Source organism: Somniosus microcephalus, unplaced genomic scaffold, assembly GCF_052327205.1.
Source record: "Somniosus microcephalus isolate GS21.2 unplaced genomic scaffold, FLI_Smic_1.0 scaffold33, whole genome shotgun sequence".
In the NCBI taxonomy this organism is placed as follows: Eukaryota; Metazoa; Chordata; class Chondrichthyes; order Squaliformes; family Somniosidae; genus Somniosus; species Somniosus microcephalus.
Genome location: NW_028225220.1, coordinates 1,172,961 through 1,245,049, shown reverse-complemented (window position 1 = coordinate 1,245,049; position 72,089 = coordinate 1,172,961). Strand labels below are relative to the sequence as shown.

Here is a 72,089-nt window from a genome sequence, read left to right as displayed (position 1 = left end):
GTTTAACATGTGTGCCGAATGTTTGTATTTTGGTCCGAGGTCAAGGGACCCGACCATGTCTCCACCTAAGGCAGCAGGTCAGTGAGACCTGGCTGCATGTCCTTTTAAGTTTTTGCAGGAGATTGGAAAATGAAGCAGCCATGTTCGCCCAGCCCGAGCTGGACACCGAATGAAGATACGGAATGTTGGGGATCACCTCGCCACTGGACGAATCCAGGAGACCCGGCAGCGATCTTCGGGAAAAATTGGACAGAGTCTGGAGGAACTTGCCTTCTCCTCCTACGGGGAGGAGATGGCCCCAGCTGGGTGGGGCATGGCCCCCAACCCAGCACTATCCTGACCGAAGTTCACGTGCGGGAAACCTCGCTGTTGAGGAGTCACGATGGGGAAGCGCGGGTGCCTGGTCATAGGGACGCGTTCCCCGGGGGTGGGTGGTGATGGCCCGGGAATTATTGTATAGAGGAGGGGGAGACCCAAGAGTCACGTGGGTGCGGTCGGGGGAGGGAGGAACTCACCCGGGGGCCCACGGGCCAAGAAGATAAGTTGTGGCTGGGAAGGATGAGTGGGTGGCCGGATCAGTGTGGGGCCAGGGAGTGCCGCCACACAGGCACCCATCATTTTCTGCAGCCAGTCGAGGGAAGATGGGATGGGGAGGGACTGGGAGTCATGAGATCCCATACTCCCCGGTCTCGGTCTGTGCCAAGGTATATTTTAAACGTGAGGGGTACCCCGCCTCCACAAAAGAACAAGGGAATGGCTCGGGGCTGTCGGAGCAGGCTGGTCGCTAAATCCATTCTGCCTGTTTTAAAGTTTAAGCTGATCAAAGGGGGGTGGAAGGTATTTTTACTGCCCGAGTGGGAGGAGCAATACCCACTCGAATTTCGCGACCCATCATCGGCACGTGAAGATCGGGTTTCATTTAAGCATGTTGTTTAATGATTTTTTGTATTTTGTGTTGCAGCCCCAAGTTGAGCAGAGGCGTCGGATCCTCTCCGTGCTTGGGACCAGTTTGTGACAACTCCAAGTTGAGCAGAGGCGTAGGACCCTCTCTGTGCTTGCGATAATTTGAGTACATTGTGTAACTAAGATTGCAACATTTTGTAATAAATTATGATGTAAAAAAAAAGTGATTGTAAATTTGGTTTACACTGTATAATTTTACAAGCGTGTAGTTGTATGAGACCCCTTATTGAAAACTGAAGTATCTGTAAGATGCCAACTGTACCATGGTTTTTTCTTGAATTTAAGGGGAATAGACAGGACGGGGATCAGTGGCAGATAGCTATTAGGTAAATACAGGGGATGGTTGTTTGTGGGGGGTCAGAAATCATTGCTCATTTCTTCAAGAGGATACTACAAGCAAGCTGGAAGTATCCAAGGGCGGACTGTAAGAATTCGCAATAATTTACAGTTCTGAAGATTCATGTTTTTGATTAAAGTATCCCTGGGCAATGTGCTTTTTAAATTTCCAGGGATAAAATGGCAGTCGCACCACATGGCCGAATGACAAAAGAGGTTTGGAATGCAGCTTCCTGTGTCTGGAAGTAAGGTTCAATGAAGACAAAGGACATTGCTTTGTTTATAAAGCAATTGAATGCTATTAGCATTTGTTTGTATATCGAGTGGATACACCTAAACTGCAGAAGAGACTCTTTGTATCTTGAATGGGTTTCCAATCACCCAGTACTGGACTATAGAGCAGATGTATCTCCCTTTTGTTTCAGCAAAGGGAGCTCTGAAAATCACATTCACTCAATCTAACCACTTTGAGTTAGCCTATCACAGCTTTGGGGTTAATTTTGCACACAGCCCTTGCAAGGCAGGATGTGAGGGGCTCACCAGGTATAAAAAAAGGGCTGAGCAGCCAGCTCGCTCTCTTGACTCTTGGCTCTTGCCTCTTGACTTCCTGGGACATAGGTGAGCTCTCTCTCTCTCTCTCTCTCTCTCTTCGCTGGACCATGTGAGCAGAGATTTTCTGACTCTCAACAAGGCAACCTAGCAGGACTTAAGGGGGGATGGTGATTTAAGGGAATTGCTAAGATTGTTTAAATAACATTGTAGCCATTGTACCCCTCGTTTTCACCATCTGCAACCCTCCTGCTGTATAGTTTTACAATTTTACTGTGTTCGTGTGGGATAGTTTGATATTGTGATTGTAGTTTCTTTTAGTTAATAAAGCTTGATTTTTTTCTCTCATCCAAACCACGTGTTCCGTTTTAATATCATTAATTATAAGTTCCTCCACTCAGAACTAAAGGAGGGGTAGCGATTCGAAACCGCTGTTTGTAAATTGGTTTAGAGTGCAGCAGCAAAAAGACTGCTGGCCAGGTAGATTACCTTAAACCAGTTTAAACGAAGCCCCCGAAATCCTTACAGTGATGTTCCATTGCAATGTTCTATTGCATTGCAAAAGCATAATATATGGCAAAGTGATATTCCGTTGCAATGTGCCATTGCATTTCAAATGACTATTATATTACAACATGATATTAGATTGCAATCTTCTATTGCATTACAAATGACTACTATATTCTTATGTGATATTCCATTGCAATATGCTATTGCATTGCTAATGATTATTACATTGCAAAGTGATATTCCATTAGAATGAGGTAATGCATTGCAAATGACTTATATTGCAAGGTAATATTCCAGTGCAAAGTTCTATTGCATTGCAGATCACTATTATACTGCAAAATGTTATTCCATTGCAATGTTCTATTGCATTGCAAATGACAATTATATTTCAAATTGATATTCCATTGCAATATGCTATTTCATTGCCAATTATGAATTTATTTTAAAGGGATGTTCCATTACAATCTGATATTGCATTGCAATTACTATTATATTGCAAATTTATATTTCATTGCAATTTGCTATTGCATTGCAAATGACTATTAGATTGCAAAGTGATATTCCATTGCATTTTGTATTGCATTGCAAATGACGATGATATTGCAAAGCAACCTTGCATTCCAATGAGCTAGTGCATTGCATATTCAATTGCAAGGTTATATTGCATTGCAAGTAACGATTATTTTGCAAATCGATGTTCCATTGCAATTTGCTATTGCGTTGCAAATGACAATTATATAGCAAAGTGGTATTCCTTTGCAATGTGCTTTTGCATTGCAAGTAACTGTTACATTGCTAAGTGATATACCATTGCAATGTTCTATTGCATTACAAATGACTATTATATTGCAAGGTAATATTACATTCCAATGTTCTATTACAATGCAAATGACTTTTACATTGCAAACTGATAGTCCATTGAAATGTTCTATCGCATTGCAAATGATGGAATTATTGCAGCGATATTCCATTGCCATGTTCTATTGCATTACAAAAGACTCTTATATTTTAATGTAATAATGCATTGCCATATGCCTTTGCATTTCAAATGGCTATTATAATGCAAACAGATAGTCCATTGAAATGTTTTTTCGCATTGCAAATGACGATTATATTGCAGTGATGTTCCATTGCAATGTTCTCTTGCATTGCAAATGACTAATATATGGCATGGTACTATTCCATTGCAATGTTCTATTGCATTGCAAATGACAATTTATTGCAAAGTGATATTCCTTTGCAATGTGCATTTACATTGCAAGTAACTATTACATTGCTAAGTGATATACCATTGCAATGTTCTATTGCATTAAAAATGACTTCTATGCTGTTAAGTGATATTCCATTGCAATGTTCTATTGCATTGCAAATGACGATCGTATTGCAAAGTGATATCCCATTGAAATATTCTTTTGCATTGCAAATGACTATTATATTGCAAGGTAATATTCCATTCCAATGTTCTATTGCAATGCAAATTACTATTATATTGCAAACTGATAGTCTATTGAAATGTTCTATCACATTGCAAATGATGAAATTATTGCAGTGATGTTCCATTGCAATTTTCTATTGCATTGCAAAAGACTGTTATATTTTAAAGTAATATTCCATTGCCATATGCCATTGCATTTCAAATGGCTATAATATTGCAAAATGATAGTCCATTGAAATGGTTTATCGCATTGCAAATGACAATTGTTCTGCAGTGATGTTCCATTGCAATGTTCTATTGCATTGCAAAAGCATAATATATGGCAAAGTGATATTCCGTTGCAATGTGCCATTGCATTTCCAATGACTATTATATTACAACGTGATATTAGATTGCAATCTTCTATTGCATTACAAATGACTACTATATTCTTATGTGATATTCCATTGCAATATGCTATTGCATTGCCAATGATTATTACATTGCAAAGTGATATCCCATTAGAATGAGGTAATGCATTGCAAATGACTATTATATGGCAAAGTGATATTCCATTGCAATGTTCTATTGCTTTGCAAATGACGATTATATTTCAAATTGATATTCCATTGCAATATGCTATTGCATTGTCAATTACGATTTTATTTTAAAGCAATATTCCATTACAACGTGATGTTGAATTGCAAATACTATTATATTGTAAATTTATATTCCATTGCAATTTGCTATTGCATTGCAAATGACTATTATATTGCAAAGTGATATTAAATTGCATTATTATATTGCACTGCAAATGACAATTATATAGAAAAGTGACATTGCATTCCAATGTGATGTTGCATTGCAAATGACTATCATATTGCAAATTTGTATTCCATTGCACTTTGCTATTGCATTGCAAGTGACTATTATATTGTAAAGTAATATTCCATTGCAATGTTATATTGCATTGCAAATGACTAATGTATTGTAAAGTGATATCCTATTGCAATTTTCTATTGCATTGCAAATGACTATTATATTCACACAGAATCACACAGAAACCCCACAGTGCAGATAGAGGCCATTTCAGGCCACACATATCCCACCCGATCCCCGTAACCCCTACATCAACACATATCCCACCCTATCCCCGTAACCCCACGTATTTAATCCCCCTAACACTAAGGGTCAATTTATCATAGCCAATCAACCTAACCCGCACATCTTTGGACTGTGGGAGGAAACCGGAGCACCCGGAGAAAACCCATGCAAACACGGGGAGAATGTGCAAACTCCACACAGACAGTCACCCGAGGCCGGATTCGAACCCGGGTCCCTGGCGCTGTGAGGCAACAGTGCTAACCACTAAGCCATTGTTGCAAAGTGATATTTAATTGCAATGTTATATTGCATTGCAAATAACGAATATTTTGCAAATCGATATTCCATTGCAATTTGCTATTGCATTGCAAAAGCATATTATGTTGCAAAGCGATATTCCATTGTAATGAGCTTTTGCATTGCAAGTGACTATTACATTGTTAAGTGATATACCATTGCAATGTTCTATTGCATTACAAATGACTACTATGCTGTTAAGTGATATATCATTGCAATGTTAATATGCATTGCCAATGACTATTACTCTGCAAACTGAAATTACATTGCAATGTGTTGTTGCATTGCAAATGATGATAATATTGCAAAGCGATATTCCATTGCAATCATCTATTGCATTGCAAATGACGATTATATTGCAGTGATGTTCCTTTGCAATGTTCTCTTGATTTGCAAATGACTAATATATGGCATGGTACTATTCCATTGCAATGTTCTATTGCATTGCAAATGACAATTATATTGCAAAGTGATATTACATTGCATTGTTATATAGTTTTCAAAATAGTTGTGTTTTGGGAAATGATATTCCATTGCAATTTGCTTTGGCATTGCCAATGATGATTATATTGCAAAGCAAAATTACATTGCAATGTGCTATTGCACTGCCAATGACTATTATAGTGCAAAGTGATATTCCATTGCAATCTACTGTAGCATTGCAAATGACTGTTATATTTTAAATTGATATTCCATTGCAATGTTCTATTGTGTCGTAATGTACTATTGCATTGCAAATGATGATTGTATTGCAAATTGATATTCCATTGCAATATGTTATTGCATTGCCAATTACAAATTTGATTTAAAGCGTTATTCCATTACAATGCGATATTGCTTTGCAAATGACTATTATATTGCAAATTTATATTCCATTGCAAAGTGCTATTGCATTGCAAATGACGATTATATTGCAAATCGATATGACATGGCAATTTGCTATTGTATTGCAAATGACAATTATATTGCAAAGTGATATTCTATTTCAATGTGATTTTGCATTGCAAATGACGAGCATATTGCAAAGTCATATTCCATTGCAATGTTCTGTTGCATTGCAAATGACTATTATATTGAAAGGTAATATTCCATTGCAGTGTTCTATTGCATTGCAAATGACTATGATATTGCAAAGTGAAATTCCATTGCAATGTGCTGTTGCATTTCAATTGAGTATTATATTACAACATGATATTAGATTGCAATCTTCTATTACATTACAAATGACTACTGTATTCTTAAGTGATATTCCATTGCAATATGATATTGCATTACAAATGACTATTATATTACACAGTGATATTAGATTGCAATGTTATTTTCATTGCAAATAACGATTACTCTGCAAATCGATATTCCATTGCATTGTTCTATTGCATTGCAAATGACTATTATATTGCCAACTGATAGATTGAAATGTTCTTTCGCATTGCAAATGATGATTATATTGCAGTGAGGTTCCATTGCAATGTTCTATTGTATTGCAAATGATGGTTATATTGCAAAGCGGCATTGCATTACAAGGTGTTATTGCATTGCAAATGACTATTAAATTGCAAAGTAATATTCCATTGCAATGTTTTATTGCATTGCAAGTGATGATTATATTTCAGAGTGATGTTCCATTGCAATGTTCTCTTGCATTGCAGATGACTAATATATTGCAAGGTAATATTCCATTGCAATGTTCTATTGCATTGCAAATAACTATTATATTGCAAACTGATAGTCCATTGAAATGTTCTATTGCATTGCAAATGACGATTGTATTGCAGTGATGTTCCATTGCAATGTTCTATTGCATTGCAAAAGCATATTATATGGCAAAGTGATATTCCATTGCAATGTGCCATTGCATTTCAAATGACTATTATATTACAACGTGATATTAGATTGCAATCTTCTATTGCCTTACAAACGACTACTATATTCTTATGTGATATTCCGTTGCAGTATGCTATTGCATTGCTCATGATTATTACATTGCAAAGTGATATTCCATTAGAATGAGGTAATGCATTGCAAATGACTATTATATGGCAAAGTGATATTCCATTGCAATGTCTTAATGCTTTGCAAATGACGATTATATTTCAAATTGATATTCCATTGCAATATGCTATTACATTGCCTATTACGATTTTATTTTAAAACAATATTCCATTACATTGTGATGTTGCATTGCAAATGCTGATACATTGCAATTTTATATTCCATTGCAATTTGCTATTGCATTGCAAATGATTATTATATTGCAAAGTGATATTAAATTGCATTGTTATATTGCATTGCAAATGACAATTATATTGAAAAGCGACATTGCATTCCAATGTGATGTTGCATTGCAAATGACAATTATATTGCAAATTTATATTCCATTGCAATATTATATTGCATTGCAAGTGACTATTGTATTGTGAAGTGATATCCCATTGCAATTTTCTATTGCATTGCAAATGACTATTACATTGGAAAGTGATATTCAATTGCAATGTTATATTGCATTGCAAATAACGAATATTTTGCAAATCGATATTCCATTGCAATTTGCTATTGCATTGCAAATGACAATTATATTGCAAAGCGATATTCCATTGTAATGAGCTTTTGCATTGCAACTGACTATTACATTGCTAAGTGAAATACCATTGCAATGTTCTATTGCATTACAAATGACTACTATGCTGTTAAGTGATATTTCATTGTAATGTTCCAATGCATTGCCAATGACTATTACTCTACAAACTGAAATTACATTGCAATGTGTTGTTGCATTGCAAATGACGATAATATTGCAAAGCGATATTCCATTGCAATGTTCTTTTGCATTGCAAATGACTAATATATTGCAAGGTAACATTCCATTGCAATGTTCTATTGCATTGCAAATGACTATTATATTGCAAACTGAGAGTCCATTGAAATGTTCTATTGCATTGCAAATGACGATTATATTGCAGTGATGTTCCATTGCAATGTTCTATTGCATTGCAAAAGCATATTATATGGCAAAGTGATATTCTATTGTCATAGAGTCATAGAGTCATAGAGTTTTGCAGCACAGAAAGAGGCCCTTCGGCCCATCGTGTCTGCGCCGCCCATCCATCCCTGTCCAGTCTAATCCCATTTTCCAGCATTTGGTCCATAGCCCTGTATGCAATGGCATTTCAAGTGCTCATCCAAATGCTTCTTGAATGTTGTGAGGGTTCCTGCCTCTACCACCCTTTTAGGCATTGAGTTCCACATTCCAACCACCCTCTTGCAAATGACTGTTATATTTTAAATTAATCTTCCATTGCCATGTGCCAATGCCTTTCAAATAACTATTATGTTGCAAACTGAGAGTCCATTGCAATGGTCTATTGCATTGTAATGTGCTGTTGCATTGCTAATGATGATAATATTGCAAAGTGATGTTCCATTGCAATATGCTGTTGCATTGCAGATAATGATTATATTATAAAGCGATATTCCATTACAATGCGCTATTGCATTGCAAATGCTTATTATATTGCAATGTTATCTTCCATTGCAATGTTCCATTGCATTGCAAATGCCTATTATATTGCAATGTTATATTCCATTGCAATGTTCTATTGCATTGCAAATGACAATTATATTTCAAAGTGATATTACATTGCATTGTTATCTTGTTTTCAAAATAGTTGTGTTTTGGAAAATGATATTCCATTGCAATTTGCTTTGGCATTGCAAGTGTCTATTATATTTCAAAGTGATATTCCATTGCAATGTACTGTTGCATTGCAAATGCCTATTATATTGCAAAGTGACATTTCATTAAAATGTGATATTGCTTTGCAAAAGACTATTATATTGCAAATTTATATTCCATTGCAAAGTGCTATTGCATTGCAAATGATGATTATATTGCAAAGCGAAATTAAATTGCAATGTGCTATTGCATTGCCAATGACTATTATATTGCAAAGTGATATTCCATTGCAATCTACTATTGCATTGCAAATGACTGTTATATTTTAAATTTATATTCCATTGCAATGCTCTATTGCATCGTAATGTGCTATTGCATTGCAAATGACAATTATATTGCCAATTGATATTCCATTGCAATATGTTATTGCATTGCAAATTACACATTTTATTTAAAGCGATATTCCATTACAATGCGATATTGCTTTGCAAAAGACTATTATATTGCAAATATATATTCCATTGCAAAGTGCTATTGCATTGCAAATGGTGATTATATTGCAAATCGATATTACATGGCAATTTGCTATTGTATTGCAAATGACAATTATATTGCAAAGTGATATTCCATTGCAATGTGCTTTTGCATTGCAAATGACAATCATATTGCAAATTGATATTCCATTGCAATGTTCTGTTGCATTGCAAATTATTATTATATTGAAAGGTAATATTCCATTGCAGTGTTCTATTGCATTGCAAATGACTATTATATTGCAAACTGATAGTACCTTGAAATGTTCTTTCGCATTGCAAATGACGATTATATTGCAGTGATATTCCATTGCACTGTTCTGTTGCATTGCAAATGGCTGTTATATTGCCAACTGATAGTAGCTTGAAATGTTCTTTCGCATTGCAAATGATGATTGTATTGCAGTGATGTTCCATTGCAATGTTCTATTGCATTGCAAATGATGGTTATATTGCAAAGTGGCATTGCATTACAAGGTGCTATTACATTGCAAATGACTATTAAATTGCAAAGTAATATTCCATTGAAATGTATTATTGCATTGCAAGTGACGATTATATTTCAGTGTGATATTCCATTGCAATGTGCTATTGCATTGCAAATTATTGTTCTATTTTAAATTGATATTCCATTGCAATTCACAAGATCCTGCAAATCCATTGGCAGAATAGGCGCACCAGTGTCAGTGTTCTTGCTCAGGCCAACATTCGCCGCATCGAAGCTTTGACCATGCTTGATCAGCTCCGATGGATGGGTCACATTGTCCGCATGCCCAATACGGGACTCCCAAAACAAGTGATCTACTCGGAGCTCCGACACAGCAAGAGAGCCCCAGGTGGGTAGAGGAAACACTTCAAGGTCACCCTCAAAGCCTCCTTGAAAAAGTGTAACATTCCCACCGAGACCTGGGAATTCCTGGCCGAAGACCGCACAAAGTTGAGGAGAAGCATCCGGGAAAGCGCCGCACACCTCAAGTCTCTTCACCAGGAGCACGCAGAAGCCAAGCGCAGGCAGCGCAAGGAGCGCACGTCAACCCAAGCACACCACCCAACCTCCCCTTCAACCACTGTCTGCCCCACCTGTAACAGAGACTGTAGGTCCCGCATTGGACTCATCAGTCACCTGAGAACTCATTTCTAATGTGGAAGCAAGTCATCCACGGTTCCATGCACTGCCTCAGAAGATCACAGAATCACAGAAACCCCACAGTGCAGATAGAGGCCATTTCGGCCCATCGAGCCTGCACCGACACATATCCCACCCGATCCCCGCAACCCCTACACCAACACATATCCCACTCTATCCCCGTATTTAATCCCCCTAACACTAAGGGTCAATTTATCATAGCCAATCAACCTAACCCGCACAGATGCGGCGGAGACAGAGAAACTAGAAAAATGGAATAGAGTCCTTACAGGAAGCGGGGTAGGAGGAAGTGTAGTCCAGGTAGCTGCGGGAGTCGGTGGGCTTGTACTGGATGTTTGTTGAAAGCTGATCGCCAGAAATGGAGACGGAGAAATCAAGGAAGGGAAAGGAAGTGTCAGAGATGGACCATGTGAAGGTGAGGGAAGGGTGGAAATTGGAAGTAAAGTGAATGAACTTATCTAGTTCAGGGCGAGGGCAGGAAACGGCACCAATACAGTCATCAATGTAGCAGAAAAAGTGGTGAGGGATGGGACCTGTGTAGGACTGGAACAAAGAATGTTACACATATCCCATGAACAGGCTGGCATAGCTAGGCCCCATGCGGGTTCCCATAGCAATACCTTTAATTTGGAGGACGTGAGTGGAGTCAAAGGAGAACTTGTTCAATGTGAGAACAAGTTCAGCCAGGCGGAGGAGGGTGGTGGTGGATGGGGACTGGTTTGGCCACTGTTCAACGAAGAAACGGAGCGCCCAAAGGCCGTCCTGCTGGGGGATGGAGGAGTAGAGGGATTGGACGTCCATAGTGAAAAGGAGACGGTTGGGGCCAGGAAACTGGAAACTGTTAAAGTGAAGGAGGGCATCAGAAGAGTCGCGAATATAGGTGGGAAGAGACTGGACAAGGGGAGAAAAAATAGAGTTGAGATAGGAAGAGCTAAGTTCCGTGGGGCAAGAACAAGCTGAACCGATGGGTCTTCCAGGGCAGTCCTGTTTGTGGATCTTGGGAAGGAGGTAGAAGCGGGCTGTGTGGGGTTGGGGGACTATGAGGTTGGCGGCCATGGAGGGAAGATCTCCAGAGGAGATGAGGTCAGTGACATACTTGGGAACAATGGCTTGATGTTTGCTAGTGGGGTCATGGTCAAGGCGAAGGTAGGAGGAGGTGTTGGAGAGTTTGCGTTCAGCTTCCGCACGGTAGAGGTCAGTTCGCCAAACAACAACAGCACCACCCTTATCAGCAGGTTTAATGATAATGTTAGGTTTGGATTGGACAGAACGGAGTGCTGCAAGTTCAGAGAGAGGTAGGTTGGAGTGAGAGAGGGGAGCAGAGAAATGGAGACAGCTGATGTCAAGTCGGCAGTTAGCAATGAAAAGATCTAGAGAGGGTAAAGGCCAGAGGGAGGGTTCCAAGTAGAAGGAGAATTTAGAAAACGGGAGAAAGCATCAGCCATGCGGGGGAAAACTCCTGGCCAGAGAAGTGGGCATGCAGATGAAGGCAATGGAAGAAGAGCTCAGCATCGTGCCGAGCTCGAAATTCATTCAGTTAGGGGCATAAGGGGATGAAGCTCAGGCCTTTGCTGAGGACTGATCGTTCGGGGTCAGAGAGGGGAAGGTCAGAGGGGATAGTGAAAACATGGCCAATCCTTTCTCCCGCTTTCTAAATGCTCCTTCTACTTGGACCCCTCCCTCTGGCCTTTACCCTCTCTAGATCTTTTCGTTGCTAACTGCCGACGTGACATCGGCCATCTCAATTTCTGTGCTCCCCTCTCTCACTCCAACCTACCTCCCTCTGAACTTGCAGCACTCCATTCTCTCCGACCCAACCCTAACATTATCATTAAACCTGCTGATAAGGGTGGTGCTGTTGTTGTTTGGCGAACCAACCTCTACCGTGTGGAAGCTGAACGCCAACTCTCCAACACCTCCTCCAACCTCTGCCTGGACCATGACCCCATTAGCAAACATCAAGCCATTGTTTCCAAGTGTGTCACTGTCCTCATCTCCACTGGAGATCTACCCTCCATGGCCGCCAACCTCATAGTCCCCCAACGCTGCACACCCTGCTTCTAACTACTTCCCGAGATCCACAAACAGGACTGCCCTGGTAGACCCATCGTTTCAGCCTGTTCTTGCCCCACGGATCTTATTTCTTCCTATCTCCACTCTATTTTTTCTCCCCTTCTCCAGTCTCTTCCCACCTACATTCGCGACTCTTCCGACGCCCTCCGTCACTTCAACAGTTTCCAGTTTATTGGCCCCAACCATCTCCTTTTCACTATGGACGTCCAATCCCTCTACACTTCCATCCCCCACCAGGGCGGACTTTGGGCGCTCTGTTTCTTCCTTGAACAGAGGCCCAACCAGTCCCCGTCAACCACCACCCTCCTCTGCCTGGCTGAACTTGTTCTCACGTTGAACAACTTTTCCTTTGACTCCACTCACTTCCACCAAATTAAGGGTGTTGCTATGGGAACCCGCATGGGCCCTAGCTGTGCCAGCCTGTTCATGGGATATGTGGAACATTCTTTGTTCCAGTCCTACTCAGGTCCCCTCCCTCACCTCTTTTTCTGGTACATCGATGACTGTACTGGTGCCATTTCCTGCTCTCGCCCTGAACTAGATAAGTTCATTCACTTTACTTCCAATTTCCACCCATCCCTCACCTTCACATGGTCCATCTCCGACTCTTCCCTTCCCTTCGTTGACTTCTCCATCGCCATTTCTGGCGATCGGCTTTCGACCAACATCCACTACAAGCCCACCAACTCCCACAGCTACCTGGACTACACTTCCTCCCACCCCGCTTCCTGTAAGGACTCTATTCCATTCTCCCAGTTTCTCCGTCTCCGTCGCGTCTGTTCTGACGATGCCACCTTCCATACCAGTGCTTCCAACATGTCTTCCTTTTTCCTCAACCGAGGATTCCTCTCTACCGTGGTTGACACGGCCCTTGACCGTGTCCATTCTATTTCCCGCACTGCTGCTCTCACCCCTTCCCCTCTTTAATAGAACCACGATAGCGTTCCACTTGTCCTCACCTTTCACCTCACCAGCCTCCACATTCAATGGATCATCCTCCGCCATTTCCGCCACCTCCAACGTGATCCCACCACCAAACACATCTTCCCCTCACCTCCCCTTTCAGCATTCCAAAGGGACCGCTCCCCCCGCGACACCCTGGTCCATTCCTCAATCACCCCCAACAGCCCTTCTCCTTTGCCCGGCACCTTCCCGTGCAAGCATCTGCCCTTTTACCTCCTCCCTTCCCACTGTCCAGGGCCCCAAGCACCCCTTCCAGGTGAAACAGCGATTTACTTGTACTTCTTGCAATTTAATATACTGTACTTGCTGCTCACAATGCGGTCTCCTCTACATTGGGGAGACCAAACGCAGATTGGGCGACCGCTTTGCGGAACACCTCCGTTCAGTCCGTAAGGGTGACCCTGAGCATCCGGTCGCCTGTCACTTTAATTCACCGCTTCACTCCCGCTGTGATCTCACTGTCCTCGGCCTGTTACACTGTTCCAATGAAGCTCAAGGTAAGCTCTAGGAACAGCACCTCATCTTTTGATTAGGCACTTTACAGCCTTCCGGACTCAACATTCAGTTCAACAATTTCAGATAATTATCCCTGCCCCCATTTTTCATGCAGTATGATTTTTGCCATTCCCATTTGCAACATTTTATCTTTCCTGCCTCTTACAAAAGTACAGGATGTTCTTTCAATTCCTTCCTCCCCTCCTAACCAACCCCCCTGTCTCTGATCCTGCTTAATATCTGTTACATCTCCAGGTTTTCCAGTTCTGATGAAGGGTCCCAGGCCTGAAACATTAACTCTGTCTCTTTCTCCACGGATGCTGCCTGGCCTGCTGAGTATTTCCAGCATTTTCTGATCGAAATTTTCTTGACAGATCCTCCGTATCCCCGGGAGATGGGCCTCTGCGGGTGGAGATTTCCGCTATTTGCCCAACTTGCGCCCGCTGAATGCCTGTGAAGTTCTTATGCCTGATAAATGCAGGTGTAACGCCTGCTGTTACCAGAATAAGAGTTTTAAAAAATAGCGAACTAAAATGTGATCACTCATTTATACATAAAAAAAACTGTGGAATAATGTAAGTTGATTTTTAGCCCCGTTAATACATTTAATTTTTTTTAAAAACTTAAAATTTCGTTTAAAATAATTAATTAAATGGCATTTTAATTAATTTTACAAATGTAATTTATTTATTTATTTTATGTGTTTGTTTATTTTTAAAGTGATCCCATTCATATTTATGGGAGCTCCGGACGCACGAAACTCCCAGAAGTATGAATGGGGATTCCCTTCTTTTATTGGTTGAGCCGGCCCATGTGATCCCAGGGGCGCTTGTGAGCCGCATGCGCACCTGAGATCCCTGGGCCTCTGCCCGCGCGGACCCGGAGAAGCCCAGGATCGCGAGACTCCAAACCTCCCGGGCCACCAGGGAAATGCGGAGATTTTTCACAGGTCGGAGGCATCCACCCGCGGGAAGCCTCCGATCGCAAATTGTGGGCCTTTGTGTTTAGACTCCACAAGGTGGCGCTATTTTCAACACACAACAACAGCGACTCCCTTATCAGCAGAATTAATGATAATGTCAGGTTTGTACCTGAGAGAATGGAATGCTGCAATTCACAGGGACATGGATCAGAGTGAGGGAAGCGAGGATTCACTGAATCACTCCTGCCCTCCATCCTATCACAGACCTTCAGCCTTTTGATCTTTTCATGCCCCCTTTTCCCTGGCTCTTTATTTACTAAAAGCGGTTAATCTGACATTTTAAATTTCTGAAGATATCACTGACATGAAACGTTAACTTTTTCTCTTTCCACAGATGCTGCCTGACCTGCTGAGTGGTTCCAGCATTTCCTGTTTTATTTATAATAATGTTCGCCCTCTGCTGGTGGACACTTGCCATTGCAGTGGTCACACTGATGGAATAAGCATCGCCACCTGCTGGCGGACACTGCACGGTACAGTCGTTTTGCTGATTGAGTGACCATTGCTCCCTGCGGCTGAATAACTGAAATATTTAGCTTTTAGAATTAAAGTCCAAAAACAGTGGCCGTGGAACTCTGATTAGATTCTCCTGGTCTCCTGCCATACGCCGAATTCCCAGGGACAGGTGTCGTGCAGCAAAACAACATTGTGCTGTATCTAGGGATTGGTGTGTGTTTACTGATGGGACATAATAAAAACATGAACATGGACAAAGGCACAGATTTCAAATAATATTTAATAAATGCATTTTTATTTTTCAACGCAATGTACATCACCATTTCCAGTAGGAGACTGCAGCAGTCTCTGTACATTGAGTATATGGCGGTGCAGGGACCAGTTACAATAAAGGGAGATAAAACAGACAGACTATTCCTTTGACCCCCTGCGGGTTCTGAACAATCTTAAATGGAGGATGTAAAAGTGAAGCGGTTACAAAATGAAGTTCATATAAAACCTTCAGCAATAAACAGATGTTCTTAATCTCTTTTACACAGTTGCTTAATCCACGCAGAGCAGTGTATTACAGTATTACTGTAGACAGAGCAATGATCCGAATACATTCTTCCTGTTTTATAATGTTTAATTAAGCAGAACGCAGCCAGAATATAGACAAAAGCTAAATCTATGTATTTCAAAACAAATTAACATGGCGATTGATCAAATAAAATGATGTTTATATCGTGAAGAAAAGCACATTCAGCATGTTCACACTGTTCGTTAAGTTAATGGATATTCTCTCAGATTTAACACAGGTTATTTCCCGCTACACTGTGACACGCCCCGGGATATCGCATCCAGGATTTTCCACTTAATTCTCTCTGAAAGGAAAAAAAAACACCTTGAGAGAGCGAGAAAGAGGATTAAACAATTCAACAACACACCAAACAATCAAATGGAGTCTTTTTCACTGCTCAGAATGTTCTCTCTGATACTTCACTTCAATTAGCCTTTTATTTAAATAATAAATAAACAACATCTTCTCTCTGACAGTTTCAGTATCATTTGCCGTTAAACACACTCCCCACAATCACAGAATTGAATTAATTACAGCCAGTATAATGGGGTATTTATTTCCACAGTAAATACACAGCATGTTCTCTCTGCTAGTTTCAGTATCACTAACGGTTGAACACACTGCCCATTGTCACACAGTAGAATCCACCCGGGACTGGACATTCCCCAGCACTGGGGCACAAACAATGCAGCAGATAATAAAACATTGCTCTTACCGGCTTGACGTAGATGTAACATTTTGAGCCACACAATCACTGCCCATCGGTGGCGGAATGTCCGGGGTTGTGAACGTGTCCCAGTGAACATGGTCATTGTTACCAGGAGTGGAAGCAACCGGTAAACCGGGATCAGTGCGGGTCTGAGAGCTGTACACTGTGGGAGAGACAGATTATGGGTTAATGATGGCGGTAAAACCCGCATCAGTGTGGGTCACATATATCTGTCAATTTGGTGAAGAGGCTGGACTTTGTTGGTCTGTGAGTGGAAGAGAATTGTTCTCTACCCACACCCCCGTGCTGGGTTTTACCGCTGGGTGACAGCAGACGAGGTGCATCTAATATCCGAGAATCGGGCGGTTCAGTTTGAGCACTGGAATGATTCCTGGTGCGAGTATTAACAAGGAAGATAATCCAAACTGAACAGCATCAGGGTCTCTTTTCTAGAATATCTCTTTTCTAGAACACTTCATTTCCTGTAATCACAACATGGACTTCAATCAACCATCGCTCCGTGTCACCGCCGATTGAAAGGGAATTTAAAACAGCGCCAGCCCATTCCTACACAGAGGGCTGGTGACTGCGGGAATGTCAGAGATGTAACTCACCGAGAGTGGAGAGATCACCGCCGGCACTTTTGAGTGTGAGGAGAACATCAGTAGCACCGTCCAGCAGAAAGTGACCACCCTGAGTGTCAGTGACTCCAGTCTCAACATCGTCATAATCGCCCGGAACCGGACCTGGGAGGAAACAGAGATTTCCACTGAAACCAAATGCCAGCACTGAGTACTCAGAATGATATTATTATAAATCAATCTACCCGGGCCTTGCAGGGCGGGAGAGTGGACCAATGTGGTCTTCGGGTGAAGTGGGGTTATCTGGGGCAATGATTGGACCGTGTCGTGTCGAGGTAGTTTAGTCTCCGTGTTAAAGTCACAAATATCGCATTGAATCACCCACCCAACCTGCACACACAATTCACATTTCACGGCCCATAGAGCCGTGTGAGGAAACACAATGAACTGAATGTTTCCTTCCATTATACCATTGGGGGAAATCGATATGATTTTGTTTCAAATCCAAAGTATTTCCACAACATTTTGTAACTAAAATCACTGTCCAGTACTACGGATCCTTGGCGCTGTCATTTTTCGGCGAGTAAGCTCTGATGTCTTTAGTTGTTGGTTTTAGGTAATAAACTGTGTGAAGTCCAACAAATGCTTGTAGTAATTGGGATTTTTACCCACCCTGAATAGGGGCGGTGTTCCCTTCAGGATTTTCTGATCCCGGATCAATTTCACCCAAAATGTCACTGGTGTAATATTCGATCTGATTGAGGGAGTCAAAGGAACCAGAAACTGTCAAACACAAAAAATGGAGATTGATAGCACATTGGAGCAGACAACATAATCCCTTCATCGACCCATTGACAAAATCCTGGAATTTGGTAACTGACACCATTGTGGGGGATCATTCACTACAAGGACTGTAGTGGTTCAGAGGAAGGCCCACCACTACCTTATCAGGGCAACTAGAGATGGAACATAAATGTCGGCCCTCCCAGCAGTCAGACACAATAATGTACAGTTCATTAGTACAGGTAATACCTCAGGTATCAGAGCAGAGAAAATAGTGTATAACACAGTCGGTTAGTACAGAGAGAGTGAGCGGGGTTTCCTGATCATGATCCCCCTTGGACATGACAGCAGCACACCCAGCCCAGTCAACACTGCAAAGTCCTGCTCACGAACATCTGGGGACTTGTTCCAAAATTGTGCGAGCTGTCCACAGACTAGCAAGCAACAGCCTGACATATGATGCTCACAGAATCATACATTAAAGCCATTAGGTAACCTCTCCAACACCAACCCTTGGTATGTCTTGTCCCACCGGCAGGATAGACCCACCAGAGGTGGCGGTACAGTGCTATACATTCGGGAGGGAGTGGTAATGGGAGTGCTGAACATTGACTCCAGCACCATGAAGTGTTATGGCTTCAGGTCGAGCTGGGCAAGGAAACCAGCTGCTGATTACCACCTACCACCCTCCCTCAGCTGCTGAATCAGTACTCCTCCATGTTGGACACCACTTGGAAGAAGCACTGAGGGCAGCAAGATTACAGAATTTACAGAATCAATGGTTCAGATCAAAGCTCTGCAGTCCTGTCACATCCAGTAGTGAATGGTGGCGGATAATGAAATATCTAATGGGAGGAAGAGGCTTCATCAATATCCCCATCCCCAATGATGGTGGAGCTTAGCACGTGAGTGAAAAAAAAAGGCTGCAATGTTTGCAACCATCTTCAGCCGGAAGTGCCGAGTGGATGATCCATATCGGCCTCCTCCTCAGGTCCCCAATATCACAGAAGCCAGTCTGCAGCCAACTCAATTCACTCCACGTGGTATCAAGAAATGGCTGAATGCACTGGATACAGCAAAGGCTATGGGCTCTAACAACATGCCGGCTGAAGACCTGTGCTCCAGAACCAGCGACGCCTCTAGCCAAGCTGTCCCAGTACAGCTACAGCACTGGCATGTACCCAACAATGTGGAAAACTGCCCAGGTATGACTTGTTCACAAAATGCAGGACAAATCCTATCCGGCCCATTATCGCTCCATCAGCAAAGAAATGGAAGGTGTCACCATTGACCAGACACATAAATACTATGACTACAAGAGCAGATCAGAGGCTGGGTATTCTACGGCGACTGTCTCATTTCCTGACTGCCCAAAGCCTTTCCAGCATCTACAAGGCACAAGTCAGGAGTGTGCTGGAATACTCTCCCCTTGCCTGGATGAGTGCAGCTCCTGCAACACTCAAGAAGCTCAACACCATTGAGGACAATTCAGCCCGCTTGATTGGCACCCCATCCAGCACCTTATAGATTCACTCCCTCCACCACCAGTGCCCCGTGGCTCCAGTGTGTACCATCTACAAGATACACTGCAGCAACTCACCAAGGCGTCTTCAGCAGTACCTCCCAAACCCGCGACCTCTACCACCTAGAAGGACAAGGCCAGCAGGCACCTGGGACCACCATCTACTGCAAGTTCCCTCCAAGTTGCACACCATTCTGACATGGAAATATATCGACATTCCTTCATCGTCGTTGGGTCAAAATCCTGTAACTCCCTCTGTAACTGCACTGTGGGAATACCCTCACCACAGGGACTCAAGCGGTTCAAGAAGGCATCTCACCTCCACCTTCTCAAGGGCAATTAGGGATGGGCAATAAATGTTGGCCTTGCCAGCCAATCCAGGAACGGAAAAAAAATCCATTGTGGGAAATTAACATGACCTTGTTTCAAATCCAAATTATTTCTACAATATTTTTTAACCAAATCCACTGTCCGGTATTGTGGGTCCTTGTCAGTGTCATTAATCGGCAAGTAAGCTTTTTATCTTTAGTTGTTGGTTTTAGGTAGTAGAAAGCGTGAAGTGCAAAAAAGAGATTGTAGGAAGTAAAAATGTACCCACCCTGAATACTGAAGGACTTCCCTTCAGGATTTTCTGATCCCGGGTCAGTGTCACCCAAAACGTCACTGGTGTAATATTCAATCTGATTGAGGGAGTCAGTGGAACCATAAACTGTCAAACACAAATAATGGATGGTTATTGGAGAGGTTGTTCAGGATATCGGAGCAGAAAACATAAACCGGATTTTCCGGGGCCTATGATCGCATACACACAACGTACATGATCATAAGTGTCCCACAAGTTCCGTGTTTCCACATGTGATGCACTTGAACAAAAACGCAGAGCTTGCAATCTGTCAAGATTCTGTTTGACAGATGGTGCTCACCCGCAGGAAATGGACATTCGCAGGCGCAGGATTCAGCTCTTTGCCCAACTACCGCCCAGCGAATGAACACAACACTTACACCTGGTAAAAGCAAGAGTAAGGCCTTCTTGTACGATAGCAAAATACTGCAGATGTTGGAAATCCGAAATAACAACAGAAAATGCTGGAAAAACTCAGCAAGTCAGGCAACATCCGTGGAGAGAAATTTGAGTTGACGTTTCGGGTTTGACCCTTCTTCAAAACTGGAGAGAAAAGGAACTAGATCGAAGGCAGGGCTGCGATCGGACAAAAGAATAAAAGAACCAAAAGAAGTAAAAGAGAAGTAAAAGGCCTTCTTGTACCAGTGTAAGCATTTAAATACACAGTAAAATACATTTATTTAAATGATTTAAACATACATAAACGTTTAAAATTAGTTTCCGATATTTTATGCCCCTTGAAAAAAGTTTAAATTTATTTTTCAAAATATTTAATTTTCTTTTAAATGTTTAATTACATTTTATTTTAATTAATTTTGACCATGTGATGATTTACTTTTATTTCAGTTTTGTTAAAATGTATTTTTTAGGGGATTCCTATTATGCTTACGTGGATTCCGTATGTAAATATTTGTCCTTCAATCAACATAACAAGAACAGATTATCCGGTCATTATCACATTGCTGTTTGTGGGAGCTTGCTGTGCGTAACTTGCCTGCCGCATTTTCCACATTGCAACAGTGACTGCACTCTAAAAGTACTTCATTAATTGTAAAGCGCTTTGAGGCGTCCAGTTGTCATAAAAGGCGCTATATAAATGCAAGTCTTTCTTTAAATTGAATCCCCATAAGAATAATGAGAACCCCCTTTGTGATTTATTGGGCTGGCCCACCTGATCCCAGGGGCGCTTGCAAGTGCTCCTGGGATACGTGGGCCTTTACACAGGCATATGCCTGGAGGCCCAGGAGCGCAAATGTCCGAAGGTCCAGGGGCAGCAGATAGGTGCTGAGTTTACTTGTGGTTCAGAGGCATTCACCCGCGGGAAGCCTCCAACTGCAATTTCCAGCCCTATCCCGGATTTTCCGTGGCCTAAGACGGCGTACACACACCATCGTAAGTTTCCCGCAAGTTCCGGGGTTCCGCGCGTGATGCCCGACAATCCAGAACTTGCAATCTGTCCAGATTCTGTTTTACACATCGTTGGAATCCGCAGGATATTGGCATTCACTGGTGCAGAGTTGGACTATTTGCCCAACTGCTGCCCAGCGAATGCCCACGAAACCCTTATGCCTGCTAAAAACAGTGGTATGGCATTTTTTTACCAGCGTAAGGGTTTAAATAATTCTTGAAATAAATTTTTTAAAGTGATGTAAATATTTAAAATTAGTTTAGGTTATTTTTGCCCCTTTAAAAATGTTTATATTTAGTCTACAAGAAAAATGGTTTTAAATTGTATTTTAACTGATTTGGAACCTCTGATTATTTATTTTGATTTAAGTGGTGTGAAACTGCGCTTTCAATTTGCGGTCGCAGGCTTCCCGCGGGCGGTTGCCTCCGAGCCGCAAGAATAGTGCGAACCGACCTGATGGTCACGGATATTCGGACACTTGCGCTCCTGGGCCTCTCCGCGCACACCTGTGTAAAGGCCCACGTATCCCGGGGCGCACGCACTTCGCAAATACCTTGGGATCACGTGGGCCGGCCCAACCAATCATAAAGGGGAATCCCCATAATCATGATAGGAATCCCCTAAAAAAGACAATTACACACCAGTTAAATAAAAACAAATCATTACACATTCAAAATGAATTAAAATACAATTTAATGAAACTTATAAAGCTAAAGTTTAATTTTGCGAAATATAAATTTAAATGTTTTACAGGGGCTTAAAATAACCTAAACTAATTTTAAAGGTTTGTTATTTTTATCTAATTTTAAAAGTATTTTAATAGTTACTTAAAGTCTTACGCTGTTAAAAAAAAGTCCTTATCGCTGCTTTTACCAGGTGTAAATTTCACGGGCATTCGCTGGGCAGTAGTTGGGTAAATAGCCCAGCTCTCCCCAGCGAATGTTCATTTCCGGGGATGCGGTGGATCTGTCGAGCTGAAACTTGACAAATCGTATGTTCTGAGTTTTCGCGCATGTTCATCGTGGAAACCCAGTGGTTGCGGGGCACTAGCGGCTGCGTACACACCGCGTACTCGGTCATCGGCCCAAGAAAATCTGGACCATTCTGGTTACCGAGACTCCATACTAAAATGGAATCCCCATACGCAAAATAGGAATTCCCCATTGAGATTGATTGGACTGGCACACTGCTTGCGAACCGCTTGCGCCCCTGGGATATGGGGCATTTACGCATGTGGATGCCTGCAGGCCCAGGAGCGGAACAGAGCAAAGGTCTGGAGGCAGAAGGTAGCTGCATACTTTTCTTGTAGGAAGTCACACAATACCAGGTTATAGTCCAACAGCTTTATTTGAAATCACAAGCTTCCGGAGCGCTGCTCCTTCATCCACCTGACGAAGGAGCAGCGCTCCGAAAGTTTGTGATTTCAAATAAAGCTGTTGGACTATAACCTGGTGTTGTGTGACTTCCTACATTTGTCCACCCCAGTCCAACACCGGCATCTCCACATCATGGCTACTTTTCTTGTAGTTCAGAGTCGTTCGCCCGTGGCAGGACTCCAACTGCAATTTCGAGGCCAATTTTGGGCCATATTTTCTGATCAGAGACTTCCCGCGTGCGGAGGCCGTCGATCTGGAAAAAATCCACGGGCTTACCCGAGGGCTCCCGAGGTGAATATAGTTCTGCTCCTGGGCCTCTCCAAGTCTAAAGGCGCCGGGCCCACGTATCCCAGAGGCACATGCGGTTCGCAAGCGTCCCTGGGACCATGTGGGCACCGGGGAGCCAATCAAAGAAGGAAATCTCCCTTCATACACTTGACACACAGTCCGGAAACAGTAAAACTTTAAATACATTTTAAAATAAGCCATCACCTTTTGAAAATTAGTTGAAATTACAAAAAGTTAAATATTTTTTAAAAAATGAAATTTTTTGAACAAAATAATTAAAGTTTTTTACGGGGCTAGAAATAAACTGACCTTTTTTGAAAGTATTTTTACATGATAACTGAGTGAAAACATTGTTTTGTTTTACTTTTTAATACTCTTATCCTGGTTAAAGCAGGCCTGCTTTTACCTGGTGTAAGAATTGTTTGGGTTTACTGCGGGCGGAGGGTCTCCAGAAAGCGGAACTCTCTGCCCGCGGAGGCCCTTCTCCAGGGCAGGCGGAGGATCTGTCTAGGCCATTCTTGACTGATCGGAAAAGCTGGTTTTCAGCACATCCGCTGTGCATGCGTGAAACCGGCATTTCCGATGTCCCTGCGGGTGCGTACACAGCGCGTAAACACCCGTAAGGATCAGAATATCTGGCCAAAGGAAAGGCGATAAGTGAAGGAATGAAGATGGTTTCAATCGATCTGTGACTTCATGTCATGTTTGAGTGAATATAAAGTAAAAGAATACAATCAGCCGCTGGGTTTATTATTCCTGGGCACAGATATCTGAGGGAGTCCGTGTGGAGCCGGGTGGGAAATAGAAACAGCGTCTCTGCTCGCTGTTTACAACCAAACCATAAACCCGCTCTTTGAGCAATGCCGACCAGTGGAAATCTTCCCAAACCATTGCTGTTCTCACTATACACATGGACACAGAGACACTCTCACTGTAATAGGACTCCTTCACATGGGGACAGTGAGCGGACTGCTGATCGTGTCCAGTCAGTACATTCACCACTAAAAGGGGTGTTTAAGGGGAGGCAACATTTGTCCAGTGAAGATTCGATATCAACGGAAAATACAGACCTGAACCCTGGGTCTGAGCGGAATCCTCGCCAGGGGGAATATTCTCAATCTCTTCATAAATTGCTTGGTACAAACCAGCAAGTGACTCCCTGCCGCGAGCGACAGCACCTGTTGGAGGGAGGGCGGGGAGATTAACATGTTGATTCACTTCACGCGCGTTTCACGGGAATTCATCTGCGAATAAATCCAAATAACAGATATAGTGATATTCAAGGGACAGAATCAGTTAGCGTGAAAGTGGAGGAGTTTAGTTGTGTTTGTGATTCCGTGTGTGTGTCTGTGTCTCTGTACAGACACATGTTCACCTCCAGCAGACTGCGGCCAGTTGTATTGACCTGGGGAAGAGGGAATGAGGGGGTATCAGGAGAAATGAGCTCCAGTTGAGCGCTCGGTTACGGGGCCACACGGGGAGTTCAGCTGAAGAGAAGCTGGGTGAAGTTGACTGATCTCTGCGGACAGCATCAGTTTGGAAGCGCGAGTGACGAGCTGATGGTTCTCTGGCATGTCCCGTCATTGTGAGAGGAGCCTCACTGTGTACACAGAGCAGGAGTGTGTTGGGTGGGTGAGATAGGAGAGGAATAGTTGTGTTGGGATGTAGAGTAATCACCAGAGAATGCAGAAAGTCCTATAAAACTGTCACCTCTCAACATGGTGGGCAGAACCCGGTCAGAGAGTTCGAGATTGGGCATCCGGACCCAGAAACTAAAGGGGTGGAACGGATACCCAATGGATAAATGAAGAACAACAGACCAATAAATAACTGAGCGCACAGCCTAAACAGTTCAATAAACTTTCTGTCCCATTGTTGCAGCAAGTAAATTCTTCAGGAATCACATGTACCGGCTGATGAACTGGGACAGTGAATGTGAACACTTTAAATAACTCTCCATTTTAAATGTCCTATTTTACTAAATCGGGCAGCACATTGAATGGAACATTTCGCCAAAAGCTAATTCAGATTTATTGCTAACAAGACAACATGACACTCTATGGAAAATGTAGTGAACTGGAGACTCGCCCGGATATGAAGCGATCTGAGATCAAGTGTTAATTCAGCGGCAAGATATGAGCCTCACCTCTTCTTGTTGCCTTTCTCTGTATTACCGCCGTCAGTGCGATCAGCTCACAGATTAGAAGGACTCCGAGGGTTATGCAGATGGCAACAAGGAAGGAGGTGGTTTTTCCTCCCTTTCCTTAATCACAAGATTACAGAAAGATTAAAACACAGACACAGTCCGCCTTGTATTTTAAAAATGTTCCAGTCAATTTGGAACCGATCACGTGATCTTCAGAAATTAACAAAATCAAGAAAATCTCAATAACACCAATACCACTAATACGATCGCTAACATCAATACTAATAATAGTACTAATAATGATAAGTAGCTGCAGGTGTGGAAGGAGAAGCAGCAGGAGGCAAATCGAGTTCTGTGGAATATATTGTACAAACATTTCATGAACTTCAAACATTAGGATTTTATATTAAAAATATAAACGTTGTTCTTAATTTGCGAAATCCATGAGTAATGATCACAGAACGAGGAAACCCCTGCGACCCTTACCGGAACAAATCACACTGGCATGTTCCTTGGGATCACAGTCATGCTGACCTGGCGGTGAGGAACGACAGTCGGACAGAAAGGATTCACTTCCGGTGCACTTCACCTCATCCAGCCAGATAAGACCAGCACCCTGGGCCATGGCGGCCCCTCCTGCGGCCAATAGAGCGGAGCCGCAACCCAGCTGTCTGCAGACAACATTGGCATCGGCCATATCCCAGGAGTCATCACACACCGTGCCCCAGCTGTTATTGGACAATATCTCCACTCTGCCGGAGCAATTGGTGTTGCCTCCAACCAGGCGCAACGGTTGTCCCGAGTCTATCAAAGAGAATCATTGATTGTTATTTATTTAGTACAAGCCTGGAATACAAGTCAGATAGTTGGTATAATGAAGAGGAGGAAGCACCTGGTGAATGTTTATGTTTAGAACCAGATTCTCGAATGCAGACCCTTGAACTGTGGGATCTCTTCGGCAGTTTGACTTCTGTTGAGAAGAGAAATATGCTGACTGTATTGGACAGCAATGTTGAAATGACACCCGCACATTGAGAGGTTCCTTGTGTTACCTGAACAAGCAACACCTGCATCCTCCCTGTGATCACAGTTGTGTTCCCCCCACGGGTCTGTCTGACACTGCCAAAGGAAGGATTCGTCCGAATCACACTCCATCGCATCGAGCCAAATGGGTCCAGATCCCGCTCCGAATATCCGAGTATCATAATCAATAGATGTGAGGGGGCCGCACTGTAACTGTTTACAGATCACTTCTGCATCATGCCAATCCAGTTTATCTGAGCACACTGTTCCCCAGGTCCCATTGTAGAACACTTCCACTCTTCCCTCACAGCGATGCTTTCCATTCACCAGTCGTATCTCTTTGTGCTCTGTCAATGAAACAAGAAATATCCAGGTGTTTCGATTGATCACTCTCTGTGTTCATACTGCACAACACATGTTGTACCGGCTGTGGTCACTCGTGTCGATAATTATTTCAGAAATTTAATAGAAATACAGCTAGAAATCGAAAATAAAACAAACAATAAAAACAGAGCATTCTGGAAATACTCAGCAGATCAGGCAGCATCTGCGGAGAGAGAAACCGAATTCGATTTCCAGGACGATGACCATTCGTCAGAACTTGAATAAAGTTAGAGATGTAACAGGTTTTAAGCAAGTACAGGAGCGGGAAATTGGGGAGGGGAGGAAGGAACAAAAGGGAAAGTCAGTGATAGGGTGGAAGGCAGGAGAGATTGAGAGACAAAAGGGATGATGGTGCGAGGCAAAAGGAGATGATAATGGGACAAGGACAGAAACAAAATACAAACGCAAAATACTGTGGATGCTGAAAATCTGAAATAAAAACAAAAAGTGCTGGAAATACTCAGCAGGTCAGGCAGCATCTGTGGAGAGAGAAACAGAGTTAATGTTTCAGGACGATGACCCTTTCGTCAGATCTGGAAAATGCTGGAGTTGGAACAGGTTTTTAAGCAAGTACAGGAGCGGGAAATTGGGGAGGAGAGAAAGAACAAAAGGGAAGGTCTGTGATAGAGTGGAAGGCAGGAGAGTTTGAGAGCCAAAAGGGATGATGGTGCAAGGCAAAAGGAGATGGTAATGGGGCAAAAGAAACAAAAGATGTGTCCAGAGGAGGTATTAATAGGAATAACAGAATCATCAGCAATCGCTACTGCACGAAAACATTTGGGCAGAGGTTATGATCTGATATTGCTGAACTTAATGTTGAGTCCTGAACTCTGTAAATTTCCTTACCGAAAGATGAAGTGCTTCTTCTTCGAGTTTACATTGAGCTTCATTGACTGGTGCAGGAGTTTGAAGACAGCGAGGTCAGAGTGGGAGGGGGGCAAAGAATAAAAATGACAGGTCACTGGAAGCTTGGTGTCAGCTTGCAGACTGAATGGAGGTGTTCCACAAAGCGAACACCAATCTGCGTTTGGCCTCCCCAATGTAGAGGGGACCGCATCGTGAGCAGCGAATGCTCAATACTAAATTTAAAGAAGTACAAATAAATCGCTGTTCCACCTGGAAGGAGTGTTTGGAGCCCTGGATGGTGGGAAGGGAAGTGGTAAAATGGCAGCTATTGATTCTCCTGCGCTTGCATGGGAAGGTGCTGTGGGAAGGCGATGGGGTGTTGGGGGTGATTGAGGAGTGGACCAGGGTGTCGCAGACGCAACGGTCCATTCAGAATGCTGAAAGGGGAGGGGACATGTGTTTGGTGGTGGGAACATGCTGGAAGTGGCAGAAATGTTGGAGGTTGATCTGTTGAATGCGAAGGCTGGTGGGGTCGAAGGTAAAGACAAGGGGAACCATATCGTGGTTCTGCGAGGGAGGAATGGGGTGAGAGCAGAGGTACGGGCAATGGAAAGGACAGTTCGAGTGCCCTTTCAACCATGGTGGAGGGGACTCCTCGGTTGAGGAAAAAGGAAGACATATCGGAAACACTAGGATGGAAGGTGGCATCATCAGAACAGATGCGATGGAGATGGAGAAACTGGGAGAATGGAATAGAATCCTTCCAGGAAGCAGCCTGGGAGGAAATGTAGTTAAGTTAGCTGTGGGAGTCAGTAGGCTTATAGCAGATATTGGTTGTTAGCCTATCCCCAGAAATGGAGAGAGAGATGTCGAGGAAGGGAAGAGTCTCAGATTGACCATGTGAAGGCCAGGTAGCGCTGGAAATTGCTCACAAAGTTGATGACATTTGCCAGTTCGGCACAAAAGGAGGAAATGGCATCGATACAGCCATCAACGTTCCAGAATCAGATGTGAGGGATGGGGCCTGAGTAGGAATGGAACAAAGAATGTTCCACATATCCCACGAAAAGACAAGCACAGCTAGGATACATACGGCTTCCCATAGCAACGCCATTTATTTGGAAGAAGTGAGTGGAGTCAAATGAGACGTTGTTCAATGTGAGAGCATTTTCAGCCAGGCAGGGGAGAATGGTGGTGGATGGTGACTGGTTGACCCACCATTCAATGAAGAAGCTGAGAATATTCAGGCCGTCCTGGTGGGGGATGGATGTGTAGAGTCCATGGTGAAAAGCAGATCGGTAGTGCCAGGAAACTGGAAGCTGTTCAAGTAGTGGAAGGTGTCAGAAGATTCGTGGATGCAGGTGTGAAGAGGCTGGATAAGTTGAGAAAAAAAGTCGAGATAGGAAGGAATCATTTCCATGGGGCGAGAACAGGCTGAAACATTGGGTCTACCAGGGCAGTCCTGTTTGTAGATCTTGGGGTGGAGGTAGAATCGGGCTGTGTGGGGTTGGGGGTCTATGAAGTTGGAGGCCATTGAGGGAAGATGCGGTCGGCAACCGTCTTTCAAACAATGGCTTGATGTTCGGTGGTGGGGTCTTGGTCCACGGGGAGGTACGAGGTGGCTTCAGAGACTGGGCGTTCAGACTCTACAAGTTAGAGGTCGGTTCGCCAATCAACAGCAGCGCCACCCTTGCCAGCTGGTTTAATGACAATATTAGGATTAGATACAAGAGAATGGATCGCTGCAATGTCAGAGGGAGGTAGATTAGAGTGAGTGAGTGGAGCAGAGAAACTGAGACGGCCGATGTCACGTTGGCAGTTCCCAATGAAAGGAACTAGAGACGGTAGGAGGCCAGAGCAACGGGTATAGGGGGAACGAGAATTCTGAAAATGGTAGGAAGCATCCACTGTGCGGGGGCAGATTCTGGCCAGATAAGTGGGCACGGAGGTGATGGTGATGGAAGATTAGTGCAGCATTGTGCCGATCTCGAAATTCACTGAGTTAGGGGCATATGGGATGCTGATCATATGGGGTCAGACCGGATAGTGAAAACACAGCAAGGGCTGAAATTGAAAGTTCGATGTCAGCTCAAGGAACAGCTCCTCATCAATTGATTAGACACATTACAGCCTTCCAGATTCAAAATTGAGTTAAACAATTTCAGAACATAACTTTGCTGTAATTTTTTCAGATGGCAGCCATTGCTGATGATTCTGCGGTTCCCATTTACACCTCCACTAGACCCAACTTTAGTTTCTTTACTTGTCCCATTACCATCTGCTTTTGCTTGGCACCATCACCAGTTTTGTCATTTATTCTCCCCTGACTTTGCGTATGTTCTTTGCTCCACTCCCAGCTTTCCCACTACTGTACTTGCTTAAAAACCTGTTACATATTTTTCCAGTTCTGATGAAAAACCATCGATCTCAAACGTTAACTCTGTCAGTGTCACCAAAGATGCTGCCTGACCTGCATAATATTTCCAGCATTTTCTGTTTTTATTTCAGATATCCAGCAACTACAGTGTTTTGCTTTCATATGTAATAAAGAATAACCAACATGGATTTCAAAGAGAAAGTCATGCTTTACCAACGTTATTGAATTAATGAAGAAGTTACAGAAAATATAGACAAGGGTAATGTGGTGGGTGCAATATACGTGGATTTGAAAAAGGTCTTCGATACGTTAGCGCGTCATAGAAACAGGACTGAGGTCAGGCGATGTGGAGTCAGAGGACAAGTAGCAGAATAGATAGCTACCTGGCTACAAAACAGAAAACAGATAGTTGGGGTTAAAGGTATTTATCAGACTGGTGGAAGCTCAGAACTGGTGTTCCCCAAGGATCGGTGCAGGGACTGCTACTGTTCATCATTTACATAAACGATTTGGACTTGGGATTTGGAAGTACAATTATAAATAAATGGAGTACACCAATCTGGGGGCTATAGTTAATACCGAGGAAGATTGCAACAAAATATTAGAAGATATTAATAAACTTGCAGAATGGGCGTGTAAATGGTAAATTAATTTTTATATCAGTAAGTGTTAGGTGGTGCATTTGCATAAGCAGCATAAGGAGGCCACAAAATCTTTGGAAAATAAACGCTTAATTGGGATAGAGGAACAAAAGATACACTTAAACTAATAATTAAAACTAGCAATGGAAGTTAACAAGGGCATAAGAACGCAAACAAAGCAAGGAGGTTCAATTCAAGTGGAATTTAATTGAAAAGCAAGGACATTACTTTAAACGATAGCAAAATACTATAGATGCTGGAAATCCGAAATAACAACAGAAAATGCTGGAAAAACTCAGCAGGCCAGGCAACATCCATGGAGAGAGAAATAGAGTCAACGTTTCAGGTCAAAACCCTTTGTCAAGTCTGAAAAAACACAGGGAATGAAACACATTAAAAGGCCAGGCTGGGAGAGAACAAAAGAGAAGTGATGAAACATTAAGCAGTATTCAAAAGGAGACGAGATGGTGATAGGAATAGTGGAGAAAATAAACAGCTCTAGATTAGGTGTGAAATGTGCTGGCAGAATGGGAGACAGCTGCCATGTGGGAGAGAAAAAAAGGGGGAGGGCCAAAACAAAGATATGGATAAAAAATATAAGTAAAAATGTAATGGGGGCCGAGGTCTGAGTGGGAATGGGGCGGTGAATTAAAAGGACAGGCGACCGGAAGCTCGGGGTCATCCTTATGGACTGAACGGAGGTATTCTGCAAAGCGGTCACCCAATCCGCGTTTGGTCTCCCCAATGTAGAGGAGACCACATCGTGAGCAGCGAATACATTATACTAGTTTGCAAGAAGTACAAATAAATCGCTGTTTCACCTGGAAGGGGTGTTTGGGGCCCTGGCCAGTGGGAAGGGGGGAGGTATAAGGGCAGGTGTTGCATCTCCTGTGCTTGCACGGGTAGGTTCCGGGCAAAGGGGAAGGGGTGCTGGGGGTGATAGAGGAGTGGACTAGGGTGTCTTGGAGGGAGTGGTCACTACTCAATGCTGAAAGGGGAGGGGAGGGGAAGATGCATTTGGTGGTGGGATCATGTTGGAGGTGGCGGAAGATGATCCGTTGAATGTGGAGGCTGGTGGGGTGAAAGGTGAGGACAAGGGGAAACCTATCGTGGGTCCGGGAGGGAGGGGCAGGGATGAGGGCAGATGTGCGGTGATAGAATGGACATGATCGAGGGCTGTGTCAACCATAGTAGAGGGGAATCCTCGGTTGAGGAAATAGGAAGGCATGTCGGAATCACTGGTGTGGAAGGTGGCATCGACGAAGCAGATGCAGGGGAGATGGAGAAACTGGGAGAATGTATAGAGTCCTGACAGGAGTCGGAGTGAGAGGAAGTGTAGTCCACGTAGCTGTGGGAGTCAGTGGGCTTGTAGTGAATGTTGGTCAATAACCTATCCCCAGAGATGGAAACGGAGAAGTCGAGGAAGAAACATAGAAACATAGAAGATAGGAGCAGAAGTAGGCCATTCGGCCCCTCGAGCCTGCTCCGCCATTCAATGAGATCATGGCTGATCATCCAAACTCAGTACCCTGTCCCTGCCTTCTCCCAATATCCCTTGATCCCTTTAGCCTTAAGAAATATATCTAACACCTTCTTCAATATATTTAATGAATTGGCCTCTACTGCCTTCTGTGGTAGTGAATTCCACAGGTTCATCACTCTGTGGGTGAAGAAATTCCTCCTCAGCTCTGTCCTAAATGGCTTCCCCCTTATCCTTAGACTGTGACAATTGGTTCTGCATTCCCCCGCCATCGGGAACATCCTTCCTGCATCTAGTCTGTCTAGTCCTGTTAGAATTTTATAAGTTTCAATGAGATCCACTGTCATTCTTCTAAACTCCAGCAAGTATAAGCCCAATCGACCCAATCTCTCCTCATACGTCATTCCTGCCATCCCAGGTGTCAGTCTGGTGAATCTTCGCTGCACTCCCTCCATGGCAAGAACATCCTTCCTCAGATAAGGCGACCAAAACTGCACACAATAGTCAAGGTGTGGACTCACCAATGCCCTCTACAACTGCAGCAATACATCCTTGTTCCTGTACTCAAACCCTCTCGCTACGAAGGCCAACATACCATTTGACTTCTCAACCACCTCCTGCACCTGCATGCTTACCTTCAGTGACTGGTGCACAAGGACGCCCAGCTCTCGTTGCACTTCCACTTCTCCCAAACTATTGCCGTTCAGACATTAATCTGCCTTGCTGTTTTTGCCACCGAAGTGGATAACCTCGCATTTATCCACATTATACTGCATCTGCCATGCATCTGCCCAATCACCAAATCTGTCCAAAACATGCTGGAGTTTCTCGGCACCCTCCTCACAGCACACACACCCACCCAGCTTTGTGTCGTCTGCAAACTTGGAGATATTACATCTAGTTTCCTCGTCTAGATCATTAATATATATTGTGAATGGCTGGGGTCCTAGGACCGATCCCTGCAGTACCCCAGTTGTCACAACCTGCCACTCAGAAAAAAACCCGTTTATCCAACTCTTTGCTTCCTGTCTGCCAACCAGTCATCTATCCACGTCAGTACCTTGCCCCCAATCCCATGTGCCTTAACATTATATGCTAATCTCTTATGCGGGGCCTTATCAAAAGCCTTCTGAAAGTCCAAATACACCACATCCACTGGTTCTCCCTTATCTATTCTACCAGTTACATCCTCATAAAATTCCAGTAGATTCGTCAGGCACGATTTACCTTTTGTAAATCCATGTTGACTTTGCCCGATCTTGTCACTGTTTTCCAAGTGCTCTACTATTACATTTTTTATAATGGACTCTAGCATTTTCCCTACTACTGATGTCAGGCTTACCGGTCTATAATTCCCCGTTTTCTCTCTACCACCTTTTTTGAACAGTGGGGGAACATTAGCTACCCTCCAATCCATGGGAACTGTCCCAGAGTCTATAGAATTTTGGATGATGACCAGCATTGTATCTACTATTTCTAGGGCCACTTCCTTAAGTACCCTAGGATGTAGATGATCAGGCCCTGGGCATTTATTGGCCTTCAATCGCATCAATTTCCCTAACACCATTTCCCTACAAATACCGATTTCATTCAGTTCCTCCTTCTCATTAGAACCTATGTTCGCCGACATCTCTTGGAGGTTATTTTTGTCCTCCTTTCTGAAAACAGAACCAATGTATGTATTTAATTGATCTGCCATTTCTGTGTTCCCCATTAAAAAATCCCCTGATTCTGATGGCAAGGGACCTATGTTTGACTTCACCAATCTTTTTCTCTTCACATATCTATAAAAGCTTTTACAGTCAGTTTTTATGTTCACTGAAGCTTACTCTCATACTCTATTTCCCCCTCTTGATTAATCCCTTTTTCCTCCTTTGCTGAACCCTAAACTGCTCCCAATCCTCAGGTTTACTGCTTTTTCTGGCCAATTTGTATGTCCTCTCCTTGGATCTTATGCTATCCCTAATTTCCCTTGTTACCCACTGTTGAGTCACCTTTTTTGTTTTATTTTTATGCCAGGGGGCTAGAAACCTATGTAGTGAAATAGAGGAAAGTGAAAGGCAGACAGAAATAAATGATAAAAGGGTGAGGAACAAAAAACAAAGGGCCAAACTAATTCATAAAAAATGTGAGCATAAAAAAAGCCTGAGGGTTTTATACCTTAATGCGAGAAGCATCAGGAACAAGGTAGATGAATTAGCTGTGGAAATAGAGGTTAATAATTATGATCTAATTGGGATTACGGAAACATGGTTGCAGGGTGAGCAGGGCTGGGAGCTTAACATACAGGGGTATTCAGTATTTAGGAAGGATCGACAAAAAAGAAAGGGAGGAGGGGTAGCATTGCTAGTAAAAGAGGGGATAAATGCAATTGAAAGGAAGGATATTAACTCAGTTAATACAGAATCTATATGGGTGGAGCTAAGAAATAGCGAGGGGCGAAAAACATTAATAGGAGTGGTATATAGGCCTCCAAATAGTAAAATAGAGGTTAGGGAGAGCATCACGAGGGAAATTAGAGAAGCGTGCAATAAGAGCACAGCTGTCATCATAGGTGACTTTAACTTACATATAGATTGGACTAGCCTAATCAGTAAAAATAATGAGGAGGAGGAATTCCTTGAGTGTTTGAGGGATGGTTATCTGGATCAATATGTCGAGGAACCAACTCGGGAACAGGCTATATTGGACTGGGTACTGTGCAATGAGAAGGGACTAATCAGTAATCTTGTTGTACGGGGACCCTTGGGTCAGAGCGATCATAACATGATCGATTTCTCACTCGAAATGGAGAGCGAAGAAATTGACTCAGAGACTAAGGTCCTGAATTTAAACAAGGGGAATTATGATGCCATGAGACGGGAACTGAGTAGGTCTGAGTGGACAACGTTCCTGGGAGGACTGGAGGTAGATAAACAATGGCAAACATTTAAAGATAGAATGACAAAATTGCAAAAATTGTTTATACCAATCTGGCATAAAAGGAAATCTAAAAAGGTGACTCAACCGTGGATAACAGGGGAAATTAGAGACAGCATAAAATCCAAAGATAGGGCGTATAAAATAGCCAAAAAAAGCGCCAGAGCGGAAGATTGGGAACAGTTTAAGATAGAGCAAAGGAGGGCAAAGGGCATAATCAAGAGGGGCAAAATAGCTTACGAAAACAAGCTGGCGGAAAATATAAAAACTAACTCCAAAAGCTTTTATAAGTATATCAAAAGGAAAAGACTGGTGAAAACCAAAGTTGGTCCATTGCAGTCAGATACGGGGGAATATATAATGGGAAATAAGGAAATGGCAGATCAACTAAATGCATACTTTGGGTCAGTCTTTACGAAGGAAGACACAAAAAACCTCCCTGGGATATCGGGAAAAATAGGGACATTGGCAAAGGAGGAACTGACGCAAATCAATATCTCTAAGGATATGGTGTTAAGGAAGCTAAAGGGATTGAAGGTGGACAAATCCCCAGGGCCTGATAACATGCATCCTAGGGTACTGAAGGAGGTGGCCCTAGAGATAGCGGATGCACTAAGGATGATTTTTCAGAATTCATTAGACTCGGGAACAGTACCGATGGATTGGAGGGTAGCTAACGTTACCCCACTATTCAAAAAGGGGGGTAGGGAAAAAGCAGGTAATTACAGACCTGTAAGCCTTACATCAGTTGTGGGCAAAATGCTGGAGTCCATCATTAAGGATGAAATAGCGGAGCACTTAGCAAATGGGGACAGGATAGGACAGAGTCAACATGGATTTACAAAGGGTAAATCGTGCTTGACTAATCTATTGGAATTTTTTGAGGGAGTAACTGGTAGAATAGATGGGGGAGAGCCAGTAGATGTGGTGTACCTGGACTTCCAAAAGGCCTTCGATAAGGTCCCACATAAAAGATTAGCATGGAAAATTGAGGCTCATGGGATAAAGGGGAAAGTTTTGGCGTGGATAGGGAACTGGCTGTCAGATAGAAAACAGAGAGTTGGAATAAACGGCTCATTTTCTGAATGGCAGGCAGTAACAAGTGGGGTACCACAGGGATCTGTCCTGGGCCCCCAGCTGTTCACAATTTACATTAATGACCTGGATCAGGGAGTCGGATGCAGCATTTCCAAATTTGCAGACGACACTAAACTAGGAGGGGGGGTGGGATCAGAGGAAGAGACCAGGAAGCTCCAGAGCGATTTGGACAGACTGGGCGATTGGGCGGATAAATGGCAGATGCACTATAATGTGGACAAGTGCGAAGTTATCCACCTTGGGTGCAGGAACGGGAGGGCAAATTATTATTTAAATGGCAATAGATTGGGAGAGGGGGAAGTACAGAGAGACCTGGGTGTTCTTGTACACCAGTCACTGAAGGCGAGCATGCAGGTGCAACAGGCGGTCAAGAAGGCAAACGGTATGCTGGCCTTCATAGCAAAAGGGTTAGAATACAGGAACAGGGATACCTTGCTGCAGCTGTACAGGGCACTGGTGAGACCACACCTCGAGTACTGTGTACAGTTTTGGTCGCCTCATCTGAGGAAGGATGTTCTTGCCATGGAGGGGGTGCAGCGGCGATTCACCAAGCTGATACCAGGAATGGCGGGAATGACCTATGAGGAGAGACTATGTAGTTTAGGGATGTACACACTGGAGTTTAGAAGATTGAGAGGGGACCTCATAGAAGTGTATAAAATTCTGACAGGTCTAGACAGACTGGATGCAGAAGGAATGTTTCCCTTGGCGGGTGAGAACAGAACTAGAGGACATAATTTAAGGATAAGGGCTAAACCATTTAGGACAGAGATGAGGGGGAATTTCTTCACTCAGAGAGTGGTGAACCTGTGGAACTCATTGCCACAGAGGGCAGTGTACGCCAGCTCATTAAATATATTTAAGAGGGAATTAGATATATTTCTACGGGCAAAAGGGGTTAAGGGTTACGGAGAGAAGGCGGGGACGGGATACTGAATTAAAGGATCAGCCATGATCTCATCGAATGGCGGAGCAGGCACGAAGGGCCGAATGGCCTACTCCTGCTCCTATCTTCTATGTATCTATGTAAACAGGGATGAACAAATTCTGTAGTTCATCCGTGCGATCTTTGAATGTTTGCCATTGCCTATCCACCCAATCAATCCTACCCAGCTCGCAACTCATATCATTGTAGTTTCATTTATTTAAATTCAGGACACTAGTCTCTGAGTCAACTACTTCACTCTCCATCTTAATGAAGAATTCTATCACATTTTGATCGCTCCTCCCCAAGGGGCCTAGCGCAACAAGATTGCTAATTAATCCTTTCTCATGACATAGTACGCAGTCTAAGATGCCCTTGTCTCCAGTTGGTTCCTCGGCATATTGGTCCAGGAAAGCATCCCGTATACGCTCCAGGAATTTCTCCTCCACAGTATTGTTACTTATTTCGTTAGCCCAATCTATATGTAGATTAAAGTCTCCCATGATAACTGCTGTGCCCTTATTGCACGCTTCTCTAATTTCCCATTTAATGCCATCCCCAACGTTCGCATTACTGTTTGGGGGACTGTCTACCACTCCCACTAACGTTTTCTGCTCCTTGGTATTTCTCAGTTCTACCCATACAGATTCCACATCATCAGAGCTAATATCCTTCCTTACAATTGTGTTAATGCCCTCTTACCAGCAATGCTACCCCACCTCCTTTTCATTTTTGCCTGTCTTTCCTGAATATTGAATATGCCTGGATGTTGCATTCCCTGTCTTGGACACCCTGGAGCCATGTTTTCGTAATCCCTATCATATCATATCCATTTACCTCTATTTGCGCAGCTAATTCATCCACATTATTACGAATGCTCCTCGCATTAAGAGACAAAGCCTTCAGGCTTGTTTTTTAAACACTCTTAGACCTTTTAGAATTATTATTTACTGTGGCCATGTTTGGTTTAACCCCTTGATTTCTCTGACTGCCACCTTTGCTTGTCTCCTTCCTGTCTTTTGCTTCTATCATTGTTCCCCTTTCATCTGCCTCCCTGCTCACGTTCCCAACCCCCTGCCATTTTAGTTTAAACCTTCCCCTAGAGCACTAGCAAACAATCCCCCTAGGACATCAGTCCCGGTCCTGCCCAGGTGCAAACCATCCAGTTTGTACTAGTCCCACCTCCCCCAGAGCCGGTTGCCATGTCCCAGGAATTTGAATCCCTCCCCCTTGCGCCATTCCTCTAGCCATGTATTTATCTATTTCTACACTGACTAGCACGTGGCACCGGTAGCAATCCTGAGATTACTACCTTTGAGGCCCTATTTTTGAAATTTACCTCCTAACTCCCTATATTCAGCTTTTAGGACCTCATCCCGTTTTTTAGCTATATCGTTGGTACCTATATGCACCATTACAACTGGCTGTTCACCTTCCCCTTCCAAAATGGGAAGGGAAGAGTCAGAGATGTACCATGTGAAGGTGAGAGAAGCGTGGAAATTGGAGGCAAAGTGAATGGAATTGTGTAGCTCAGGGCGAGAGCAGGAAACGGCACCGATACATTCATCAATGTACCGGAAAAAGAGGTGAGGAAGGGAACCCGAGTGGGACTGGAACAAAGCGTGTTCCACATATCCCACAAAAATGCAGGCATAGCTAGGACCCATGAGGGTACCCATAGCAACACCTTTGATTTGGAGGAAATGAGTGGAGTCAAAAGAGAAGTTGTTCAATGTGAGAACAAGTTCAGCCTGTCAGAGTAGGGTGGTGGTGGATGGGGAATGGTCGGGACTCTGTTCAAGGAAGAAGCGGAGTGCCATCAGGCCATCTTGGTGGGGGATGGAAATGTAGAGGGATTGTACGTCCATGGTGAAAAGGAGGTGGTTGGGGCCAGGAAACTGGAAAATGTTAAAGTGGCGGAGAGCATCAGAAGTGTCGCGGATGTAGGTGGGAAGAGACTGGACAAGTGGAGAAAAGATAGAGTCGAGATAGGAAGAGATAAGTTCCGTGGGGCAAGAACAGGCTGAAACAATGGGTCTAGCAGGGCAGTCCTGTTTGTGGATCTTGGGAAGGAGGTAGAAGCGGGCTGTGCAGGGATGGGGAACTATGAGGTTGGTGGCCGCTGGGGGAAGATCTCGAGAGTAGATGAGGTCAGTGACGGTCTTGGAAAAGATGGATTGGTGTTCGGTAGTGGGGTCATGGTCCAGGTGGAGGTGGGATGAGGTGTCGGATAGTTGGCATTCAGCTTCCGCTAGGTAGAGGTCAGTTGGCCAAACAACAACAGCACCACCCTTGTCAGTAGGTTTAATGGCATGTCAGAGTTGGTTTAGAGAATGGAGTGCTGCAATTTCAGTGGGATGTAGGTTGGAGTTAGTGAGGGGAGCAGTGAAATGGAGACAGCCAATGTCATGGCAGCAGAACCTTTTTCCTCAACCGAGGATTCCCCTCTACCTTGGTTGACACGGCCCTCGACCGTGTCCATTCTATCTCCCGCACTTCTGCCCTCACCCCTGCCCCTCCCTCCCGGAACCATGATAGGCTTCCCTTGTCCTCTCCTTTTACCCCACCAGCCTCCACATTCAATGAATCAACCTCCGCCATTTCTGCCACCTCCAACGTGATCCCACCACCAAATGCATCTTCCCCTCCCCTCCCCTTTCAGCATTCCATAGGGACAGCTCCCTCCGAGACACTCTAGTCCACTCCTCTATAACCGCCCGCACCCATTCCCCTTCGCTCGACACCATCCTGTGCATGCGCAGGAGATGCAACACCTGCCCTTATAGCTCCCCCCTTCCCACTGTCCAGGGCCCCAAACAGCCCTTCCAGCTGAAACAATGATTTACTTGTACTTCTTGCAATCTAGTATACTGTATTTGCTGCTCACGATGTGGTCTCTTCTACATTGGGGAGACCAAACGCACATTCAGTGATCGCTTTGTGGAACACCTCCGTTCTGTCCATAAAGGTGACCCCGAGCTTCCTGTCGCCTGTCATTTTAATTCACCGCTCCATTCCCACTCAGACCTCACTGTACTCGGGCACTTGTATTGTTCCACGGAAGCTCAGCATAAGCTCGAGGAACAGCACCTCATCATCTGATTAGGCACTTTACAGCCTTCCAGACTCAATATCGAGTTCAACAATTTCAGATCATAACCTCGGCCCCCATTACATTTTAACTTATATTTTATCCACATCTTTGTTTTGGCCCTCCCCCCTTTTTCTCTCTCCCACATGGCAGCTGCCTCCCATTCTGCCAGCGCATTTCACACCTAATCTAGAGCCGTCTTTTGTCTCCAGTAGTCCTATCACCATCTCGTCTCGTTTTCAATACCTCTTAATGTCTCTTCACTTCTCTTTTGCTCTCTCCCAGCCTGGCCTTTTAATGTGTTTCATTTCCTGGGCTTTTTCAGTCTTGACAAAGGGTTTCGACCTGACACGTTGACTCTATTTCTCTCTCCATGGATGTTGCCTGGCCTGCTGAGTTTTTCCAGCATTTTCTGTTGTTATTTTTGAAATTACTTTAAAACTTGTATGGAAACTTGGTTTAGAACCCACTTAGAGTAATGTATAGTATACTGGTCTAAAAAAGGATACACAAGCACTGCAGAAAGAGCAAAAAACGAGTTGCAAAAATGATACCAGAACACAAAGTTTAGAACTATCAAATAAGACTGAATAGGCTGCGGCTCTTTTCTCTAGAAAAGAGAAGGCTGAAGGGTGTCCTCAAAGAGGTCTTTAAAATTATGAAGGGAATAGGTAGGTGGACATAGAGAAGATGTTTCCAATTGTGGGGAGTCCAGAACAAGGTTACCTGTATATAAAATAGCCGCTTGTCCAACAGGGAATTCAGGAGAAACCTCTTTACCCAGAGAGTGGTTAGAATGTGGAACTTGCTACCACATAGAGTAGTTGAGGCGAATAGCGTAGATGCTTTTAGTTGAAGCTAGATATGTACATGAGGGAGAATGAACAAAAGGATATGGAGATAGAGTTAGATGAAGTACGGAGTGAGGAGGCACGTGCGGAGCAAAGATATCGCACAGACCATTTGGGTCAAATGGCCGGTTTCTGTGCTGTAGATTCTGTGTAAAACCTCCCGAGTAAAGCCTCGCATATAACCCTGCAGAAATGAGCAGATAGAAAGCTCCCTTACCTGAACACACCACCCTCACATCTTCTTTATGACTCCAGTCGTGTTTACCCCACGGCGCTGAGGGACATTCCCACAGAAACGATTCGTTTCCCGAACAGTGCAGTTCATCCAACCAAACTGGGCCTGAACTTTGTCCACAAGCAGCAGGAAGTTCCACATCCACCGCATTTCCGCAACCCAGCTGTTTGCAAACCACGTTAGCGTCGGCCAGGTCCCAGGAATCATCACAAACTGAGCCCCAGGTCCCATTGTAATAAACCTCCACTCGCCCAGCACATGGGCTTGCACCGCCGGACAGCCTTAACTGCACGTGTTCTGTTAGAGAACAATACAGGAGGATTATACTTCAAATATACATTTATCTCATCACTCAATCCAAACATTGCTGCTCCTCCAGCTAAAAAAATGGTGCTTTATATGTGTCTGTGACAGGTACATGATATTATATCCCGCAACATCTGTCTGCACTTACATATTACATAGAATTATACAGAATGTACAGCACAGAGTCAGGCCATTCGGCCCAAAGGGTCCAACCCGGTATTCATGCTCCACACTAACCTCCTCCCACCCCACTTCCCCTAATCCTTTCAGGATAACATTCTATTCATTTCTCCATCGTTCGATTTATTGCCTCCAGTTCTCCCGTTTGGTTTGGAATGCTGTGCACATAGATGTACAGCCAATATAATTTGTTTTTATTAATTGTGCTACTCACTTTATTTTTAACAATCAATTTATAATTCTGTTCTATAAGTGTATCTGTTCCCTAACCGTTAATCTTACCCGTATTGGTTACCTTGGTCTGACATTCACTCACACCTCCTCTTTCTTTTATCTTCAGGCTTATGTTAATTTCACCAGATTCCTCCCCCCGTAATACTAGCTTATAGACTTATCCACAGCTTTATTTATCACTTCCGCTGCACACTGCATACTGCAGAATGCAACGTACGTACAGCATAATGGAACTTACACCATTTCAGGCCCAGAATGTCTGTCTACATTCACATGCTGTGTAATAACACTAAGACCAGTCCATGCCAAAACATCCTTCCATACTTATACACAACATAATGGAACTTAGACCAGTGAATCTCCAGCACATCTGTCTGCACTTTTATGCTGCACAATGGAACTGATTTGCAAACTCGGCCGCATTTGACCGCCGAGCTGAGCTTCCAATCCCACGTGCTCTCCGTCACAAAGACCGCCGACTTCCACCTCTGTATCATCACTCATCTCCGTCCCTGCCTCGGCCCATCTGCTGCTGAAACGCCGTCCTCCCATCCTGCACCCTCCATAACCTTCAGCTCACCCGAAAACTTCTGATATCCTGACCCGCACCAAGTCACACTCACCATCATCCCTGTGCTCACTGCTCTGCATTGGCTTCCTGTCCGGCAAAGACTCCAGTTTTAAATTACCATCCTCAGGTTCAAATATCACTATAACCGCCTCCAGCCCTAATCATTTCGGGAACTCTACTTTTCTGCAAATGTGGCCTCTTGTGCATCATTCACTTCCTCCCTCCACAATTGGCGGCCGTGAATTTCTCCGTCTTGGTCCCAAGATCAGGAATTCCCTCCCTAAACCTTCCGCCTCTCCTGGTTTAAGACCAGCTCTTGATCTTACCCAAATGGCCAGGCTTTTAGTCGCCTGTTCTAATACCTTCATCTCTCTTCCTGTGAAGCACCTTACGACGGTTGTCTTTCGTTTAAGGCGCTATATAAATGCAAGTTCTCGTTTTTTTCCAGTTCTGCCCGTGTCCTCTCGCTTTTCGCTCATCCCCTGAGTTAAATAACTGGTGTAGAGACACCGAGGAACAAGTGACCAATTTACCACTTTTCTCAGCAGATTAGCTATTCCCTTTGATGGTTCTGTAAAATTGAACCATTTGTTCACCTGAACACAGGACCCCTACGCCGATGCTGTCATTGAGAGATGGATTCAATGTGAATGAGCTGCAGTTCCGGAGCTGAGGCTCGTTTCCTTCACACTGGACATCATTCACCCACACGGGCCCTTCACTCTCTCCGTACTTTGAAGAGTTATAAGCGGCTATCGCAGAGCCGCAGCCCAGCTGTCTGCAGACCACGTTGGCATCATTTAGGTCCCAGAGGTTGTCCCGCACTCTCCCCCAGCTGCCGTTGTAGTAAATCTCCACTCGGCCGTCACAGCGGCTTCCCCCATTAGTCAGTCTCGGCGGCCAACCTTCATCTACAAACAGAAACACATTGCGAGCAACGGTTAAACTGAGCCAAAATATTCCATAATTTACTAACTCTCACCCGGACAGTTATTGTTAATTTTAATGATTATATTTCTGTAATAATTACCCACAAGGTTTGTAGGCAGATCCTCTCCGCCAATTCCTTTTCTCAGTGAATTGATTTTAGAGAGATGCCGAGCAGCTTCCGGAGGCTAATCTGGGGAAAGGGGCTAAAAACTAACTGGGGGCGGGCGGCCCAGGCCGGCTATTGATACGAGCTGTGATCAAAGGCAGGAGCACGGGCACAAAATAGCTTCTGGCTGCTCACAGTTCAGCTAATGTGGAGAGAAACAAACAGAAGTGTAATTGATAGAGCGCTTCCCAGGACGGCCCAAAGCTCTTCACAGCCACTGAAGTACTTCTGATTTGTTGTCACTGCGACAGCGGCGGGACAGGCCGGAGGGGCTGAAGGGCCTCCTCCTGTCCACATGTTGCGATGTTTTAAGTGTGAAACGCGAGAGCTGATTTGCGCTCAGTCAGTCCCCACAAACAGCAATGAGATAACGGACCAGATAATCTGTTATAAGGTGGGGCTGGTTGATGGATAAATGTGTTCCAGGACACCGGGATAACTGTGATGTGCGTAAAGTTCGTGAATAATCAGAGAGACAGAGCAGTTTATGGATATTAAAACTCATCTCGCACTATTTATCTGGCAAGAAATTAACAGAATGTTCTGTGAAAATGCAGCTGATCTATGCGGAGAATTCTATGTTGATTCATATTTGAACCGCTAACATTGATAACGGTCCCAACACTGGTGCAGTGTTTCCGTGCTATAGCAGTGGTCACGGGGGCTTTTTGCCGTTTCAATAGCTGTTGGTGGCGAACGCTGGGTGTTGCTCTGTATTTACAAAGATTTACACCGTAACACGAGATATGTATTTATTAAACGTGCACTGGATTGAAAGCCTTTGATTCATTGCTTATACACTTCAGTCCAATCGACCGACACACACACCTCAGACTCGCTTAGTGTCAGAGGAAGAAGGTGATCTTGATCAGTAAAACGAGTGAATCAGTGACTTACAGAAATAGTGCCACTGGTGTGAGACTCTGCTCGACAGGAGAACAGTTGGTGTATTTCAGTTCAATAAACTGAGTGGACTCACCCGAGCAGATGACACTGGTGTCATTTCCATGTGAGCAGCTAAACTGATCCCAGGATGAAACCGGACAATCCCACAATCGGGACTCGTTCCCCCGGCACCTGTAGTTCTCCTTCCACACTGGGCCGGTTCCCTCCCCAAAGTGAGCTGCTCCCGGGGTTGCGGTGACTGCCCCGCACTGAAGGTGCTCACAGACCACGCTGGCATCTTCGAAACCGAAATAAACATCACACAGAGTCCCCCACTGGTCTCCGTGTAGCACTTCCACCCGGCCGGAGCACCTGTTCTCCCCACCGACCAATCGTGGTCCATGGTTCCCTGTTTTGGAAACAAATACAGATTCAAATAGAATGTAAATCACCTTTAGTATACATAAGGGGCAAAATAGAAAATGGGGGAAGCTTATCCACCACTATCGCACTTCCGTAATTTATCAAATAGTTATTTCTTTGTCGCAATCAAAGTTACTGCAAGACCCCAAGAAGTTGTGTGATAACTCAAAGTTGACAGCTCTCCCTGAAAAACGAATGGAATGTTAGCCGTTATCTCAACGGGCTTGGAATATAAAAGTGAGGAAGTGATGTTTCAGTTGTACCGAGTCTTGGTCAGACACAAACTGGGGCACTGCTCTCAGTTTTGGGCACCGCATTTCAGAAAAGATATATTGGCCTTGGAGGTGTTGCAGCGCAGATTCAGCAGAATGACAACAGTGCTTAAAGTGATGGAGGGACTGGATGTTTAAGGTGGTGGATGGGCAGGCAATCAAGTGGACGGCTTTCATCTGGATAGTGTCGGAATTCTTGAGTATTGTTGCAGCTGCACCCAACTAGAGAGGATTCTATCAACTCCTGACCTGAGCCTTGCCGGTGGTGGAGAGGCTTTGGGGAGTCAGAAGTTGGGCCACTCGCTGCAGAATACCCAGCATCTGACCTGCTGTATTAGACACGGCATTTATGTGGCTGGTCATGTAGGGTTTCTAGTGAATGGCCACACAGAGGATATTGATGGTGGGGGATCGGCGATGGTAAAGCCAATTAATATCAAGAGGAGGTGGTCAGAGTTTGTCATGTTGGAGATGGTCATTGCCTGACCCTTGTGTGGCAGGAATGTTACTCGTGAACTATCAGCCCAAGTCTGGATGATGTCCACGTCTTGGTGCAAGTGGCCATGGCTTGCTTCATTATCTAAGGAATTGCGAATGGAGCTGAACACTCTGCAATCATCAGCAAACAGCACCACTTCTGACGTTATGTTGGAGGGAAGGCAACTTATGAAGCAGCTGACGACAGTTGGGTCAAAGACTGAAATTGGGAAGAAACTTTTCACCTAAAGAGTAGTGGAAATCTGGAATTTCTCCACCTGCTCCCTAAAGGAAAGCCTTTGCATGCTGTGTTCAATCGAAATGTTCAACACTGTGATAGATTCTTGTTTGTTAAGGGTAGCAAGGAGTGTGGCTCAAAGGAAGATAAATAGAGTTGAGATACATATCAGTCATGATCTAATAGAATGACCGAACAGGCTAGAGGTAGGGAATCACCTATTTATGATCATATGGATTTGTTTCCCATCATATCAGCTGTGGGGAGTAAAGAGAATTGATTCCATAATATAACTGCCCAATCTTCTCCCTCTGGCCTGATTGTACTGACCAGTGCGGGAGTACAGCCGCCCCCTGATACCCTGCTGTTCAGTAAGTGTGACTCTGGACAGGGTGGGTCGAAATGCTATTGCCATGTGGTACAATTAATGGGGCCTGGTGTTCACATCAAAGTATCTAATTAGGTCAATGCGCGTTTATGAAGTCAATGTCCGACTTTTGGGGACAATGGTCAATTATCTAGGTCAGTCAACAGTTAATGAGATAAGTGATCAGTGTCTTGTTAATACGATTGATGTTAATTAAAGTGACTGCACCACTGAGAAGTTCAGTGCGGGTCCCCTAAGTCAGTGTACCGGTAAAGTTGACGGTGCACGGCTGGTGACATCATTGCGCTGTTAATCAAGTGAATGTCGGGCTAATGACCGCAGTGCAGGCACCATCACACAGGAGCATCAGCAATGGAAATGGTGCCCGGGGTTTAGGACAGTGCCGGTTTAATGACGTCAGCGGATGGGTAAGGAGCGCAGTGAAGGGACCAGAAAGTCCGTGTTTGGGCAACGAGGCCAATCGACCGCCCGTAACATCAGTGCACGACAAATCAAGTCAGAATCATGGGATGGTTAACAAAAAGGAACCAAACCAATGACGTCAATGCACAGTTCATCAAGTCAGCTTATTTTTAGCAAGGTTTCTGAGTTGTTACTTTCGTGAAACTGTGGTTAATAAAGTCTGTAATTTGTTAATGGGTCAAAGTACATTGAACGATGTTCTCGGTCAATGATGTCAGCGTGTGATTAATGATGATAACCCGTAGTGAATGAGGCGGTGTCCTATTAATGAACCTACCGTGATGGTCTATGAGGTGTGCACAAGTTAATGAGACAGTGCGCGACTAGCGAGTTGTTAGACACCGATTGTGACATCAACTGTCTAAGAGAAAAATACGTTCAGAGCAGGCGGTAAATAAACTAGCAACAAATCTGCTTACTTCAGAACAAATCTTTAAGTTTAGAAACTTTCTATTGACAAATTATTGCGGGTATTTTGACGTGTTCGGCCAGACCTATAACAATAATAGGAAACTGTAAGGACTAGTTTATATGTGATATTGTTAGAGAGAGAAACACAGGAATGTCACCTTCCTCAGTTTTCCCATCATTAAGGAGGAAGTTGTCTGTTGTACAGTAAGTCTGTACTCACCGGAACAGATCACACTGGCATCGTTCCTGTGGGTGCACTGGTGGTGATTTACTGGAGAAAGAGGGCAGCCAACCAGACTTGTCTCGCTGCCTGTACATTCAAAGACATCACTCCGTAGAAGTCCTGTGCCCTCTCCAAAATAAGCCCCTCTTGGCACGGACACCGCGACTCCACACTGAAGCTGAGCACAGGCCACATTGGCGTCATTCAAATCCCAGCGAAGGTCGCACACTGTTCCCCAGGTTTCACCGTGCTGGACCTCCAGTCTGCCCGAGCATGGGGAGTCTCCGGATACTAGTCTAGGAAATCTGTGATCTGAATAATCATAATAATCACAACACTCACGATATTCACAATAAAATATTTACAAATGAATACACATCTGATTAATGACAGATCTGACACTATTGGTTCTCAGATTGGTTCCATTCTGGTCCAATACCGATGATGCTTTTTTTCCTCTAACGCTAGTCGTTATAATGTGACTGTCTGGCTTTTTATAATATCGCTTTATTTGTTGGTACCTTACCCAGTGGCCGTCACTCTGATGTTACAAACACGCACTGTATCAGCAGAGAGAACGCAGCAAAGTATCGATAGAGAGAGAAGAGTAAATCGAAGTCAAGCAATCTCTGTCCTCCCTGCACCCACTTCGGGTTCGCTCCGCTGCCGGCCGCATCCATGTTCTCCTCCAGAAAGCAGAGGCCGAGATGGGCCGGCAGAGGGCGCCCTCGCTTTCCCCCTGTAACTGCAGGACGCCGAGGGGAGAATTTCCCGACCACCCCGCCTCCCTCCAGGAACACCCTGCCTTTACACAACACACGATGCATCCGTTTGATGATGACGGTTGGAGCCGGTACAGCTCATTAACCCAGAATGACCCGAAAGACGGCTTTTCGCAAATGCCTTTTCCATGATTCGATTTTCCTCAATCAATCTGCACCAGATTCCAGACCAGTCCTCCATCGCTCTCTGTGAGAAGAGTATCCGGACACCAGTCCTAAGTCTGTCTTTCTCTCCCTTCAGTATTTCACACCTTGTTGTATTGACATGTTGAAATTAAAGTTTTTTTTTCTCAGATTCACCATTTCGCCCCATTTACTGCCTCCAGTAGCTCACTTCCTGCTACAAGGCCCATTATTCAGCACAGCGGTTTGTAGAGATCTGACTCCAGTTTTGGCTCTACACCACTTCCAGGGTTTAATTGTCCCTGTGTACCTGGTTACCGGAACTATACACGGTGCACAAGGCGAGGCCTGGTCAGAGCACTGTCTAGTTTAACTCTGAGCTCTTGTGCCTCGTGACCGGATGTATACACACAGCACAAGGCGTGACTGGATGGAGCTCTGTTCGGTGAAATCCAGACACCCTGATTTGCCCTGCACTCTTTTGCTTACATAGTTGAGCATTCGGTTTGTTTGCTGATTGCTGTTGTTCGCTGATTGGACATCAGAGGATCAAGGCCAAGAGCTACGCTCGATCAAAAACAGATAGAGCCGTGAATTTCTAAATGGTGAAAAGGTAGAAACATTGAAGGCCCAAAGAAATTGAGGGGTACATGTACACAGATCAATAAACTGCAGTGGTCAGTTACAAAAACATAATATAACATGCTAATGGAATGTTAGCCTTTATATCTAGAGGGCTAAAATTTAAACGGGAGGAGGTTTTCCTACAGCTATACAGCGCCCTGGTTAGACCACATCTGGAGAGCTGGGTACAGTTCTGGGCACCGCACCACAGAACGAAGATATTGGCCTTGGAAGGAGTGCAGCGCAAATTCACCAGAACACTGCCAGTGCTCCAAGCGTTAAATTATGAGGATGGATGACATGAACGAGGCTTGTATTAACTGAAGTTTAGAAGGTTAAGGGGAAATTTAAATTGTGTTTATAGAATTTTGAAAGGAACTGGTAGGACTGATAGAGAGAAACTTCTTCCACTGGCGGGGAGTCTGGGACCAGGGGACAGAACCTTTAAATCAGAGCCAGGCCATTCAATAGAGTTCAGGAACAATTCTTCACATTAAGGTTGGTAAAAGTGTGGAACTCCTTCCCACAAAAAGCAGTAGATGCAAGCTCAATTAATAACATTAAATCGCCATATAGGGGCCGATCTCTAACATCAGATTCAAAGTTTTACAGTGAAATTCCCATAACCACTTATTCATTTAATCAAACAGTTCAGCAAATCTCCTCAGAAGACGACGACTATAGTGACCATGATTGATGAGAAACACGGGCCGGAGTGCAGATTTCCAGCCATGTTCTCTCTCTTCCCCACTCGCTCCTGTTTAACTGAGACAGAGAGTGTCGATGTGAAGGGAGCCGCAGTGATCCCAATCCTCCCTCATCGACCTCCGCCACTAACAGCGAGTAACCGTTCAGCACATACCCCGAATTACCCGGATTAATTTCGGGGAACGCAAATCAATAGTCGCCACAACTCTCAGTAAACAGGATCTCTTAACTCCGACCAACACTTATACGACCGGATCCAGGACGTTCCCTTTGATAACCGGGACCCAGACCGATCCCTTTGATAACCGGACCCAGACCACTCCCTTTCATAACCGGACCCAGACCGCTCCCTTTCATAACCGGACCCAGACCGCTCCCTTTCATAACCGAATCCAGACCGCTCCCTTTGATAACCGGGACCCAGGCCACTCCCTTTCATAACCGGACCCAGACCGCTCCCTTTGATAACCAGATCCAGCCCGCTCCCTTTCATAACCGGACCCAGACCACTCCCTTTCATAACCGGACCCAGACCGCTCCCATTCATAACCGGACCCAGACCGCTCCCTTTCATAACTGGACCCAGACCACTCCCTTTGATAACCAGACCCAGACCGCTCCCTTTCATAACCGGACCCAGACCGCTCCCTTTCATAACCGGACCCAGGCCACTCCCTTTGATAACCGGACCCAGACCGCTCCCTTTGAGAACCTGGACCCAGACCGCTCCATTTGATAACCGGACCCAGACCACTCCCTGTGATAACCGGGACCCAGACCGCTCCCTTTGATAACCGGACCCAGACCACTCCCTTTCATAACCGGACCCAGACCACTCCCTTTCATAACCGGACCCAGACTGCTCCCTTTCATAACCGGGACCCAGACCGCTCCCTTTGATAACCGGGTCCCAGACAGATTGTGATAATCCTGGGAAATCCGCATTTTTATTTTCTCTTACTGAAATGAACTAAATCAATGATTATATTATGCATTCTAGTTTAAAGATTTCATTGTGTATTGCTTCATTTATAACCATACTTGTAAACCCTGATTATAACCATACTTGGAAACCCTGATGTAATATGCCATGGGTAGACCTGATTAGATTTTAAAATGGAATAAACCGAGGCGCTGGGCCTCCCTTGATTAACTTTTTAAAAGTGCCTCTCAGCAAACAGAATAATAAGAACAGACAGCGTATCTGTGGGAACAGAACTAGCAAGGTCCTGTGTGGCTGCCACTTTGTGGAATGTTCTGATATCTGCAGTGAATTAAAAACATAGTCAAACAGCAAGGACACCACATCTCAGCCTATGGAGACATGTTCCGTTTGTGTTGCCAGAACTACCCCAGATAGGAGTCTTGATGGTCAAAAACAGATGATGTCAGGGTGTTACGGGATGAGGGCCTGACGGGGGCAGGCGGGATCATTAGGTTCGGGGCATCACTGTAATTGCACAGGGGCTTTCAGGTGTAAGTCAGTGATTGGGTTAACTGCTCACCAGAGGCTTTGCTGGGATGAAGTATAAGAAGGGAGTTTCTCAAACACATAGATTGTAGAGACAGTCAGCAAAGAGCTTGGGAACATCCTCCAGACCAGCCGAGGAGGGATTCGGGTTGTTGGAGGACCCACACGCGTCACACCAGGCGGCCGGGCGAGCCTCGAGGCCAGGGCCGATTGGAGTTGAACCCCGGATATCGCGTCTTCTACCCAGGGCATAACGGGAAATATAAATCTTGATTGCACCTTGTTTCACTACCGCTCAGATGCTGTAATGTATCAAATCTCACTTAAACTGAACAAAATATAATAACAGTCACCAATACGGGTCAAGTCGAATCTTTTGGAACTTGAGAGTGAAAGGGTTAATTGGCAACGACCCAGAACCTCTACACGCTCCCTTTGATAACCGGGTCACAGACCGTTCCCTTTGATAAGCGGGACCCAGACCACTCCATTTGATAATGGCTACCATCTCTGTACAGGGATTGTTCCCCCAATAACAGCAGCTGCCCCCGAATATTCCCTCTTGCTTTCGTAATGATGAAATGTCATCGACCTGAAACGTTAACTCTATCTTTCCACAGATGCTCCCTGGCCAGCGGAGTGCTTCCAGCATTATCGGATTTTAGTTCAGATTTCCAGCAGCTGGAGTATTTTGCTTTTGTTTTAGAGTGAAATTCCGGGAATTTGATGTATGAGTTCGGGTAGTAGCAGAATGGATAGTAAACAACACAATAAGTCATTTTTCTTGGAAAGTAAGTGCCTAAATTGGGTAGAGTAGCAATGGGATCTAGAGGTACAGATACACAAATCATTAAAAGTAGTGACGCAAGTTAATAAAGCCATAGAAAAAGCACACAAAGCCCTGGGGTTTGTTTCTAGAGGGACAGAATTGAAAAGGAGAATAGTTATGTTTGACTTGTATAGAACCTTGGTTGAACCATACTTAGATTAACATAGAAACATAGAAGATAGGAGCCCCTCGAGCCTGCTCCGCCATTCAATGCGATCATGGCTGATCATCCAAATTCTGTACCCGGTCCCTGCTTTCTCCCCATACCCCTTGATCCCTTTCGCCTTGAGAAATATATCCAAATCCTTCTTGAATATATTTAATGAATTGGCCTCTACTGCCTTCTGTGGTAGAAAATTCCACAGGTTCACCACTCTCTGGGTGAAGAAATTCCTCCTAATTTCTGTCCTAAATGGCTTACCCCTTATCCTTAGACTGTGACCCCTGGTCCTGGACTCCCCGGCCATCGGGAACATCCTTCCAGCATCTAGTCTGTCTAGTCCTGTTAGAATTTTATAAGTTTCGAGGAGATCCCCTCTCATTCTTCTAAACTCCAGCGAGTACAAGCCCAATCGATCCAATCTCTCCTCATACGTCATTCCTGCCATCCCAAGTATCAGTCTGGTGAATTTTCGCTGAACTCCTTCCATGGCAAGAACATCCTTCCTCAGATAAGGCGACCAAAACTGCACCCAATACTCAAGATGTGCTCTCACCAAGGCCCTGTACAAATGCAGCAAGACATCCTTATTGCTGTACTCAAACCCTTTCGCTATGAAGGCCAACATAGCATTAGCCTTCTTAACCGCCTGCTGCACCTGCATGCGCACCTTCAGCGACTGGTGCACAAGGACACCCAGGTCTCTTTGCACTTCCCCTTCTCCCAATCTATTGCCATTCAGATAATAATCTGCCTTCCTGTTTTTGCTACCAAAATGGATAACCTCACATTAATCCACGTTATATTGCATCTTCCATGCTTCTACCCAATCACCCAACCAGTCCAAATCATCCTGGAGTTTCTCGGCATCCTCCTCACAGCACACACGCCCACCCAGCTTTGTGTCGTCTGCAAATTTGGAGATATTACATCTAGTTCCCTTGTCTCGATCATTAATATATATTGTGAATAGCTGGGGTCCAAGGACCGATCCCTGTGGTACCCCACTAGTCACTGCCTGCCACTTTGAAAAAGACCTGTTTATTCCAACTCTTTGCTTTCTGTCTGCCAACCAGTTCTCTATCCAAGTCAGTACCTTGCCCCCAATCCCATGTACCTTAACTTTACACACTAATCTCTTATGCGGGACCTTATCGAAAGCCTTCTGAAAGTCCAAATACACCACATCCACTGGTTCTCCCTTATCTATTTTATCAGTTACATCCTCCAAAAATTCCAGTAGATTAGTCAAGCATGATTTACCCTTTGGAAATGTATGTTGACTTTGTCCGATCCTGTGCATAGTTCGGATTTCCAATTTATAAAACGGATAAAGAGGCACTGAGAAAATAAAGATTTACAACGGTGATTCTGGAACTGAGAGGCAATACCTATCAGGAAAGATTGAACAAGCTAGAAAAAAGACGGCTGAGGGGCTGAATTAGTAGTGATATTTAAGAATATGACAGCATTTGATAGGGTAGAATAGAGAAGGTTTCCACTTGTGGGGTGAGCAAAACTTGGAGCCATAAATATAAGCGGGTCACAAATGAACCACTCTCTGGGTAAATTTGTTGCTCCTGAATTCCCTATTGGAGTCATTTCTCTGAGATTATATCCTATTTTTCGTCTCGTTCAAAACTCGAAATAAATGGGAATATACAGGCAGCTGTGGGATCTTACTGTGTATTTCCTCCCGTGCTGCCCACAGTAACCGCGGACCCATTGCCCAGGCTCCCCGAGGCTGAGAAACCTCCCTCCCCAGTCTCAGATTCACAGTCTGTGGAAAATATCAGATCTCACAACAAGCGATGAGCGCAGGCGCAGAGCCGGGCTCACGGCGCATGCCCGGTAGCGGCTGTTGGGTTGAGAATGGAGAGTTGGATTGAGATTGTGACATTTCCAGCGGGTCAGCTCATTCACTGCGGCTTTGGGGCAAATCTCAATGGAAACTTGTTCTGTCTGCATTGTAAATGGGCCCAGTGTCAGCTATTTACTGCTCCCGGTGGGGGGGGGGGGGGGTGTTTATCGTATAAAATAACAGTAATATTATAATAACACAAACATTAATCCTAATATTAATAATATAACGTTAAAAATAACCGGGGAATACTGGAATTATAATCTCTCGCTTTCCGGGGACGGAAAGACGCTGATTATTTTACTTCCGCTTTATTCAGGAAACAATCAGAGGCGGCGGGAGAGGAGAGACAGAAGAAAGATTTTTACCTGCGCAGATGACGCCGACATCCCCGGAGTGTGACATGAAATCGTGACCCCATTGAACTGATCGACACTCCCGCAGAGCGGCCTCGGTCCCGCCGCACTGAACACGCCCCGTCACAATGGGTCCGGACCCTTCCCCAAAGTGAGCCCCGCCCCGTGCTGACAGCGCGGCCCCGCAGCCCAGCTCCCGGCACACAACAGCGGCGTCCGGCAGGTCCCAGAGACCATCCTGCACAGTCCCCCACTGTCCCCTGTAGTGAATCTCCAGTCTCCCAGCGCACGGACTGCCCCCATTCACCAGCCTCAGCTTCACCGTCTCTGTAAAATATCAGAAATAACATCAAGCGGTTAGAGTGCATTAAACCCGCAGTCTACCAGCGCACGGACCGCCCCCATTCCCCAGGCCAGAAGGACCATGTGAGGAATCAATGGGAACATCAGACTGTGCCCAGACCCCGAATAAAACCCGGAGTAAATATTAAACATGGCAAAAGGGAGAGGGAAATATTAATAAACGGTGTGAACGAGCAGGGAACCGGGAGTCAGCGGGAAGTTCCCAGCGCCAGAGCGGCTCCCACGGGGCCGGGTGGCGATTGGCTCAGAATATATTCCAGCCTCCAGAGGTCGGAGGATGGGCGTGGCTACAATGGTCAGCTGTCCATCGTGGTCAGCACCGATTGGCCGAACGTAGTGAGAGCACAGCCCCAGTCAGGATTGGAAGAAATTCCCCCCAATCCCCGGAGACAATAGAGGAAGAGGCGGGGCTGGATTGTCATGTGATCCTAATGTCAGCACTGATTGGTGAGGTGGAAAGTGAGAGCTGCTGTGGGACCGGCAGCAGTGTCAGTGGAGCCGGCCCTTCACACTCTGCCCTTCAGGGACCCCGTTTATTGTCCCTCTGCATGAAGGCAGCAGCCGCCTCTCAGCTGGAATTAAAGATCTTTAGTAACAGTCCCCGGGAAACACTCTTGTTGTCCGAGGAACACACGAGGAGCGGGTTAATCGGTGATCAAAAAGGCCCTGAGATTGTCACCCAGCCTTAATATTCAATGGGATGGATCAGAGCAGAGAGATACCAGATAACGTGAAAATAAAAGGCGATTACCTGACGGGTGAGCTTGACTGTTCCCGGGTCTGCCTGAAATGAGACATTGAGAATTAGAGTTCGCTTGGGCAAGAAATGGATAAAACTGTCAGAAAAAAAGTCACAAATACAAAGAACTGTGCGGTAAAATTTCCCATCAATTTGCGAAAGAACTGATACCGGGGTCTGTGATTTCATCTGTTCTTCATTCCTTATAAAACCGCAAATACAATCTATGCAGCAACCTGACATTTGTAAAGTGCCTACAGTTTATCGAGAATGATTTTCACACAAACACACACTGATCCCTGGGCGCACTCTCTCCTTGTGGTGACGGTGCTCGGGCCCCATTTATTACCAGTGTGTCGGTGCCCAGAGATGGCGGTGGTGATGGACCTGCTCCTCCCGAATGCTTCTCCTCAACGTTGTGCGGTCTTGGGCCAGGGATTCCCAGGTGTCGGTGGGGTTGTTGCACTTATTCAAGGAGACTTTGCGGGTGTCCTTGAAGTGTTTCCTCTGCCCACCTGGGGTTCTCTTGCCGTGTTGGAGCTCCGAGTAGAGCGCTTGCTTTGGGAGTCTCGTATTGGGCATGCGGATGTCCTGGCTCGTCGATCGGATCTGATAGAGCGTGGACAAAGTTTCGATGCTGGACATGATGGCCTGAGCGAGAATACTGACGTTGGTGCCTTTATCCTGCCAATGGATTTGCAGGATGTTGCGGAGGCAGCATTCGTGGTAATTCTCCAGTGCTTTTAGGTGGGAGAAGCAGGTCCATCACCACCGCCATCTCTGGGCACCGACACACTGGTAATAAATGGGGCCCGAGCACCGTCACCACAAGGAGAGAGTGCGCCCAGGGGTCAGTGTGCGTTTGTGTGAAGGCCCATGCCTCTGAAGCATACAGGAGGGCGGGTATCACTACTGCTCTTTTGACTGTGAGATTGGTGCTGGGTTTGAGGTCCTGGTCTTCAAGCACTCACTTCCTCAGGCGACCGAAGGCTGCACTGGCGGTGTTGGACTTTGTCATCGATGTCTGCCCTTGTTGACAGTAGGCTCCCGAGGTACGGAAAGTGGCCCGTGTTGTCCAAGGCGTCGTCATGGATTTTGATAATCGGGGAGCAGTATTGTGTGGCGGGTGCAGGTTGATAGAGGACCTTTGCCTTACGGATGTTTAGGGTAAGGCCCATGCTCACGTACGCTTCAGTGAAGGTGTTGACGATGGTTTGGAGTTCGACCTCAGAGTGTGCGCAGAAGCAAGCATTGTCTGCTTAATGTAATTTGATGAGAGAGGATGGGACGACCTTGGACCTGGACTTGAGGTGATGGAGGTTGAACAGTTCTTGTTTGTTCTGTAGATTAGCTCCACTCCAGCGAGGAGCTTACTGAGGATGAGATGGAGCATTGCAGCAAGGAAGATTGAGAAGAGCGTTGCTGCGATAACACAACCTTGCTTGACCACGGTCCATACGTGAATTGGGTTTGTGGTGGATCCATTGGTCTGGAACACGGATGGCATATTGTCGTGAAGCAGCCAGAGGATGGTGACAACTTTTGAGGGCAGCCGAATTTGAGGGCTCTCTCACAGTGATATTAGGTAGCGAGGTAAAGGATTCCCATGCAAAGCTCATGATGGAACATAAATATGATTGAAATTATGTTACAGATAATCTTATTGTGTGATGCATTTCATCTCTTTTATTTTAAACCAATGTTTTCCACGTGGAAATTTCAAAGTTTCAATAAAGTTGTAACTGGAAGATTCTGCTACTCATTTTATTTCTAAGTTCACCAAACAAAACAAAATGAGCCGTTTGTCAGGCGGGTTCCCACCTCCTATATCCGTGCTGGGTGTTCCTCATTAAGTTCCTGCTGAGCGAATTCTCTTGTAAACTGTCCTCGCCGATTGGTCCATCATTTTACCTGTTAATGATGTTCGGTTGATGGTCCTCTCATTCACTGCTTAAGCTTTGCTGCTTTTTGAAATGCAGCCAGTTTGTTGACCTGCTTCCAACCCCCCTGATGGTATTGTGTCCCACAGATCTCCAGGTCTCTTTCTATTCTCCCGGCTATATATTACAGACAACGTGACACCATTCCTGTCATCAGCTGCGTTTGTCAAGAATACTTGAATGAGAGCAGTTTCCAAACAGAATCTCTCTGGTCTCGTTTTGGCCCGGGCTCTGTAATGTTGACAGAGCGTTACAAACTTCCACTCCAGGAGAGCCTCTGCAGTCCTTCCCAACACTCTGCTGTCCTGCAAATTCATCTTTATTGTTAACCATTGACAGACTAGTGGGAAAATTCTTTCAGTATTTACTCAAAAACGTTAAAAACTCAACGCTTCTGTTAGAATTGGTCATTTTGAGATTACAAAATAGAGTCACTAGAGAGTGTTTATAAGAAAATTGTTCTCATGTCAGACTATCAGGTCTGTCAAGAATCCAAATAATTATTTTATATTAAATGATTTCAAGTCCGACTTGAACAGCTTTCACAATTAAATGAGTTCCTGTTATGTTTAAGAAGCAAATGAATAGAAAATCTTTAATTGTAGGTTAAAACCTCCAGTAAAACACCAGAGGGAGCTCACACCAAACAATCCAGACTCTGCGCGTTAACAGCGCAAAGAGTAATTTCAAACAAAATATCTCCATAGCCCTTAACTAGTGCTTGGATAAACGTTACAATGGTTAGAAAATCAGCAAACACGCATCGAATATTGACAAGAACAGGAAAAAGTGCTCTGATCGCTATCTGCCGAAGTTAAATATACAAACAAAATCAGGATTTGTTACACAAAACTACCAGAGCATGGGACATGTGGAAGGAGATTGAGAAACATGTCCCGCTATCTCACTAAATGCTATCTAAAACTATGGAGTAATTGGTAGGATATTAAGAAACAAGTCCCTATACCTCATTAAACACTACATGACAATGTATATAAAGTATGGGACATGTGGCAAGAGATTGAGAAACATGTCCCGTTATCTCATTAAACACTACATGATTCTGTAGAAAAAGTATGGGCCATGTGGAAAGAGACTGAGAAACATTAATTGTTACATGACACTGTTCGTATAAATGTATGAAATAGAAAGCTTAATTTAACATAAAAAGCTCATAGTTTTGACGATCCTCACAAATTAAACAAAAATAGCATACAGCAAAACCCGGTGTGATTTAGGATCTTTCAATACCATCAGTTATGATGAGTGTACTTGATAACAACTCCATAAATAATGATTACTAATTGAGGCAATATTGGTTCCACCTCTAGTTAATATTTAACTTTTACAATATTTATAGTCCTTGTCAAATGCTCCAACGCTGAACACATTTTTAAAAATAGGTCAATTCTCTGCATCACATGGTGTCAGACAGCGCTTCACTGAGAAATATCTGGGACCGAAATCTCTATGTGGGTTCATTCGGCAGTAGGTGCAGCTTTGACTGGTTCTACACTCAGTGAGTTCACTTACACCCCAGACTCCGATACACTCTATTCTAACAGTGACCGCGCTCTACTTCCAACAGGCTCTGTTTGAAACACCGACTGGAATATCATCTCCAGTCTGCTCTGTCTGTACGAGAGCCGCAGGGAACAAAATAACAATAACTGGTGCGGAGTTTGTGCTCGATTTCGGTTTAAAATCTAAATTTGACACAAAGATCCTCTGAAAATTAAAGTAAGTTTTGATCAGATGCAATATATAATACACATATTTACTGCCACCGACAGAATTGAACAATTGTTTCCAATTTGAAGTTGATGGAATTTTAAAATCAAACAAACAACCCAAATATGTATTAAATTAAAATTCTACAAATTAACAAAAACATTTCAATATTCACTTCACTTCACTTCATTTCATACGATCCCAATGAATGACATATTTGAATGAAATATGCCCATTATCTGTAAATTGATTTTCATCAACACGCGATTTGTGAAAATGATTCAGGGAGTGGGATACATTTCATGATTTTTCTCCGTTCTATGATTTGCAGAAAATGTTCTTTAAGCTATCTATAAAACAGGATTTTAGTTTCCAATCAGTTTTATAACATCAAATAAATCACGGTAACATATTTCGTTAAATGTACAATGCATCTGATAACAGTGCGATAATGTTACCCTGTCAGTAAACCAGGCTTTGTTAATGATCGAGATTAATGAATATAACCAAACACACACTGGAAACTGAGAGAAACTGAATGAAGTCATCGACCGACAAACTCAGCAAAGATTATCGAGCAGTTGGAAGGAGATTGAGAAACCAGTCGGGATATCTTATTAAACACTACCTGATATTGTATAAAAAACATGGGTATGTGGAAGGAGACTGAGGTACGTTAATTATTACGTGACACTGTTAATATAAATGTATGAAATAGAAGGATTAATTTCAGATAAAAAGTTCATAATTTTGAAGGTCATCACTGACTAAACAACAATACGCACACTCCCGGACAGTGTGGAAATTTCAGGAACATATTTGTTTGGAGAGTAACCTTAACAATGATTGTACTGATAATGAATGCAAATTGAACAATATTGGTTCCACGTCTAAGTAGTATTTATCTTAACACACTCAGTGAGTTCACTTACACCCCAGACTCCGACACACTCTATTCTAACAGTGATTGCGCACTGCTTCTAGCAGGCTCGGTTTAAATAATTGGATTAGAATTTCAACTCCAGTCTGCTCTGTCTGTTCAGGAGCTGCAGGGGACAAAATAAAACAAAGTGCTGCGGTAGTGACTTAGATTTCGGTTTTAAAACTAAATTTCACTCAAGGCTCACCTGGGAATTTAAAATAATTGCTATTCGGATGTAAAATATTCTTATATCTGAATAGAATGACATCGACAGAAATGGGTAAAGTTTCCCTATTTGTAGTTGATGCAATTTAAAATGAAACAACCAACCCAAAATATGTTTTAAAAGAGAATTCTTCAAAAGGCGTAAAGCATTTCAATATTCACTTCATGCGATCCCAATGAATGACAAATTTGAAGAAAAGATGCCCGTTTTCTTCAAATTGAATTTGATCAGCAGGCGACTTGAGACAATGATTCAGGGAGTGATAGACATTTCATGCTTTTTCTCCGTTCTATGATTTGCAGAAAATGTTCTTTAAATTATCTACAAAACAGGATTTTAGTATTCAATAGGTTTTTTAAAATAAAATAAATTTAACCACAGAAGTCTATCTCTTTAAACTCACAAAGTGTCTGATAGCAGTACGATAACGTTTCCCTGACAGTAAACCAGCATTTGTTATTGATAGAGGTTAATAAATATAACCAAACACACGCTGGAAACAGAGAGAAACTGAATGGAGTCACCGACCAAAAACCTCAGCAAAAAATATCGAGCAAGTGGAAGGAGACTGAGGAACAAGTCCCGAAATATGAATAAACCCTACATGACACTTTATAAAAAGTATGGAGAATGTGGAAGGAGATTTAGAAACAATCTCAATAGCTCATTAAATTCTACATGGCTCTGTGTGAAAAGTATGGGGCACGTGGACACAGACTGAGAAAGCTTAATTATTACATGACTCTGTACAGGTAATTGTTCGATCTGGAACAATAATTTAATATTAAAAGTTCAAAACTTAGAAGGTAATCACTAACTAAGCGACAACACACACAGAAAATTCTCCAAACATTTAGGAAATTATATTAACATCAATAGTTGGAGAGTGTATTTAATTATAATTGTACTAATGATTAACGTAAATTTTTACAATATTGGTTCCACCACTAGTTAATATTTTATTAGAAAATATTTATAAACTCATCCAACATTCTAATACTGAAAAACTTTTTAAAATATTTCAGTTCACTCTATCACACGGGGGTCAGACAGCACTTCTACTGAGAAATATCTGTCACAGAAATGTGTGTGTGAGTTCAGTCGGCAGTAGGTGCAGCTTTGACTGGTGTTCTACACTCAGAGATTTCACTTACACCCCAGACTCCGATACACTCTATTCTATCAGTGAATGCGCTCTACATCTAACAGGCTCAGCTTAAATAATCCGATTATATTTTCCACTCTAGTCCGCTCTGTCTGTACAAAAGGCACAGGTGGAAGGCGAATGCGAAATCAGTCCGATATCTCATTAAACTCTACAGGACACTATTAAAATTCAAGGAAACAACCTTAAAATTCCACATCACCTCAATGTCTTCCGTAGTAAAGACCAATAATTATATTATCGTGGTAATAAAAAGCGTATACATAGATAAACTAAACAACAACACTCACAGCAAACTCCCCAGAGATTCAAGAAGTTTCAGTGACATCTTCTTTTGGGATAAAGTACTAAAAAATACTAAGAATTAATGCAAATTGAAACAATATTGATTGCACCGCTAGTTAATATTTTATTATACAATATTATAGACCTGGTACAACACTCTAACGCTGGACAAACTGTGTGTTAGTTCCAGTCTCGGCAAAACACTGGGGTCAGACAGCATTTCTGCTGAGAAATATCAGTCACAGAAATGTGTGTGGGTTCAGTCGGCAGTAGGTGCAGCTTTGACTGGTGTTCTACACTCAGTGACTTCACTTACACCCCAGACACCGATACACTCTATTCTAACAGTGACCGCGCTCTGCTTCTAGCAGGCTCGGTTTAAATAATTCGATTAGAATTTCAACTCCAGTCTGTTCTGTCTGTACAAGAGCCGCAGGGGACAAAACAAAACAAAACTGCCGCGGTATTTGTGACCGATTTCTGTTTTAAATCTAAGTTTGACACAAATCTCGAGTGGCAATTTAAAATCGGTGTTAATCAGTTGAAGAGTATTCTAAACCCGCTCATTGTCACCGACAGAAATGGAGAATTGATTCCCTATTTGAAGTTGATGGAACTTAAAATCAAACAAACTGCCCAAAATATGTATTAAATGAAACTTCTACAAATTAAATAAACCATTTCAATATTCACCTCATACGATCCCAATCAATTGCAAACTTGAATAAAATATACCAGTTTTCTGTAAATGGACCCAGACCCCGATACACTCCTTTATATCAGTGAACGCGCTCTACTTCGAACAGGTTCAGTTTAAATCGTCCGATTAGATTTTGAACTCCAGTCTGCTCTGTCTGTACAGGAGCAGCATGTGAAGGCGATTGAGAAACCAGCCCCGATATCCCATTAAGCTCTAGATGACGTTATTACAATTCAAGAAAACAACATTTGCTTTCCACATCACCTCAATATGTTCATTAGTAAAGAGCAATAATTGTATTAATGAGGCGCAGATTATAATATTAATAATCAGCGATGACTCACAGTTGAGAAGCTGCAGTAAAAAGATGGTCAGGAAAGACCGCAGCATCGTCCCCGGAGCCGGTTACAGCGACAGGACATGAACATTAACCGAATGTTCTTCCCAGTTACCGAGCGGGCCCTCCAGCACCTTCCGACACCCCGACTGAGCTGGAACTTAATTCGTGGATTACTGTTTGTACAGAAACCAATGTTTCTTTCAAAATAACCAATAGATTTTGAAATGTGTTAACCGTGAATTGCAGCCTGGTAAAATACACCAATGAGAAGGAACCTGCTCATTAATGGATGCAAAGAGCCCAGGTTCCATCCACTGCGGTTGATCTGCGTGAGTCTGATAAACAAAATGAATCACCGACCCCGCATCCGGATCACAGAATCATACAGAACAGAAGGAGGCCATTCGGCCCGTTCTGCTTGTGCCGGCTCTTAGAAAGAGCTGTTCAATTTAGTTCCACATCCCCAGCTGTTTGCCTATAACCCGAAACTCCTTTCTTAAGTCTGGTGCGCAGAATTGTATCCAATACTCCAGCTGAGGCAAAACCAGAGATTTGTAAAGTTTTAGCATTATTGACTAGTTTTTTATATTCAATACCCATATTTACAAAGCCAACTATCCCATACGCATTCTTTACCACCCTCTCAACTTCCCCAGTCATCTACAAATATTTGTCAGTTCCCTCTGTTCTTGCACCCCTCAAAATAGTACCATTTAGATTATACTGTCTCTCCATATTATTCCTCTCAAAGTGCAGCATTTCACACTTATCCACGTTAAATTGCATGTTCTATGCGTCTGCCCATTTCACCGGTATGTCTATGTCTTTCTGAATTCTGCTGCTATAATGTTCACTGACATAATAAAACTCACTACACAATTGGTTTGTGCATAAAGCAAGGCTTTAATCAACCTGTTTCAGAACATGGAGGTCTAGTTGTACTTCACTAGTTCCTTGTCTTACAAAATGTCCCTGGTAGGCTGGGGCCGATGCCTGAGTACTTATACTCCTTGGACGGCGCCATCAGCTGGCCATCCAGCATTATTTCACGAGAAGTTTCTTGATGAATTATGACATTTATAAAACTCACTATATAATACGTTGCATCAATGTATATCATCTGCAATATTTGAAATTGTATTCCATGCACATAAGTCCAGGTCATTTATAGATTGCAAGAAAAGCAATGGTCCTAATACCGACACCTGGGGGACCCCACTTCATAATTCTATCCAGTCAGATAAAAATTCCTTCACCACTACTCTCTGCCTCCTATTCCTTAGCCAATGTACTGCACAAGTTACCATCATCCCTTTAATATAATGAGCGTCTATTTTCGGATTAGTCTTCTGTGAGATACTTTATTAAATGGCTTTTGAAAGTCCATTGATACAACATGTACTGCAGTACCTTCATCAGTCATCTCTGTTACTTCATCAGAGAACTCAATCAGTTTAGTCAGAAACGAATTACCTTTAAATAATACATGCTGGCTCTCCGTTATTAACCTATGCTTCTCCAAGTGAGAATTAATTTTGTGCTTGACAATGGCCTCTAGTAGTTTTATCCAACCGCCACTGACGTTAGACTGACTGGCCTGTAGTTTCCTGGTTTTTCCCTCTCCGCATTTTTGAACAGGTGTGTGACAGTTACAATCCTCCAGCCCTCTGGCACCACTCCAATATCCATGGAGATTGCAAGCTTGTGGTCAGAGCATCTGTTATCTCTATCCTAGCTTCCCTTAGCAAGCTCGGATTCACCTATCTGGACCGGGTGACTTGTTAACTTTGTGTGGTGCCAACATATTTAGCAGCTCCTTTATATCTTTTTTATCTTATCCAATATCTCTACTCCCCACTCCTCTACTCCGACATTAACATCATTCTCTTCCTTTGTGAAAATAGATGCAAAGTATTCATTCAGTAGCTCAGTCATGCCCTCTGCCTCCACAAGAATATTTCATTATTTGCCCCTAATCGGCCTCACAATTCCTTTAACTATCCTTTCGCTTCTTATACGTATGTAGAAGATTTGGGGGTTCCTTTTACATTACAAGCTAATATTTTAGCATTCTCTCTCTTTGCTCTTATATCCTTTTTCAATTGCCCTCTGCACTCTCTTTAATTTGCCTGGTTATCAATTGTATTCTCTATCTTCCTTTTGTCATAAACCTCAGTTTTCTGTTTTATTTTAATCTCTATTTCCTTTGTCATCCAGGGAGCTCTAGTTTTGGATACCCAATTTTCCCTCTTTATGGGGATATGTTTGTAGTGTGCCCGAAACATCTCCGCCTTCAAGGCCGGTCATTGTCCCTTTACTGTTTTCCTGGACATTTTTTTAATCTACATATGCTAGATCACTTCTCAAATCAGTGAAATTTTAGTTCTCTTCCATTTGATTACTTTCACATTTAATTTTTCTTGTACCATGTTCATAACAAGTTACACATAATTATATTATGATCACTATTACCCAGATGTTCTCACTCTGAATCACACTGCACTTGCTCTACTTCGTTACCCAGAACTAGATCCAGTACTGTTTCATTCCTCAGAAATATAACAGCTCATTTTCTGTCCCGTAACTCTAGGCTAATCTATTCAGTGTTTTAACTATCTAATATACCATCCCTTTCAAGAACTGTAATATTATCCTTGATCAATCTGCCAGCCCTCCATTATTTTCCCCTTCCCTATCCATCCTTACTATATTGTAGCCATGAATGTTTAGTTCACATTCCTGCCCATGTTTAAGCCAGTTTTCCATCATGGTGAATTTATTATAAACCCATGTGGCAACTTGCACCTGTAGCTCGTCAACATTATTTGTAGCAGTCCTTGCACTAACACACATGCATTCCAAAACCATGCTAGTCGGCTTTGTTTCTTTCCTCATTTTCTTTTCTTCTCTTAATAAGTTATTGTTTGTTCTGTTGCTGTTTCTATGCACCTGGTCTCTCCTCCGTGCTGCTACATCCTGCTACATTTGGCCCTTTCCCCGGCCAAATTAGTTCAAACCCTCGCCCAGGGCACTAATAAAACTCCCCATGAGGACATTGGTCCCAACCCTGCTCAGGTGCAACCTGTCCTGCCTGTACAGGTCCCCTCTACCCGACAACTGGTCACAATGCCCCAGAAATCTGAAGTCTTCCATCCTGCACCACTTCTCCAGCCACGCATTCACCTGCACTGTCTTCCTGTTTATGTGCTCACTGGCACGTGGCACTGGGAGAATTTCAGAGCAGATCACCTTTGAGGACCTATTCTTTAATAGTTTTCCATCTTCTGAAATTCTGCCTGTTTGACCTCAGCCTTTTTCCTGCCAATGCCATTGTTTCCAATATGGACCACAACTTCTCCTGTTCCCCTTCCCCTCGCACAATGTCCTGCACCCGTTCAATGATATATTTTACCTCGGCACCAGGGAGGCAATACACCATTGGGAACTCATATTTGTGGTTGCAGAAACGCCTGTCTATTCCCCTGATTATCAAATCTCCAAAGCCCCCCAGAGCTACACACTCTTGTGCCCCACTGTGCAGTACAGACTCCCACAGTGCCGCACATTTGCTTCTGACTCCAAGACCCCGCGCTTATTCCACCCGGACTGTTATTCAACACTGAATACCGGTTTGTGAGTGAAAATAGGAGTCTATCAGGGAAACACGGACGTAAATCCCCATGAGAGATGATTTTGGTCTCAGACCAACTTTACTGATCGTTATTACTGATATTATCATTTTATTACATATAAAGAAGAATGAATCCTCTCACTTTCTGATGTGCTGCAGCCCTTTACCCAGCACTAAAGTATTCGGAAAAGGATTGAGTGACTAAACACCAACAATCAGATGGATTCAATCCCAGTTAATGCCTTTCCCAAGAGCGGTTCGTAGCGTAGCGGCGCTCACTTCTTTAAATTGACTTCACCGATTCAGAGAGGAGAATGTGAGATCCATGTACACTCCGAGCCGGGAGATTCCCAAATCGGGCCGGTCACCATTCCCGCTGTCGGTCGGCACCAGCTGGGCTAGAGCTGGACCGATAACCCCATTGGGACAGGCCCGGAGCAGCAACAGGTCACCTCACACATTAGAGCAGCAGTTGCTTTAAATTATAACATATTGAGGTAATTATATGTAACACATTAATATGAAATCATTCTCCCTTCTGATAAATACCGTGATTGTTAATCACCCGGTAGGATTCCCTTCGTCCCTTACACGCACTAAAGCTGGAGTTTAATATCAGTGATCGGCCCCAGAATGGTTCCAGTGGCTCCCCCCAGTACTGCAGCTATAATGATCTCACTCTGAACAGAGATTCAGTCTTTGGTTTATTCACTTTAACCGCGTCCCCGAGTGTTCCTCGCCCTGGACTATACAGGGGTAGAGAGCCGATCCACGGACAATTCCCCATTAGTTGGCGGCCTATATGACTGGTTCTGGTGAAAAAGGAGACACAGACTAAACTGTCGCTCAGGTCCATTTGTGTTTCCCGATATCACATCTGACACCTTCTGCCTCTAATGTAATATATCGGCTACAGAACAAAACGGGATTTACAATCACAGGGTGAATGAAACTTGCTTTCACACAACTGTTCAATCTCCCGAATATAAAGAAAAGCGGAACATGAGCCTCCAAACCCAGTGACTCTTTCCAGTCAATACTAAATGTGATGTGATAATTAGGACAGCTCCACAGAGAAAGGAAACGTAGTGAGGGAGAATAAAACAAGAATTCAGGCACCTCAGAAATTTGGGGAAACAGTGACAGGTAAGGACACCAACAGACTCATTTGGAGCCGGACACTGCAGTGCTGGAGTGTTAGAGACACGGAGCAGAGTGGCAGAGGGGCAACTGAGAGACCAATGTTTCCAGTAAACCAGTGTCAAGAAGAAAACACAGGTCGAGGTAGGGATTCCAAACCCTCTCCCTGACAGACAGACTCTATTGACCTGACTGCAGAGAGTGTCGATGCATTTTGACAGAACAACGTGTTCGGGGCCTCTTGTATCCAAGTGTTCCACTGAAGTTTATCCAGCGGACCGGGGCCGTTTTCCAGTACAGAGCACTGGGCGGGTTCTTCAGGCTACAGGTAATGTCTCTACTGCATTCCCCAGTGTAGTGTATGTACCTTTATGGGGAGAACTACTTTTTTACAGCTCCTGTATACTGTAGTACCGGCAGTGACCACACCTGTATATGAACCCTGAGTAGGGATCTGTACGTTTAGTTTTAGAGTAACCCTCATCCAGTAAATACCTGTTGATTGTTCCTGCAGTCTCGTGTCTAGTTATTGAAGGACACACAACATCAGAAATACACGGATGTAACACTGGCGACGAGGCAGACTCGAACCTACCTGCAACTCTGCATTACCTCCCAGGGATTCGCTCCTGGAGAACAGTGGAAGAAAGTTGAGGCCAGAAGCACGGGCGTGTACCACGAGCAACCGCCCAGTCATCCAGCAGAGATTGAGCATCGCAGGGGAGGCTGTTGAGTGCTGGGCTTGGTTCTCCAGTCACTGTGGTCCAGCAAAACTGGCTGGCAACATGTATGGTGCAGACCGTTCCCGGACAGTGGCGGCTAGAGCTGACCGACGGCACAGAAAAGGCCGAGTAGCGTCGACGGGAGAAGAGAGAGGGTAGAGCGCACAGGGCGCAGCCAGTGTTCAGAAACGAGCGGCATTGACGGGAGAAGAGAGAGGGTAGAGCGCAGAGGGCGCAGCGGTTTTCAGGACTGAATGATGTCGATGGGAGAAGAGAGAGGGTAGAGCGCACAGGGCGCAGCCAGTGTTCAGGACCGAACGGCGTCAATGGGAGAAGAGAGAGAGGCGTGAAGGGGGAACGCACAGGGCGCAGCCGGTGTTCCAGGGCCGAGCAGCCACAGCGGAGAAGAAGGGAGAGCGTGGGAAAATGCCATTTTGAGCCGCAGCGGAGAAGAAGGGAGAGCGCGGGAAAGCAACATTTTGAGCCGCAGCGTTGATGAAGGGAAGCACGGGAAAACACCATTTTGAGCCAGTCTAACCACACCCAGGGATGCCGAAGAGTGGCAGTATCACAGCGTTCGACAATGAAGCCGAAGATTGGATGACATATGTCGAACGCATAGAGGTGTACTGCAAGGCGAATGAAGTGCCAGATGAGAGGAAAGCACTGGTATTGTTGAATTCCATGGGAGCAAAATTATATGGCTTATTGCAAAACCTAATAACCCCAGAGAAGCCAGTGGACAAGGATTTTGGAAACATAGTGTCATTCCTACAGAACCACTTAAAGCCCACACCGCTGCTGATAGCAGAAAGATTTAAGTTTCACAAAAGGAACCAACATAAAGATGAAAGTAATGCTGAGTATTTAACGGAACTGCGCAAGCTATCGAAACACTGCCAGTTTGGAACGGGACTAGCAGATATGTAATGGGACAAATTTGTGTGTGGGCTTCAAAGTGAAGGAACCCAGAAATGGCTTCTATCAGTAAAGGATCTTACGCTGGGCAAGGCTTTCAGCATGGCAGTATCACACGAAGCAGCCGCACGGGGTGCTGCAGAGATACAACGGAGACTGCAAGACTATGGCACAAATGAAATGTCACATGGAACAGTGAAGTGCTATCGCTGCGGCAGAACAACACACAACCACAATGATTGCTGGTTTAAGGACAAAGTGAGCAGAAAGTGTGGAAAAGTAGGACACATAGCAAGAGTCTGCAGGTCGGGAAAGAAAACCAGCAGCAAGAAATCTCCACAGGAGAAGTACAAGAAGGTACATAAGGTGACGGAGAGTAGTTCAGACGAACAGAAAAGTGATACAGACTCTGGAAGCAAGGAGCTGGGTTGCCTGAAACTACACAAGGTGATCCAAACAGAGGATCATCAAACTATCTGGGTCACGCTCAAGATAGCTGGAGTCCAAGTGAAAATGGAATTAGACACAGGATCAGCCCTAACAGTCATAAACCGAAGGGACTACAAGCAGCTATTCTCACATATACCCTTGAGAGATACAAAGATTGTCTTGAAGATGTACACGGGGCAAAAAGTCTACCCCAAAGAAAAAATAAGGGTGAACGTTGTATATATCGGTAAGGAAACACCAAAAATGGAACTATATGTATTGCCAGACGGAGGACCACCACTACTCGGACGTGAATGGATCTGGAAGTTACAGCTAGATTGGCATTCCATACAAGCACTGACTGTAGATGCCAAAAAGGAAGATGACGCCACACCTGGACGACTGTCAAAAATGCTAACTGATGCACAAGAAGTGTTCCAGGAGGGACTTGGAACACTAAAAGGCATAACAGCGACGATCAAAATAGAGGAAAATGCAAGCCCAAAGTTTTTTAAGGCCTTATGCGATCCGCCCAGCCGTCGAAGCAGAGCTGGAAGGTTTGGAACGTTCAGGAGTACTGTCCAAATGGACTGGAGTGAGTGGGCCACACCCATCATTCCTGTAATGAAGAGGTCGTTGAGTAATACGCCTGGGGAACCAAAGAAAGTTCGCATCTGTGGGGAATTTAAGGTGACAGTGAACCCAGTCCTTCACACGGTACAATATCCGCTTCCGCGGATTGAAGATATTTTCGCCTCGCTATCTGGAGGGAAATGCTTCGCTAAGATTGATCTGACCCAGGCGTACCTGCAAATGGAGGTAGAAGAAGCCTCGAAACAGTACCTCATGATCAACACTCATAAAGGTCTCTACCAATACAACCGGATGGTGTTCGGGGTAGCATCAGCTCCGCCTATTTGGCAAAGGGCAATTGATCAAGTCCTGCAAGGGATTCCAGGGACCCAGTGTTATTTGGACGACATCCTGGTCACGGGCAAAAATGACAGTGCTCACCTTGCCAACCTGGAGCATGTGCTCACTAGATTGAAGGAATATGGGCTCCGAGCAAATCGCCACAAATGCGAGTTTTTCCAGAAGCAGATCTCGTATTGTGGCCATGTTATTGATGAAGAGGGGTTACATAAGTTCCCTGAAAATATTGAGGCAGTAGTCAAGGCTCCAGCAACGGAAAACGTGTCACAACTGAGGTCGTTCCTCGGGCTGGTGAACTACTACCATAAGTTCTTGCCGAATTTGTCTGCAGTACTACACCCACTGAACACGCTACTGCAAACGGGGGTACCATGGAAGTGGAATGACGAATGTAAACGAGCTTTCCAGAAGTGCAAAGAATTGATCACATCAAAAGAGGTGTTGGCTCATTTCAACCCAGCACTACCCATTTGGTTGGCGTGTGATGCATCACCTTATGGCATTGGAGCGGTGCTGTCGCACAAGTTCCCGGACGGCTCGGAGAGGCCGGTAGCCTTTGCGTCTTGGTCACTAACCTCAGCCGAGCGTAACTATGCCCAGATTGACAGGGAGGCCCTCAGCCTAGTGTGGGGAGTGAAAAAGTTCAACCACTATCTGCACGGGCAGAAGTTCACCTTGCTGACGGACCACCAACCACTTGTCTCCATCTTTAATCCAAAGAAGGGCGTTCCGGTGATGACTGCGCAATGGCTACAAAGATGGTCACTTTTTCTAGGGGTGAACCAATATGAAATCGAGTATAAGGGCACGAAACAGCATGGAAACGCTGATGGGCTATCATGCCTGCCACTGCCTACTGTGGAGGAAGCACCAGCAGTGGACACTGTCGAAATATTTCATTCGACTATAATTGAATGCTTGCCAGTAACTAACGCTGATATAGAGAAGGAGACCCGAAATGACCCTCCACTGTCTCGGGTATATTACTTGAATGTGAAGGGATGGCCAACACATGGTGGCTCACTGTTGCCAGCATTCTCAACCAGAGGAGAACAGCTGTCAGTATGCCAGGGGACCTTGATGTGTGGATCCCGAGTGGTAATTCCACCCAAGTTAAGGGAGAGAGAGCTCAATGAGCTTCACGAAGGCCATCTGGGAGGGGTGAAAATGAAAAGCCTTGCTAGGGCTTATGTGTGGTGGCCGGGGATCGATCAGCAAATCGAGGACCTGACAAAGAGCCGCTCAGGATGCCAGAAGTTCCAAAATGCACCACCACATGCCCCTCTACACCCATGGGAGTGGCCCTCATCTCCATGGCAACGGGTGCATATTGATTTTGCTGGTCCATTCATGGTCTCAATGTTTCTAATAGCCGTGGATGCGCACTCGAAATGGCCTGAGGTGATCAAAATGTCGTCCACCACCACGGAGAAAACTATTGCAGTCCTGCGGACCATATTTGCCAG

The 72,089-nt window shown here is 44.2% G+C and overlaps 1 protein-coding gene across 1 annotated transcript; it reads right to left on the bottom strand.

The window, feature by feature from the left end:
• Positions 1–16,765: 16,765 nt before the first annotated feature.
• LOC147083876 (scavenger receptor cysteine-rich domain-containing protein DMBT1-like) lies at positions 16,766–62,900 on the bottom strand. The gene is made up of 16 exons (XM_085980082.1): positions 62,855–62,900; positions 55,554–55,586; positions 54,452–54,766; positions 47,523–47,837; positions 44,726–45,040; positions 43,247–43,561; positions 41,342–41,656; positions 26,542–26,859; positions 26,382–26,459; positions 25,976–26,293; positions 25,802–25,841; positions 25,490–25,608; positions 24,414–24,521; positions 20,248–20,358; positions 17,378–17,509; positions 16,766–16,926 (listed from the first exon to the last, which is right to left on the bottom strand). Exons 1-16 carry the CDS (start codon positions 62,898–62,900, stop codon positions 16,766–16,768), a joined length of 3,039 nt encoding a protein of 1,012 aa, XP_085836208.1.
• Positions 62,901–72,089: the final 9,189 nt, after the last annotated feature.

Coding starts and splice junctions, on each gene's coding strand:
- LOC147083876 (XM_085980082.1), bottom strand. CDS start 62,900: ATGCTGCGGTCTTTCCTGACCATCTTTTTACTGCAGCTTCTCAACT. Junction 45,041..47,522: donor TGCCAGTGTGATCTGTTCCG/GTGAGTACAGAC, acceptor TTTCCAAAACAG/GGAACCATGGACCACGATTG. Junction 43,562..44,725: donor CACCAGTGTCATCTGCTCGG/GTGAGTCCACTC, acceptor TTCTGTTTGTAG/ATGAAGGTTGGCCGCCGAGA.